General features: G+C 43.1%; 4 protein-coding genes and 1 non-coding gene across 6 annotated transcripts in view; all 5 read left to right on the top strand.

The window, feature by feature from the left end:
- LOC117968861 (pre-miRNA 5'-monophosphate methyltransferase-like) overlaps window positions 1-481 on the top strand; it is a 3,457-nt gene extending 2,976 nt beyond the window's left edge. Inside the window, exon 2 of the mRNA XM_034916697.2 lies at window positions 1-481. This exon is cut by the window's left edge and continues 849 nt beyond it. The gene's annotated coding sequence lies outside the window, so the exon portion shown is untranslated.
- A 2,999-nt stretch (window positions 482-3,480) lies between these two features.
- Window positions 3,481-19,559, top strand: LOC117401025 (activin receptor type-1B-like). Its single transcript, XM_059011368.1, has 9 exons — window positions 3,481-3,655; window positions 15,102-15,341; window positions 15,548-15,802; window positions 16,264-16,494; window positions 16,732-16,899; window positions 17,006-17,162; window positions 17,439-17,563; window positions 17,845-17,975; window positions 18,177-19,559. The coding sequence occupies exons 1-9, from the start codon at window positions 3,565-3,567 to the stop codon at window positions 18,300-18,302; spliced, it is 1,524 nt and encodes a 507-aa protein (XP_058867351.1). The 5' UTR covers window positions 3,481-3,564; the 3' UTR covers window positions 18,303-19,559.
- Window positions 19,560-25,023: 5,464 nt separating this feature from the next.
- LOC117966913 (general receptor for phosphoinositides 1-associated scaffold protein-like) lies at window positions 25,024-37,581 on the top strand. Its single transcript, XM_034913822.2, has 8 exons — window positions 25,024-25,522; window positions 29,806-29,855; window positions 32,288-32,342; window positions 32,816-32,918; window positions 34,242-34,335; window positions 34,877-34,943; window positions 35,069-35,135; window positions 36,834-37,581. Exons 1-8 carry the CDS (start codon window positions 25,301-25,303, stop codon window positions 37,406-37,408), a joined length of 1,233 nt encoding a protein of 410 aa, XP_034769713.2. The 5' UTR covers window positions 25,024-25,300; the 3' UTR covers window positions 37,409-37,581.
- A 15,205-nt stretch (window positions 37,582-52,786) lies between these two features.
- Window positions 52,787-52,858, top strand: trnaa-cgc (transfer RNA alanine (anticodon CGC)). Its single transcript has one exon. It is a non-coding gene; the product is annotated as a tRNA-Ala (tRNA).
- Window positions 52,859-54,476: 1,618 nt separating this feature from the next.
- Window positions 54,477-68,996, top strand: LOC131696637 (nuclear receptor subfamily 4 group A member 1-like). Of its 2 annotated transcripts, none has more exons than XM_059011584.1 (7): window positions 54,477-54,742; window positions 63,502-64,331; window positions 65,404-65,533; window positions 66,627-66,793; window positions 67,173-67,375; window positions 67,548-67,726; window positions 67,943-68,996. In XM_059011584.1, the coding sequence occupies exons 2-7, from the start codon at window positions 63,504-63,506 to the stop codon at window positions 68,197-68,199; spliced, it is 1,764 nt and encodes a 587-aa protein (XP_058867567.1). In that variant the 5' UTR covers window positions 54,477-54,742; window positions 63,502-63,503; the 3' UTR covers window positions 68,200-68,996. The 2 variants fall into 2 exon arrangements, with proteins under 2 accessions (XP_058867567.1, XP_058867566.1); XM_059011583.1 differs by lacking the exon at window positions 54,477-54,742 and adding an exon at window positions 60,459-60,616.
- Window positions 68,997-71,186: the final 2,190 nt, after the last annotated feature.

Raw genomic sequence — 71,186 nt, 5'->3', positions numbered from 1 at the left:
ATCAGCAGAGGTGTAGGCAGTGGGCTTATTCTTCAAAAAGGGGTGCGGCTCTCAATATTTTGCACACGAAACCCTGTGATGTGGAGGGGATTATTGAAATGATGTGTCAATGGAATGTGCATTTTATTTCAGTTTTTACTGCATTTTACTTTTTGTTCCTGACACAGGCCCATGATTAGGATTTTATTTTGAAAGTTTGCAACTTCAGTTTTCGAGCAGTTGACATGCTGTACAGTAAGGAAGGATCTTGGACTTTTTTTCAGATTTAGGTGCCGTTACAGTTTTGAACCACAAGGTGGCGGCGATGTTCCCTCAAATACTGTAAATTTAAAACTTTCTGTTTGAACACATTAGTTGAACTTAAGCGATAAATACAGAATTCTGTGTGTGTGTGTATAATGCAATAAACAGAATTCACTATCCTCAGTAAATACAGAATTCTGTGTGTGTGTGTATAATGCAATAAAGAGAATTCACTATCCTCAGTAAATACAGAATTCTGTGTGTGTGTGTGTATAATGCAATAAAGAGAATTCACTATCCTCAGTAAATACAGAATTCTGTGTATGTATAATGTAATAAAGAGAATTCACTATCCTCAGTAAATACAGAATTCTGTGTGTGTGTGTATAATGTAATAAAGAGAATTCACTATCCTCAGTTTATTTGTTTTCATTTTACAGAAGTGACCATTTTATATTACTGAAATGACATTTTTCTTTCTAAACGTTTAATTTGTTTTTATATACATGTAATAAACTCTAGAATCTATGTAATTGTTATTTGTGTTCGGGCACTTAGCTTCTTTATAAATGTAAACTTAATTTGTAGAAAATAAAAACATCCCCCCCCGTTACAAAGAGCTGGCCTTCAAAGAAGCGCGGTCTCCTTCCTCCCTGCTTCTTGTAGCGCGGAGGCTGCATCTAATCTTATCTCAGAGTGTTTCTTATCTGGGAGTTTGGGTGTAAATAGTGTAGAGGAAGCCTGCCCGGCCAGCGGGACTTTATGAAAACACGCTGATATAAAAAAACCCAACTCGTACTCGGACAGAGATCGTTTGCAATGAGAAGCACAGCGCTTCTTTGCATTGCGTTTGAGTGAGTGCCTGCTTGGAAGTCACGTCGGCCTGCTGGGAGTGGCAATGACATTCCACGCTTTCACCACCAGAGGGCGCTGCGCTTTTACTCTTATAAGACTTTAATTTGTAATGAATTCAACCCGCGTATTTCAGGCTGTATCGTGGAAACGTATCGTATGAAGAGCAGCGTGTTGGTAATGTGAAACCAGTTTGCTGGAGGGGACCCGTTTTAATGGTTGTGTTGTACGGTATTTAATTAACTTCCTGTGTTACAGGTAATACGACCCCCTCTTGACCCGACCTAGTTTCCTGTGCACAGCAGGGTCAGTTACAAAGGAAGTGAATGGATGTTGTAGCAGGAAACACTGGGGAAAGTACTGAAAACAGGAAGGTCAGAATATCCGGGACAAGGGTGTGTGTGCTGTCATGCTCTCCATGTAGATTTTAAACTCTTAGTTACCTTTAAAGGGAATGAAACATCATAGTTAAGTTCATGTGGTTTAACTTATTGATAGCACTTTTTCAGTTATCAAACCATGGTTATTATTATTATTATTATTATTATTATTATTATTATTATTATTATTATTATTATTATATATATTTTTAATTAACCCTTTCAGTCCTGGCGGGAACTTAGGGCCACATGTTAACATATGCTGTCGGAAATCACGTTGGAGCCTCATGGGACTGCTAAAGACAGAACTGTTTGTGGATAATATCATGACTATTTGATTGTTATCCCAGCCCTCGTATCTGGACAGCTGTGAAATCTGTGTTCCGAACCCATTGTGCTGTCACCCCCAGTAACCCTGTTGAAGGTTCTGCAGTACAATCTGTGTTCTGAACCCATTGTGCTGTCACTCCCAGTAACCCTGTTGAAGGTTCTGCAGTACAATCTGTGTTCTGAACCCATTGTGCTGTCACTCCCAGTAACCCTGTTGAAGGTTCTGCAGTACAATCTGTGTTCTGAACCCATTGTGCTGTCACTCCCAGTAACCCTTTTGAAGGTTCTGCAGTACAATCTGTGTTCTGAACCCATTGTGCTGTCACTCCCAGTAACCCTGTTGAAGGTTCTGCAGTACAATCTGTGTTCTGAACCCATTGTGCTGTCACTCCCAGTAACCCTGTTGAAGGTTCTGTTGGCATTTCTTTTAGACTCATGAGAAAGTTTCCAGTATGTACAGGCAGTGTGTGGGCTGAAAGGGAGTCATCTTTCTTTCCCACAGAGCATGTGACAACGCACCTCCCTTGATTTGTGGTTATTGCTGCATAAACTGACAACCACTCCTACTGCCTACACTCACTTCTACTAGGGTGGGACAGGAACCCATGTATGGCAACCCTCTGGCAATCTAATTAAGTTACTGTATTTATAATGCAGTAATACATATCCTGCTCCCCCTGTGCTCTACCCTGATCCCCTGTGCTGAACCCTGCACCCCTGTGCCGTACCCTGCACCTCTGTGTCGTACCCTGCACCCCTGTGCGGTACCCTGTTCCTCTGTTCTGAACCCTGCACCCCTGTGCCGTACCCTGCACCTCTGTGCTGAACCCTGCTCCCTTGCCGAGTCTTGCATGCAAACACTACAGTTTTAACCAGATACATTAGATTTGGGGAGGGTGCGAGTCATACACTGTACAATGAAGCCTGCAAGCTCTAGATTACAGTAGCGTTCGTGTAAAATGAAGCTGGTTTAGAACTATAATGTTCGAGTCCAGCAGCACACCGGGACGGGACGGGACGGGACGGGACGGGCGGGAGTGGGAGGTGAATCCGCTGCTCTCAGGAACTGAGAATAGCAGTCCGTCTCATTCCCTCACTAACTCTGAGGCGAGCACTGTGGTTAAGAGCATTATGGAAGGACGCGTGTCTGAGGTACGGGAAACCCACAAACAAGGGAATAAATGCATACTCTGTTGATAAAAGCGTATATTATAAATAGACTGCAATTTAGCTTTAGCCCCATAATGAAAGCATTGCAACGTCGTCAGAGTAAGCACAGATAATATGGCTTGTATGGCAACACTTACACCCTAGAAACGACTCTATTGTAAAAGTAGGTTCCGATACGGGTATAGCATTTCTACAGTACAATATCTGTTCGTTCACAATACAAGTCTACAGTACAATCTATGGGTATGTCATGATGAAACACAGAACAATTCAGCTGTACGGCCCAAGAGCCCAATCCGAAACACAGAATATTAACCCTAACTATATGTTAAACCCTTATAAGAAACAGACACGCCTACGAGCTTCTATAAGGTGTTTACAGTTCGTTGTTTAATGCAATATACAATAACTGCAGCATATAACTCCGGAGTATAGATCTGACTGACAGATTCTTGTCGACTAAAAAAAAACCAAACCTCCACCCCTTTAAACAGCCTGCCCCTTTAATCGCGTCTCTGCCTGTCTGTGTGTGTTTGTGTTGGAGGTCTGGTTCAGGCTGCCTTGTCAGCTTCACACTTTGTATGTATCAATGCAGGGCAATGGGCATCTTGCAAACATGGCTAAGAACGCAACCGCTTTCACGATCGTGTTGTGGGCTGTGCTGCTTGGGACCTGCACCGGTGAGTCCGGGATCTGTTTGTCTTTTTATCACGATGGCTATTTTTTCTTATTGTGATTCTGCCGGATCACGGCGTTGCTGTATTTAAAAAACAGAACAAACAAACAAACAAAACAGTCATTTCCTTGTAATATTAGTAGTAGCAGACAACATGGCGTACTGGTGAGCTCCCTCAGCGGCTGAACGGACGATTCAAAACAGTAATACTTGCGCTCTCCGGGCCAAGCACAGGCATCGATGTTGCCATGTTTGCAAACTAGATTTGCTACAGTACACAATGTATATATAAACAGCAATTTATTACAGCGCTAATAGCAACACACACGCGCGCGCTCGCGTTCCTTAAAACCTGCATCAATAACGTTCTGACCCGAGTTTATATACCACGGGTTCTGTGATCTGGTACTATCGGTACATCTTATTATCTGTGCCTGGTTTCGATCCGCGTACAGAAGCAGTTTGAAATGTGATACCGTGTTCAAGCGTGTAAAGGCGTTGAGAGGCTGTGTGGTCTTATTATTATTATTATTATTATTATTATTATTATTATTATTATTATTATTATTATTATTATTATTATTATTATTGATGATGATGATGATGCGTGTTAAGCAGGTTTGTCTCCCTTGTGTGCGCGCGTGTTATTGTTGCATTTTCAGCCGAATGAATCAATTGAAATGTCCGGCGCGTTTGAAATCCCACCCGAGTCAGTTTAATAAGTTCAAACGGCCTGGGTTTTTTGTTTGTAGCTGAAAAACTGTTTTTATTTATTGTATTTTATTTCTGTGATGGATGCATTTATTTTGGGCTGCTGTATTAGCAACTAAATCACTACATTGCCAGTGTGACGCAAAAAAGACTATCACGTTGTATGCGCGTCACGAATCCGAATTGCCGACTACGGGACCTTCCTTTTGTTAGTCAGGTTTGTGGTCTCTTTCCAGAACCACAGATGGCTAGGCCCTGCGTAGAATATTAATGTCTTCTAGCCGTCTTCACGCCCAGCCCACTGGACACAATATATCAATATCGTTTTAAATGATGCTATTTCTTACTGTTAAAAAAGATTAACTGATGTGAACCAACTACACGTGTAACAAACTGTTATTTAACAAAGCCAGCCTATTCTATGGAATGGTGATGAACAGCACGAATCGACCGTGTTTCTATTGTCCGTAATAAACGTGCTGCCGCGGGATGGATTTTTACAACCACTTATTTATCATTACTATTACTTACATATATATATATAGTGTGTGTGTGTCTAATATATATATATATATATAATATATATATAATATGATAAACAGTTATGCTATCTGTATTCTTGTCTACATTTTGAAAGTAACCAAGAAGTTACTACGTATTATTATTATTATTATTGTATTATTATTATTATTATTATTATTATTATTATTATTATTATTATTATTATCATTAAATAATAATACAAAACAACGCATTTTTTGTATCCGTGGTAATTATTAGTTGGTTAATAACACACGCATACGGTAAGGTTTTTTGATAAAGAACGCGTGGATTTGACAGACAGACGCGTTCGGTACTTGTCACTGTAACTGTACTGTTGTAACAACGTGTCTTTGCAAAACAATAATGTCTGGGTTTAGTGTGGGGGCGGCATTTCTATTGTAAATCAAAATGTCACGGCTTTGCTTTCTTTTATTTATTTTTTATATAATTGTTATTGTTGGAACTTGACGTCTAAAAAAAAACCAAAAACAAACCCACACAATACTAACGTTTACCTGTCCCAGACCCATACAATACTAACGTTTACCTGTCCCAGACCCACACAATACTAACGTTTACCTGTCCCAGACCCATACAATACTAACGTTTACCTGTCCCAGACCCATACAATACTAACGTTTACCTGTCCCAGACCCATACAATACTAACGTTTACCTGTCCCAGACCCATACAATACTAACGTTTACCTGTCCCAGACCCATACAATACTAACGTTTACCTGTCCCAGACCCATACAATACTAACGTTTACCTGTCCCAGACCCACACAATACTAATGTTTACCTGTCCCAGACCCATACAATACTAACGTTTACCTGTCCCAGACCCATACAATACTAACGTTTACCTGTCCCAGACCCATACAATACTAACGTTTACCTGTCCCAGACCCATACAATACTAACGTTTACCTGTCCCAGACCCATACAATACTAACGTTTACCTGTCCCAGACCCATACAATACTAACGTTTACCTGTCCCAGACCCATACAATACTAACGTTTACCTGTCCCAGACCCATACAATACTAACGTTTACCTGTCCCAGACCCATACAATACTAACGTTTACCTGTCCTGTAATGATTTATTTTAAAAACACAACAGGTCTGCACATATTGGTTCTGATTTTACGATTCAATAGAAGAAAAGAAATAACAATTTATTTTGCAAATTAAAGTTCGATTTGTTCCTAACTGCAGACGCTCTTTTGTAGAAACTGTTCATGTGAATGAATGCTGGTAAAGGCACAGTAAAGGCATGGAAACTGAAACGGGGTGTGTAACACTACGGCTGAAAATGCTGCTGCTGTTGTGTCCACAAGAGAAACTGCACTGTTCATGTGTTCAGTTCACGAACGTGGCTTTGATGTGGGTTTCAAGCATGTTTTGCTTGCGTACAGGATGTGTTGTAATCGTGGTTGGCTGTTTCTGTTTCATACAGTCAATCCTGTTCGTTTGAGGACGGAATGCGTTCAGACTTGACTGCGTAATACAAACATCCTGGAATGCTGGGAGTTCCCATTCACTGCTCGAGAGTCTCTATTTAAAATACAGGAAGCATGAAAGCAAAGCAGAGCAGACCTGGGCTCAGTTACAATTATAAATGCAATTGCAATTAGAGCAGAATTGTTTGCTGGAATTGTAAATCCAAATCTAACGCTATGTTGTTCAATTATAAATAGTCCCAATTACGCTACAGAAATTACAATTTATAATTACAATTACACTACAAAGTAACATAAACCACGACACACATGAACATGTTTACTGTATTCATTCTAAATAACCAGCAGTAATCACAGGTACAAATACAGGAACATAACTTCTTGGGGTCCATGGAAGTGGAAAACAAGAGTAATGATCAAATGCATAACTGAATTGTAATCGATGAACTTCAACATTCATCCACGTGTAAATCTAAACCACAGCCAGTACCTTCACTGGTAATTATTACATCATAGGAATAGTGCGATAGCAAACGTTAAACGTTAAAAATTAAACTCTTTAAGAATTGGTTTCATGACCGGCACACTTGATTGATTTGTGTTTGGATTTCATTTTAGACCGTGCTAAGTAGCTGCTCCAATTACAAAATGCTGTGGAATGAAACCAGACCATGTTCGCTTGCAGCTTGTCCTGCAGGAGCCCCGCAGCGATGGAAGCTGCCCGTTCTGCAGCACGTTTGGGAAACGTTAATGTGTTCTAATGGATGTAATGTGAACCGGAGGAGAGCTGCTTTGCTGTCACGGTGTTTGTATCAGGGAGCCTGGTGTGTTTGCATGGGCGGGGGTGGCTCTTTTACTCGCAGTCTTGCACAGACCCGTCACACCTCATGTCCCTGAGAACAATAGCTTTAGTGAGTCCGGCAACCCACGGGGCTTCACAGCGGTATCCCGTCAAAACAATACACATGGGGCATGCCATGCCAGGGGCAAAAGACACGGTCCGTGAAGGAGATGAGGCCAGTTTCCACTGTGCAGTACAGCAAGGGCAACTGAGAAGATCACATTTCATCTGTAGCCTTGAACTTTGCATCATCTATCGTACAGTTATTTTCAGAAAATATAGGCACTGAAGGCACAGAAGTAAAATAGAAACTGTTCTGTAACTACCAGCTGGCAATCATTGCTCGACACTTGCAACGCATAGAATGAGTTTCTGAATTCCAGTAGAACTCAACTCTGCCATGCAAACATGGCCGCTGGTTCTACTTAAGATTCATAAACGGGCACTGATCAAACGTGTGCTGTGCTGTAGTTTAAAATCGCTCCATCGGACCCTGCTTGTGTACAAATACTAGCATCATCAACTTCTACACAAGTGCCTTCAGCGTGTGAGACGAGGGCAGTGCCAGGCTTCAGACTCTGGTGGTGTTCAGAGATGCACCGTTTAGATTTTTGAACAATGTCCGTATGCTACAGATAATCCACACGTCCCTCTGCATGCAAGCCTTGAATTGGATTTATTGACATAATGACTAGCCTGAGTTCAGTAATTCAGGAACAGCAGACAAATTGCCCTGACAGCAGGTTTAATAATACGCTGAAGACACTGAACATCTACAGCAGTGGCAGGAACGTGAAGGTGGAGGCACTTTAGACAGAAGGCAGATGGCTGCTTATTTAAGATGCTTCTCTCTTGATTTGGGAAAAGAAGACAGCCTACTGTGTGTACTGGGGAGCTGGCAACGTAACGGCTGAATGTAGGCTTGTTAATGATGTTCTTCAGTTAACTCTGCGTTGTGCCTTTTTAAAATGGAAATGGTTGCTATGCATTTTGCATGGGAAGCTAGCATGTTCTGGCATGCTTTCTGTATGACTGGGACTCATGCAGTAGTAAGCTAGCGTTGTCACTGTTGAAAGCATTTGGCACAGCGTTTGTCTGCTTGGTATACAAATGGAGATGGACATATCAAGTTTCAGTTGTTTCTAGTTATTTGTAGAGGGGGAAAAACAAAACGACGTGGAATTGTTTCCATCATAGTATGAAGTTGATCATTTTCCTTCTCTGGTTTTAAAGATGGGATTTGGGAATAGCTCGGACCCTCCTGCCAATGCTTCTCCTTCAGCCCACATGAACAGATAGATGCATGTCTTGTTAATTCTGTGCTTGATCTCTGTGCTGCTGATGAAGTTTGAACCGCACGTGTTTTTGTGTTTGTACATTGGAAGTGTCTTTTTTTTCCCTTGTAGACCAGACCTCGGTCTCAATGGCTAAATGAAAGAAAGAGATGAGTAGAAGTCTCAGATGTTTGGGCTTGTGCCGCCTTCGTGGTACTAATAGATATTTTTCTAAAAAGCTGTCCGCTGAAACGCTCCTCAACTTTGTCAAAATGGGTGGAATGTTGTTGCTCAAAAGGAAGTTGAAGTTTGTGGTGTTCTTGTTAAGAGACAGTTCCCGGTATTGAACGCTGGCCAGGAAGCTGGAGTCACTGGAGCAGCAAATGAATACACCAGCCTGGGAATAAACCGACACCTCGGTCTTCTGAACTCAATCCAGCTGGAAGATCTCAACGGCTTCATGCGAGTGTGAGCGGGACACGATGCCCTCGCTTGCTGTAATCGCTACCTTCAGAATCACTGCCTTTATTTAGCTTCTGCTCGGGACATTCCAGCTGGGGCGTGGCCAAGTTAGGAAGTTTTGTTTAAACCCTGTTGCGTTTTAAGGAATCTTAAAAGCCAAGTGCGTTCACAGGGTCACCTTGGTGCTTTGTGTGTGCGTAGTTCAAGTCGGATGACGTTGAACTGACTTCCTAAACTGTTACAAATATTGAGACACAAACGAGCCAAGCTGTGAGTAAAGCAGTAATGTGGGTGAGACTACATATCAGTACATTTCTATGTATATGAAAAATATATTAAACAAATGTAACACTTGGAAAACATTTCAACACTAAACTTTTAACATCATTGAACTACACCCAGTGCTCCAGATAAGGTTTTAGGTCTACTCTCCAATTTCGACACTCCTGTGAGTAAAATGCAACATTACTTTGAGGTCATCCAATAAATACAGTACATACTTTAATGCTTATGGGGCATGAATTAACTACAGCCTTGCATTTTAACTGTCATTTTACTCTGAACTCCTCTACAAAAACTTGAAATAAAATCAAAAACAATTTATTCTTATTTGCTTTCCTGACCACAAACAATATGGCTGTAAAACAAATAAACGCAGAAGCAGATATTTTTGTTTTTATTCCAACGCTGCAGATGGAGTATACTTCATAAAAGGCCTGCATGCACAGCCTACATATTTATAAAGAAATGATCCGATTCTATTCCTGATTGATGGCTATAGCAGTACAAAGCATCCCAACTCTCTCAAACACAGGATACTGTATTTATTATACAGATTACCTTTCATGTTTTACAGGAAGACACATTTTAAAACCAGGTTTTTGTTTTTTGTCCTGTCTTTTTGAAATCGCTTATTAAAAGCAGCGCTGAAGATATCATGGCAACTCCCACTCACACACGAGATAAGTAGAAGGGTTCAGGAATGAAGACTCGTTTTGTTGTTGTGTAGCGCCGATCCTGGCGAATGAGGGCATGCCTATACACCATGGCTGTTCCAGCTCGTCATAAAAACCTGAAATGGGTGAAACTGCTATGCAATAGGAGTCTTATTTCCAGCCCTGCTAATTCTCGTCTTTTAATACGTGTTATTTCATGAAAAAATTGTAGTAACTAAAATAAAAAAAAATTCACAGGTAGCCGTAAAGGTTTTAAACAGTTGCTGCATTATAATGTTAACTGCGATCCTCATACATGTCATTATGGGAGCAAGCTTTGGATTGTACGTCAGTCCTGTACATGTGTTTAAGAAGGAGACGCTAGTGTAAAGCTAGCAGTGAGGTAAGTGTGTGTGTGTGTGTGTGTGTGTGTGTGCGGTTTCACTTCCCCCAAGCTAGCCTCCCTTTACAGTAACTCCTACTGCAGCACCAAGGCAGCGACTGCCAACACGATCAATACAACACAAACCAGCGGCCCTACAGTAACATCACGGGACTGACTGATCGAGACTTTAATGTCGGAGTGGGCTGGAGGCAGCAATCTTCAGAGGCTTGACCCACGTCAAGAGAAATGCATCAGACTGGCTCTGAGATCAAGCCTGCCCCCAGCATTGATCCAGTCTGAGAGAGTGGCAGGAGACAGTCAGCCTCCAAAGGAAATCGATAACACCGGAGGGGTAGTAGAAAGTGAATCTCTCCCCTTGCTGCAGTGCGGGTTAGTTTCTCATTAACGCATTTGAACCCAGTTCTTCACTGCTTTGGGCATTGTCTTTTTATATACAGTGTATTTTCTTACAGTCTCTCCAGTAGGATTATTTAACCTTTAATTTCGTAAATGTGTAAACTGTAGCCTTAAACACATTCAAACTGTAAACTTAAACATGTGTAAACTAGCATTAAACATGTGTAAACTATAGCATTAAACATGTGTAAACTATAGCATTAAACATGTGTAATCAACTCGGGAACGTTTGTCACCGTTAGGAGTCCTTCATTTTGTATAAATCGCTGCAGCTGTGTGTGTATAAGACTGTACCTGCTCATCATTCAACTTTATGAAAAAGACACTGAAATATTGAATATGAAATACATTGTTAAAGTTGAAATGTTTAGGAAATGAAATGCAGACTAACGCAGACACGGGGTGTGGGGGGGGGTAACCCCCGTGCTGTGCGCAGTATATAAGCACAGCTCTCCAGACTCCAGGGGGCTGTTCTGTGTCTGATCCCTGCAACATTAACCTGTCTGGAGCTAAAGGGGGTAATGGGGGGGGGGGGGCAGCTTGCTGCGCTCCAGGGCTGTTGTCTAGACGCCAGTGGCTAAATCCCAGTTCAAACCCCTAATCTGAGCACAAAAGAGGTCTTTATAGAGGTGGGATTAGTGGGATACAGAGCAGACCCCCGCCCCCCCCCCCCCCCCCCCCATTTGTTACAGCACCCCTCGTACACTGGCCCCTTTGTCTGTGTGTTTGGTTGCCTGTTTTTTGTTCTAAATACCTCCAGTTAAGGTTTTCTGCTTTATTCAGGATTTCAGCGTAATGTCTTGCACATGGCAAGGTTGTAAAATGCTCCTGTGATTTAAAAAAATAAAATAAAAAATGTTAAGTAGTCAATCTCATGGGGGAACAGAGCTCAGGAAATCTGGTTAGGCCATGAACTTGACATTAATTAAAGGAAGACAACAGGGTAAGGTTTAAAACAGGCGAACCGCACACACTCGTTTGTCTCTTGTTTCTTCAATTGTTACAGCAGGGGAACAGAACAGCAGTGGTCTCCCCACTTGATTCTGATTCCTCTCAGATGTGGAGACTCCTGTAATGACTCCAGAGCTGCTTCACTCTGGAACCCTGCCATGCTGTCATGTCTGCTTTCAGTATCATCAGGCAGACCGATCCCTACTTCACTAGCTTGCTGTTCTTCTTGGATGGCTGGAGTGGAGCTTTGTAGTGCAGTGCAGTACAGTAGACTGACCACGTTCTCGTTCTGCACACTTCTCAGATCCTGCGGGCTTCAATTCCATTAGCAGCAGCCCTGTTTAATTCATAGTTGTCGGACTCTGTCTTGTTTAATTGCACTGTACACGTTGCTTGGTGATCTGGGTGCCCCTGTGGCTTACCACAAGGCATACGTTTGGTTGCCCACAAGCCACAGCACTGGAGTTTGCTCCCACATTAATGAACCCGGTCGTGCGATGGTCTCTCCTCCAGACCGCCGCTCTCCCTTGCTGTCCGCATTCCAGCTGATTCAGCCCTTTCTGACGGCTGTAATAAAAGGTGGTGTCTGTATCAGGAGCGTCTCTCTCATTGGGATGCAGATTGGACTGGACTGCTGGGATAGAAATGAGACTGTTGCGTCGCAGTGTCACCCGTTCCAGGTTTTAATACGAGCTTGATTAGCACCAGAGTATAGGTCTTCTGAAACTCGTAGTAAAACCAGGAACGGATCGTACTGCTAAGCAGTGGGAGTCTTATTTCCAACCCCATTGGAAAACACTGAATATTAGTAATGTGTTTTTTTCCCAGCTGGTTTTTATAATAGATACAGGGCCTTTTCCTAACAGGCAGTGCCATCACGTTTCAGTAAACCCTGCTAGTGTTTTATTTATTTAAATAATGGACATTTTGAATGAAAACAAAAATCATGATTTTGGTAAAGTTTAATAGCCCTGAAACCATGGCTTCAATAACATGCCCTAAGAAAGTGTGTGTGTGTGTGTGTGTGTGTGTGTGTGTGTGTGTGTGCGTGCAGCGCTGTAGGGCTCAGATTTACTGGAAACGATTATAAAAAGAGGGGAAGTGACTGACAGATAGCATCTTCGCACTTGACTTGGAGACGATAAAGTCACAAAGGGAGATCTAGGATTAAGTGTTCAGGCTCTGTGAAGCGTTCTTCCACTGTTGCATGAAACTGTGTATTAGCAGCTTAGTTTAGGACCAGCATCTCGCTTTGCACAGTCTGCCTACATTTCTCAAGAGACCCGTCTTTTTCTGGGATGTCTGTATCTTTTACAGCCTTTCTTAGATCTGTGTCTGACTGTGGTAGCATTCGCTGTTCCCACGGCAGGGTTATTGCTCGGGCGCTGCCTTTGATTTCATCATTCCATGAAGTCGCCTGTTTTAAGACCCTGTGTGGTTACTGAAAAGTATGTGCTGCATGGTGCAGGTGGACTGTAGCCCCAGCCCCTTGCCTTGCAGCAACAGAGACTGTAGATAAACCGTGTGTGTTACTAAGGGCTCATGTTACAGTACTTGCTGTATGAGGTACAGTAACTGCAGGCTCATTGGCAGCCATCACCCTGTCCATCCAAACTCAATTCATGTGTGCTTTTTCATAATAAATAAAACACGCCTGGGGATGTTTTTTTGTTCCAAGTGTATTTCTTTGAAGCTCCAGCTTCTTCACAAGCCAGTCCTTGCCTGACTCCTACCCCAGGGCTATGTGGCAGTCTGGCAGCCGTTATTCCAAATGAAGAATCGGAGAAGTCGGAGACTGGCTGGCATGGATTGCGTTTTTTTGGCATCAGCGCATGGATTGCGAAAAGTCAATCCTGAGATCAATAGAATGTGAAATGCACTGACTACCAACCAGCTTAAACCAAAAAGAGCCTTTATAAACGTACTCAAATCAATAGAGAATTGTGCTTTATCTCAAATCGACCTGTTTCATACATCAATCTGACCTGCAACACCAGTGCCCAAGCTGCAGTAACCTCCTCGTGTACCCGGATAGCAGCGCACTGATCCAATCCCTTATTAACCTGGTCAGTAATGAAGGAGGGTATTCACAGCCGTCCACAAGCATGACGTGTTTGTGTGCGTGTGCGCGCGTGTGTGTGTGCGTGATTTTCTTCTGAACAGAAATCCCCTTTTCTTGACAGTCTTTAGGAATAATTAAACATTCTCTCTCTCTCTCTCAATCTCGTTCTATCCTGGAATCTATTTCAATAGGATCTGACATGCCCCAACAAATGTTTATCACTGAGCCTGTTCACAATAATTGCATATTTCTTATTGCATTAAGTCGCTTGCAGCCGTTCTGTTTGCTGCTGTTTAAGATGAGCTCATCTGCTCACTCAGATCTTAGTCCAGTTAGTTTAGATATCCACTGAGTAGTCTTTAAGCCTTCGTAGCGCTGTGTCACAGGATAAACATGCAGTCCGTGCAGCAGAGGGAGGTTATGAATCGTCAGTCTCTGCTGTGGCTCACCTGGTATACCCACGGCCACGTGGACCAGCACTCCAGGTCACGTCTGTTAGTTTGTCATTAACGTCTGGTGACTGCAGTTCTGCAGTAGCCTGTATGCTGATCTTTGTAAACTGGATTAGATGGGGAAACCATTTTAATCTTAATCGAGTTTGCCTTTATTATAAACTGAACGTTTCTATTCCTAATCTGATTGGTTTATCAGAAGTTAAGTTTCTTGTTTTTCTTGTTTGTTTTTTTTTTTTTAATGAATTGATCCAGTTGAACCTTGGACTGATCATATCAGTTTCAGACACAGTAATAGGGGGACTTTCCAGATATGCTGAGTGTACAGAGTCAATGAAACAGGCACACAATGAATTCATTTTCCCAGCTTGTGAAAGATTGCTGTGTTGCTGCGTTGTTCTTTGTAGTGGGGAGTCTGGCAGTGGTATGCATGGTATTCTCTGCAGAGCAATGTCTAGTTTCTTGTATTGCAGTGCTCAGAGTTCCTATAGGATTGCGTACAGGACCAGCCTTCAGGAAGTGTCACAGCGCCCTCTGCTGTTCTTGCTGGTGTATAATGATGAGCTGCAATCCCTGTAACATTAAAGCAAAGCTGAGCCATACAGGGAATTACATCAAGTAGGCATTTCAGCTTTGAAATCCAAAGGCATTTGGTGGAGAGAAGTCTTATAGAGGAATATGGCACACTGTTTGAAATGGAGGGGGGCTGCCTTGGACCACAGGGATAGAAGTAAGACTCGTATTGCACAGCAGTCTCGCCCATTCCAGGTTTTATTTTGAGCTTGATCAGTGTATAGGTAACAAGCTCAGGTGCATCTTATTAAATTCAGTGAAGACCAGGAGTGGATCAAACTGCTATGCAATGGGTCGTTATTTCCACAGGCTGACCTGTTTTGAAACCAGCTTTGTTCTTTTGCTGTTGTTTATTTCCCTCTGCCTTCCCGTCCCCAGGCCTGAGATGTAACTGCACGCAATGCGACAGGACGGATTTCCAGTGCGAAACGGACGGGGCGTGCATGGCCTCCACCTCCTACATCAACGGGGTGGAGCACCACGTGCGCATGTGCATCCCAGCCAGGGAGCTGGAGCCTGCCGGCCAGCCCATCTACTGCCTGAGCGCCAAGGACCTGCGAAACACCCACTGCTGCTACACGGACTTCTGCAACAACGTGGACCCGGGCCGGCCCAGCGGTGAGCCCCTGTACTAGCCAGCCCTTAGAAGAGCTCCCCTTAATAACAGCATAGCAAGGTGTAACTAAGCAAAGGCCAGCGTTGTAAAGCAGATCAAACAAACCAATGTAAACTAACCCTTCTAGCAAAACTTGAATCAAGCAGAAAACCCCTGGCATGCTGTGCTGGTGCTGTGCTTGTTGGGTGATGTGTGTGTTTGTTTGTAGGCACCCCCAGTGGGTTTGGCTACACGCCCTCCGGCTGGGGCCCGGTGGAGCTGGCCGTGGTGATCGCCGGCCCTGTGTTCCTGCTCTGCGTGATCCTCATCGTGGCCGTCTTCCTGTTCCAGCACCACCAGCGCGTTTACCACAACCGGCAGCGACTCGAGGCGGAGGAGCCCTCCTGCGACCACCTGTACCTGGCCAAGGACAAGACCCTGCAGGACCTGATCTTCGACCTGTCTACCTCGGGGTCCGGCTCCGGTAACGCAGACACACACAGAGAGGCCCGGGCAGACACACAGGCACATAAATACAGAGTTTTTGTGAATTTCTTTGCTCTTGATCAAATCCTAAAACAAATATCCTAAAACAAACACCGTAACTAATGACAACCGTGAAAAGCTACTGCTTCGCTTCTAAAGCGGGCCTTGCGACATCAAGTTCAGCTGACTTACAAATGCGGACTTCGTAGTATTTTTACACAGTGACAAAATACAGATTTCATCTGGGTTGCATATGCAGTTTCAAAAACAAGAAGCCAACAAGTAAACAGATACATATATCTCATTTCATGCTGCCTCAACAATTAGTGATAACCGGGGTCTGCAAAACTAGCCAACAGGATGGGGAATTATAAAATGTGTGCGTGCTTCCTGTGCACTTTTAAAAGGGCTGTGCTGCCCCTGGACTGTGTTCTGAAGCAGTCTCTCTCCCCCCCGCAGGCCTCCCCCTGTTTGTGCAGCGCACAGTGGCCCGGACCATCGTTCTGCAGGAGATCATAGGGAAGGGTCGCTTCGGGGAGGTGTGGAGAGGGAAGTGGCGCGGAGGCGACGTGGCCGTGAAGATCTTCTCCTCCCGGGAGGAGCGCTCCTGGTTCAGAGAGGCTGAGATCTACCAGACCATCATGCTGCGGCACGAGAACATCCTGGGCTTCATCGCCGCCGACAACAAGGGTAACTGCAACAGGGCGCCACGCCCACTCCAGTGTAGAGCACGCATGGGAATGAGTCCCGTTGCACAGCGGCTTCATCCATTCCTGGTTTCACCATGAGTTTAGTAAGCACACCTGACCTTGTTAACTATATGCCGGGTCTAATCCAGCACATATTAAAAACTGGAATGGGGGAAACTGCTGTGCAATAGGAGTAGAAAGTCTCGTTCTCAAACCTTTCTTCTGTTCTTCCTTTCAGACAACGGGACCTGGACTCAGCTGTGGCTGGTGTCAGACTACCATGAGTACGGCTCCCTCTTTGACTACCTGAACCGCTACTCCGTGACCATTGAGGGCATGATCAAGCTGGCCCTGTCCGCAGCCAGTGGCCTGGCCCACCTGCACATGGAGATCGTCGGCACGCAAGGTGTGTGAGCAAGAGTCAGGGCTGGAAGTGAGACTCCTGTTGCATAAGTGAATGACTTGCCCAGTATTGCTACATAAAGAATACCTGTGTTTACCGTCCCCTGCAGGTAAGCCTGGTATTGCACACAGAGACCTGAAGTCCAAGAACATCCTGGTGAAGAAGAACGGCATGTGTGCCATCGCGGACCTGGGGCTGGCAGTGCGGCACGACTCTGTGACCGACACCATCGACATCGCACCCAACCAGCGCGTCGGCACCAAGAGGTGCTCCTCACTAAAGTCTTCTTTAAGTCAGTGCCCTGCTTGATACACAGCTGGAATTTAAGTGGAGATAGACTTGGGACAGGGGGAAGGGGACACTTCTTCACACAGAGTGGGGAGGAGATGGAACAGGGCAGCCTAGTCGTGTTGTTGAGTCAAACGCTGGGATCCTTTAAGACCCGACTTGACAAAGTTGTGAGATGAATCAGCTGCTCAGAACTGGACGAGCGCGAGTGGCCTCCTCTCGCTGCTAAACTTTCTTGTGTGTGTGATTGACAGGTACATGGCCCCTGAGGTTCTGGACGAGACGATCAACATGAAGCACTTCGACTCGTTCAAGTGTGCGGATATCTACGCTCTGGGCCTGGTCTACTGGGAGATCGCTCGCCGGTGCAGTGCGGGAGGTGAGAGACCCTTCCACAAGCTTCCAACCAACCCTCCTAGCAAGCTGGCACGCTCGCGCTCCTCCTAAACCTCACCCCTCTCCTACCCCTCCTTGTGAGACAGGTCCCCTCAAGCTGGCACGCTCGCGCTCCTAAACCTCGCCCCTACCCTACCCACCCCCCCCCCCCTCCCCCAGTGAGACAGGAACTTTGTTCCACCCAGGTAGAAGTGAAGTTCTTGTTGCTTTGCATGGGGGGGGATGCTTTCACCCCTCTACTCACCCCTCTACTCGCCCCTCCAGGAATCCATGAAGAGTACCAGCTCCCATACTACGAGCTGGTGCCCTCTGACCCCTCCATCGAAGAGATGCGCAAGGTCGTGTGTGACCAGAAACTGCGGCCCACCGTTCCCAACTGGTGGCAGAGCTACGAGGTATTCATGACCCCAGTCCAGCTACGAAAACTGAACCCAATCAGGGTTTTTAATGTTGTGAATTGTGTATTGGTGCACACGGAATGGTTCTGTCTGTATGCATGTTAATGGCGTGTGTGTGTGTGTGCATGTTAATGGATTGAGTTTGTCTCTGTGGTGTGTGTCTCTCTGTATGCTTGTTAATGGTTCGTATCTCTGCAGGCGCTGAAGGTGATGGGGAAGATCATGAGGGAGTGCTGGTACTCGAATGGGGCGGCCAGACTCACGGCTCTGCGGATCAAGAAGACCCTCTCCCACCTCAGCGTTCTGGAAGACGTCAAGATCTGAACGACCAACGAAAACCAGACAAAAAATCACCCAAACAAAAAAAAAAAAATAGCACGACGAAACAAAAATAAAACCTGCCAGTCAAGCCACACGAGACAAAGGCCTACCTCACCTTTTTAGCCGAAACTACTGATATTTTTAAAAAACGTTCCCCCCCCTCTGTCCACTGTTCCCTCTGGACCAAGGACTGGGTAAGCCGGACTGAAACTCGTGGTTCTGTTGGCAGTTAAAAAAAGTGTACAGTTTTGTGACACAAATATCACACAGACAAACTGACTAATGTGCAATGTATTTGACCCACTAAACACCTGTGTGTGTAAATGATGTGAACGAGGACAAGGATGTGATATTTCATTATCTTTAAAATAATATTTAAGGCTGTTCAGCCACGCTGTAACTAGAGCTAATGTGAAATCTGTGAATTGAGGGGGGGAGAGGGAGGGACGGAGGGGTGTTTATAGCAAGCGTTAGCAAACAGAATGTTACTGTCTTCTCTTTCTTTCAAACCCACCACTGTCAGATTTCAGTAAATGTGCTTTTAGAAGAAGCCTCCGTCCCTGTTGGGGTTTTTGTTTTGTTTTATTTCTGTTTACCTGCGTTTTGAAGGCTTTCAATTCGTTTTTTGGGGAACTATAAAAAGGAATCTGCACGGACTCCCAGCACCCCGAACCCTAACCCTGGTCGAACGCTAGCGCTTCCACGAGGTGCCCGGCTGGGTTTTTAACTTTGTCAATCCCACTTTGGTGGCTTCATACGTCTGCTTTCTTGTTGTTGTTCATGGAATGTCTTGAAATTGCAGCTTGCAAGGATCTTAACGGGAAATGTGATTTTTGTTTTGTTTGCACACCTTTTAATTTGCAGAGGGCAGCGGTACTGGTAAGAAATGATTCTGCGATTCACGATGCCTCCCTCTGCTCTGAATACACTTGAATTGTCTTTGTAAATTAACAGAGAGAACTCGCTTTGACTGTTTAAAAGGGAAGACTTCATCTTAAAGGCAGTTAATGTAGACAAATTGAACTCAAACTGCAAAACAAACCATCTAACAAGCCATAACCGTGGATCAGATTGCAGTCGTTTGAGGAGGGAAGGGCATGTTTTTAATGTATTTTATTTTTGTAAGTTGTAATATATGAATACCTCGAATCCTTTATAGAGGAGTTACACTGGATTGTCTCTTTGTTTCTTTGTACTGTTATGTACGTTTTGATGGCTGTATAATTAATGATTATTACAATTAAATTGGGTTTCTTAGAATCTGATTTCCTCATCTTGGCTGCAAAAGAGGAAACAAAGAAAGACAACTGCTAGATGAAATCATTACTGACAGCAACCCTCTCAAATGATTTCTTCTGGAATTGTGTGGAAAGTGCATTTTTATGCATCTTTTTTCAACACAACCTGTGTTGAAATGGCTTGTGGTGTTTTTTTTGTGTGTGTGTGTATTTTGATATGTATAGACACTGGTGTTGTGTTTTGTTAGCTGGAAATCCCAAACTGCACTACTAATATAAACACTGTATATGCTGTGGTTTCAGTCTGAGCAGGACTGCTGGAGATCACTGGATGTGGTTACAGATATGTGGGGATTGCCACAGGCTGATCTGCTTTGCACTTTGAATCACAGGTGCTGTTGGAGAATCCTTTGCATTGCAGATTGCCTGAAGGCTGCTGATCTGCATGCTTTCAGGCTGTGTTCGGCTGCAGGTATTCTCCGCACCGATAGCGCTGATCCTCAACGCTTTTGCATTGCAGATTGCCTGAAGGCTGCTGATCTGCATCCTTTCAGGCTGTGTTCGGCTGCAGGTATTCTCCGCACCGATAGCGCTGATCCTCAAAGCTTTTGGCCACGGGGTGCATGTGTGCGTTTGGCAGGCAGTCAGGGGGGTTTCTGTGATGTTTAACTGCTGATTCCAAAATGGGAAATTTAATTCAAAGGCTGATTTATCAAATTGAAAAGGCAGAGCGAGCGACAGAGCACAGAGTAAGTAGATTGTAATCAGGGCCGGGGGCCGATTCCTGTTCAATTCAAAATCCATTCCCAATTTCAATTCTCATTCCCTTTCAATCAATTCCAACACATCATTGATCAAAACTGCAGTTAGCAGCATTCTGTTAAAATGAGCTTCTCACAGAGAGTGGCAACACGACTTCACTTGAAGTCCCTGTTAGTTGGTCACCTGAAATTGGCTTGAAATTAAAGCAGTTAATCAATCACATGAATTGTGTCCTAAAATATCAATTCCAGTTCCTTCAGTGGAATCGGAATTGGGGAACCGATTTTAAAAAGGAACTGGAATTGAAAAGCAGACATTGACCCCACCCTGGCTTCAGTCTCCCTCCCAATACAGCTGCATCGCAGTGTTCAGATGCTGATTCTGTAGCGCATCGCAGGCACAGCATTGAGGACCACAGACCTATTGGAAGGCTGCTACCTGATAAGCTGTCTGCAGTGCAGTGCATGGTACCCCCACCTAAGCCCGTGGCCAGGTGTCTTCTGACCCTGTACATAAAAGCATGGTCAGGTTCATTTTAGCATGATTTCTGGAAGCGATAGGCCTTTTTATGCTTTTTTGCCAGATGTTCAGTTGACCAGATTCACAGCTCGCATTGTCTTTTTCTGGTATTCATGCTAATAAGGCCCTATCACTCCTTCAGGGTACTGTATTTAGACTGGGACTTATTGTAAATGTGTTTGTGTTTTTAAAATTACCTAGCTGCTTTCTTTACCTGCCAAAATAAGTAAATTGATGTAGTGTTATTCCGGTCCACTAGGTGGAGCTGTAGTGCTTGATGGTTTTTTTTTTTGTTTTTGTTTTTTTTGTTTTGTTTTTTTTAAGCATTTTGATTTGAAGCACGCCATGCTATATATGGAGGGATATTGAGACTTGTTCGATTGGGATTTTGATTTGGCGCACATAGCCCTCTGGTGGCAAAATGTTGCAATTGCAGCCAGTAATCTGGCCATCTCAGAGAATGTACCACAGATACAGAAGTGACTCCAGACCCCAAACGTGTGCTGTTATTTGGGTATATTCAAATTCAGCCACAGTGGCAGGGTTTGAACCTTTGTTCATTAGTAGCACATATAAATAATACAGCCTAAATAAATCAAAACGTACATCTTAAAATACTGTAGAAACCGAGTGTTTGGCTAAGGGCTGTGTTTTGCAGAGTGATTTTTTTAAAAAAACGTATTTATTATTTATCATTTTTAATTCTAAACAACGGTTTTAGGACAGAGATTTACTTCACAAATTTAAGCTTAAATAGTTTTGATTTTGTGGGTCAAACAGTAATTTTAAAATACGACAAATCAAACTGACAATATCACGATTGAAACCTTTTAATATGATCGCCCAGTAGTTTATGTTGTTGTGTCTCGTATTATTCAAAACTGCTGCTGTGTAACTGTAGTCAATGAGACCTCCTTTAGAGGTGCAGTTAGTTAACCTGGTACTGTACACACGCCAGAGTAGATCGGCGCACGGCGCGTCTATTCAATGTCACAGCTAGGCAGGGAAAAGAGAAATCACATGGAGCCAGGTCCGCCAGGATGCTCCCGCTCAGTGTCTTTCTAAACGCTATGTGCATTGATACAGAGCAGTCCTGTTTCCCTGCCCTTCGCTCGGTGGTTTCAGGTCTCAGAGAAATCACATGGAGCCAGGTCCTTCAGGATGCTCCCGCTCAGTGTCTTTCTAAACGCTATGTGCATTCATACAGAGCAGTCCTGTTTCCCTGCCCTTCGCTCGGTGGTTTCAGGTCTCAGAGAAATCACATGGAGCCAGGTCCTTCAGGATGCTTCCGCTCAGTGTTTATCTAAACGCTATGTGCATTGATACAGAGCAGTCCTGTTTCCCTGCCCTTCGCTCGGTGGTTTCAGGTCTCAGTCGCACACCTCCATCTCACGATAGGCAATGTCGATCAACAGATTTGACCTCCTCCTCCTGTATGCAAACATGTAAATACTGTTGTAAAATATTAAACCTTTTTTTTGGTGATGCTAACACGATGGTTGTCGCTGTTTCTGTACAATTTGTTTCCCTGTTTTGTTGAATTTCCTGCATGACGGCAACACGCCTCGAAGCCACAGTGGAAATGCATTGCTGTGCTGAAATGTTTTCATTTGCATACCACGCACGCTTTTGTTGTTTTAACATAACAATAGGCGCTTACCAAAGTTATTATGAGCACTTCAGAAACGTGCGAGACTGAATATAATGAACATGACACACGAGCGAGGCGGTTACTTCAAATTAATAATGCTAATAATAAGCATTCATATTTTCAGCTTTTGAAATGCGTCACGGGGATTGATATTTTAAGGGGGAAACATGTTTATGAATCAGGGATGATGATTAATATTCTTCTTCCGTGTTTTAACAATAGCCTTATTGACTTTGCGTTATTTTACGTAAAAAAAAATATTCGCAGGTAGGTTAAGAAAAATGTATATTACACGCAAACAGTGTAAACACATTTGCAGAAATTATAGTTCTATCCACACACAGTTTTTTGGGATTTTTTTTTTACCAAATCTGGTGTGGCTACTGGTGTCTCAGTTTCCTACAAACGCAATTAAAATAGTCTAAACGTGTGTGAGTTACTGTAAATTATACTTGCGGACTCAAAAGTGAAAGCGGTCAAAGTCGTAGCATCTGCCTGCCGCTGGAAGTTTACACAAGACCGCAGTGAGGCGCCCCTCAGCTTTACAACCACACTTTGAACTCTCGCACAATGACAGCCATTGTTTGAAAGAGGCCAGGGGTATTCATTTTACTAGTGTGAGTCATTTCAAAATGAATCCAAAATAATTCAAATATGTGAATCGACAGAACGAGAAGAAATCGCTTCTATACCTACCCGTCTTCTGTATAAAGTTTTTAACTGTGGTAATTAAATTAATGTTGCAGAAGCAAACCAATGAAAGGAATAGGTCGAGGCACAGCTGTCGAGAATCGAAACAGAGCGACTTGTTTGATTTGGTTTGTTTGTTTGATTCTCAGTTAACCCCTCCCAACCTGTTTAACAACTTGGCACCCTGTTAGCAACAGATCCTGATAAAAGGGGGTTATAAAGGACACGACCAAGGTGTGATTTACAAAACATCAGCGAGCAAAACACCCGTAATAGCGCACAGGAGCGCTTAACAGATGCGCGTGAAGTACAATGCATACCTTATATCACCCCCCACCACACACACTGAGAGACCTCATTAGCGTTTAAAATGACAATTAACACAGCATTGACTACCCGAACTTTGCCTCGGGCCATTGTCCCTTTAAGGTAAAAGGGACGTGTGTCCCACACATACAAAACGGTGCTAACTTTCTTAATTTTAGCAATGACCGGGTGCACGAAACCGGGTTTAAAATGTACTGACGGGTTGGATCTGGTCATCCGAATGGTCAGTTCCCTCCTCGCTCTTCAAGAAGAAACCTTTTGAACAGCTGAAGGGGTTAAACACACGTACAGTGGTGTTAGAGCTGTATACCTTACGCACTGCCGCAGAATGGTTCTGTTATAAGAGACGCAGGGTTGTTATTGCTGTATTTCCTGTCAATACTCTAGTGACACGAGCGCAGTATTTACGATGCAGTTGCTTTTTCATTTAGTCCACTGCAAAATAATAAGTACGAAAGCCTCCGTTCAATCGTGTAATTTTATAAAAAAATAAAATAATGTTACAATTATTATATTATATTGTGAGTTGTAGCAGTGATAGCAGTGTTGGTTATTGTGTTTTATTACATATGTTTTCATAATTTAGAAGAAGGAGAAGAGAAGGTATAATCGACCGTGCGCCAAACTGCGCTCAACAGGAAGGTCGTTTCTTGAGCGGTTAAAAGTTCTTCGATACGTACTGTATAGTCGGGCTAGTGTAAGAAAATAAACGAGGATTGGGAATGCGAAACAGTAAAGCAGAACGACACGTGGATTCTATCCTCCCCTGTGATACAAATACCATTGTCCCACGGCAGGTGGCGCTAATTAACTTCCCAATAACTCATTGAAAACAGAGAGCCCCGGTTCACTGGGGTTTAACTCTTGAGTTACAGGACTGAGAGGACGTTTATTTTCAAAATCTCTCTCATCTTCTTTTTTTTGGTGTGAACAAAACACGGGTTGCTTTTCCTAAAACGACACCGTGCTGCTGCTGGCTTGTTAAAGAAGCTTTCTAGAAAACTGGCATCGATATCACACTATTCACTCTAGAACACTGGCATGGATATCACACCATTCACTCTAGAACACTGGCATGGATATCACACTATTCACTCTAGAACACTGGCATGGATATCACACTATTCACTCTAGAACACTGCCATGCATATCACACTATTCACTCTAGAACACTGCCATGCATATCACACTATTCACTCCAGAACACTTTTGCAAGACAATTCCAGTGTTAAAAGGCAGCTACAGCGAAACATCAGGGCAGGGGTGGGCAGCCCTGGTCCTGAAGAGCCAGGATCCAGCGGGTTTTATAGGTAGCCCTTAATCATCCATTTTAAAGAACTGGAGCAGTTTCATTTTGACTCGTTAAGCAGCGAGAGCCGCTGCTCACGGAGCAGAGCTGACCACTCCTCATTTAATTGAACACATTAACTTCCTAAATTGATCAACAACTTGCGTTCTTCAGAAATTGACGATTAAGGGTTACCTATAAAACCTGCCGGAATGTGGATCTCCAGGAGCGGGGCTGGCCACCCCTGCTATAGGGGGAGCTAAGCGCAGGTAAATGCGGTACTGTCTCTTTAAGAGTCGGCTTGCACAGGGAGAAGTGGAAATGAGTTGTAGGCCACGCCCACGCCCATCTGGCACTGACTGAAATACTACTAGTCATGCAAAGTTGAGTTGCATTAGTATAACTAAGAGAGAGAGAGACAGAGAGCGTGCAACAGTGTGGGCTGGGACTGGCTAATTGGGTTGTTTGTGATACAAGTAGCAACACAAGTCGAGGTCTGTGAATTAGCAGTGTGTGTTGGATTGCTATGAAGAACATGACTCTGAGGCGGCTGAAGCAGTTAAGCCGCAAGGAAGAGGAGTGGGGGAGCGCCACGGACCGGGATGTGTACAGTGCGGGGAAGAATGAGATTTACCAGCCGGCTTCGGAGACATTCAAAACCCTGGATTCATACAAAAACACCTCCGACGTTTACAACTACAAAACGCTGGCTTACTCCGGAGGAACGCTGCCCAGGAATCACAGGAAGGTAGCTATGTGGTCTCTTAATCATTTCTTTTATAACTTTTAACGTTTATAAAATGTATTTTAAGCATTTAAAATGTAAACGTTTTGCGGCTTTTATTAGTACCACCTCACCTTTTACAGCAACGCTGTGTTTGATGCAGTAATAGGTTTCGTAAGGATGTCCTAATAATCGTATCCAGACCCAATGTATTCCTTCAGTAAACCTCTGTAGGGTGTATACCAGCGTCTCTCTGTCTTACTCTCTGTAAGGAAAAGGTTCTGTTTTGAAGTTTCTAAAAGGCTACAAGCCTTGCTTACTTCGAGAGTATACTATACCGCTCCTGCTGCTCCCAGCTGTAGACAGTGAACTTTTCTATTGCAGTACTCCATTTATAATGATAATGTCGTGTGGACAATCGACACCAACCTGCAGGTTACTTAATTATTTTAAGAAACAGGGTGTGGTGTGTGTGTGTGTGTGTGTGTGTGTGTTTTTAACAACTTAAATAAACGCTATCGCCTCTCTACATTAAATACTGTACATTCGTTTTATAGAAGTTTCGCGATGTCGTGTTTTGTTTGGCACACTTGTTGCATGTAGGGTAATTAAGCACTCCTACAGATTGAACAAGAGCCGGTTCAAAAACTTAGTGGTTCTTTGTCACCCTAAAATATTCTAGAACCTACAGCACAATATCGGATCTAGAATATAACTTCACATGACTAGATTTGCATGCGCGTGTATCTCGGATTTAACATCAGTTATGACCTTGAAACAACACCTGTAAAACTCAACTCTTCCCTTCTGGTCTGTATAGCACTCTGCCTTTTAATGTGCTTTAATTTACACTTATCTGATCCCTATTTTACTGTATTACGGTATCTCACTTGCACCCGTATCTAACCCTGATGTAACTATCAACACTAATCTGCTCTGTTGAACTGTCCCGGTATCAAATCGTACTGTGTTTGGTATTTGCTCTTATTAGGACTGGAGTCATTGTGTTTTGTATCGAGCTCTTTATTGTACTGTAATTCTTTATGCATTTTGTATACAACTGAAAGTCGCCCTGGGTAAGGGCGTCTGCTAGTAAACACATAGCAAAAGCACGAGCAGCATGCTTTATAAATACACGCGATTGTGTGAATTCAATGGGTTGCGGCTCGTGTGTGTGTGTTTTTTTTTTTTTTTCTGTAACGCATCTTGACGGCACATGTGTGGAAAGATAGTCTGCAGTCAATTAGCAGCGGAGACAGCAAGCCTGCGTGCGCCTTGTCAATTCGAGGGGAAATGCATGTGCAAAGTTTTAAAAGGGCGAGTTTGATGCCAGATTGATTTGTAATTTTATACGATAGTGTATCTCTCTCTCTCATATTAACGAAGTGTGCGGTTTTATATACACGGCTGTAGTTTTATTGAGACGTGTGCAATTTACCACTGGAGTCAACCTCTTAATGGTCAGAAGAAGAAATCTCAGTACGTAGGTACTCTGGGTCCGCGTATAGGCCTCTGGGTCTTAACGAAGAACAATAACAAACCTGAAAGGGGCTCTCTTAGAAGAGCAAAATCAAAGGGACATTCTCTCGGAGGAAGAAAAAAACGGTATTTCCCAGACACGTGTGTTCAGCTTACATATTTATCTCTCTTTGCTTGCATGTGAATGCAGCATCTTACACTTTTTTTTTTTTTTTTAAATACACACCTTTTGACCAGTTCTGTCTGTTTAACCCTTTAAGGTACAAGTGACACGTGTCCCACAAAATAAAGCGATGTTATCTTTATTAATTTTGCAATGTTGTGGGTTTTTTTATTATAAATTCTGGTCAGTTCTGGTCACCTCGTTACAAAAAGGATATTGCTGCTCTAGAAAGAGATCAAAGAAGATCAACCAGAATTATCCCGGGTTTAAAAGGCATGTCGTATGCAGACAGGCTAAAAGAATTGAATCTATTCAGTCAACAAAGAAGACTACGCGGCGATCTGATTCAAACATTCAAAATGTATAGACAATGTCAACCCAGGGGACTTCTTTGACCTGAAAAAAGAAACAAGGACCAGGGGTCACAAATGGAGATTAGATAAAGGGGCATTCAGAACAGAAAATGAGACACTTTTTTACACAGAGAATTGTGAGGGTCTGGAACCAACTCCCCAGTAATGTTGTTGAAGCTGACACCCTGGGATCCTTCAAGAAGCTGCTTGATGAGATTCTGGGATCAATAAACTACTAACAACCAAACGAGCAAGATGTGCTGAATGGCCCCCTCTCGTTTGTAAACTTTCTTATGTTCTTAAATACTGACGGGTTGGCTCTGCTCGTCCAAATTGTCAGTTTCTTCCTCGTGATACTTGAGTCGCTCTCGGATGTATTTTAAGAATAAACCGTTTGAAGAACCTCTCCATTCTTTATATACCTGAAGGGGTTCACTGTTTCTTTGTCGGTTCGTGCTGTTAATGGTGTTGCGTTCATTTGAATGCTGCTTTGTATAATCTAGAACGTATGTGTCGGGGGCGCGCGCTTGTTTGCATGACTGTCAAACGCTGTGTTTTATAAGAATCATTCTGCATGCATATTCTAAAATGTTGCGCATTCTTTGCTCACAAAGGGCCGTGGTTTGAAGCTGTGTCGCTCTGACCACCCCCTCACCACACTGTTGCGCTCGGAGACAGGGCACACATTATGCTGCTCCGTTCCCCAGCCCGGTGCCTCATTTGTCGTGGGCTGGTTTTTATTTTATTGGTGCTATTATACATTGTCATTTACAATGAGGGTACTGTGCACACTGGCAAAGGAGCTGCACCCAAGAATGTATGTGCTGGCATTGGTGACATGGAGGCCCAACTTCAAAACTGGAAAAACAAAAAACAACTCAAACTTTGACCAAACGTTTTGACAAGATGGAGCTTGATTATCAAACGTTGTAGATTTCGTTTAGTTATACTGCACAGAAATGTGGTACCTAATGGGTAAACAAGTAATCAAAAGTGAAACGATTGTCTTTTAATAAACAAACGGCCAATTGCCTGCTAACTTCCAAAGTCTACAAATTCTAGAACAGGTTTGTTACAGATTAATGGCGTGCTTTTGTTAAATTTAACGCGCTGATGTCGTTAGTGCAGAAACAGACCATACCATAAACATGCAAGGATTTTGAGACAGTAAGGAGAAAAATTGAGGTCTGCTTTTTGGGGTTAAATGAAGCCCGATTTCTGCTCCCTGAATGGAATCTTCATGACGTACCATTGGTTCTTTTTTAAAGGGTTAAGCTTTTTAAAATCTCTGTTCCTTTGTGATGTTTTGCACAATGCACAGATCGTTTCTTTGTGCTGCAGTTGCAGAAAACTGACTTTAATCACTCTCAAGTGATCCGTGATTTAAAAGGGGGCTATTGAACCAGGTGCAGTTCTGACGCTGTGCGAATGAATGGGACCCACACGTGCCTCCCACACAACCCACATTGTACTGCAGTCGCGTGCGGCTCTCTGGAGTCTTTAAGGTATTTAGGGAAACAAATGAGATCATTGAAAAAAGCCCTGTGAAACGTGCAGGTCTCCCGACCGCGTTGTTAAAAAGCTCCCCCTTTGTCTTCACGCTGGGCAGGTTCTGAATAACCCATTGAACGACGCGCACAAAGGAGAACCCCCCATTTAGCAAAGCGTTAATAGAGCCTGAAATGGAGAAGATTAAATACATTCATAATTTAAAATTAGGCAAATACAAGGCGGGCAGTGAAAGGGGGCTTTTATTGTGTGTCCGGTCTAATTTGAGACGGATTTATGCACCACATTACGGGAGCTTTAAACATATCGGCGGGGGTGACCGTGTTTGAGATGTTAAACAAAGCTTTGTTTTATTGTACTGCCCGTGCTCTGTGTGTGTGTGTGTGTGTGTGTGTGTGTGTGTGTCATGCATGGAAAATATGTTTTAAAACACACAGCTCTGTCTGTTTTGTAACCATATTTTAATACTAAATGATCTTATCAGAACTGTCAATGCCTGGTCTGAACAAACTGTTGTCATACATTTGGTTCATCAGACAATGTACTGTATTATCCCTTCTAAGCATAACGGACCATATTACTGTTCACACGAGTGTTTAAGGTTTATTTAGGTGGAGGCATTCCAAATATTCTATTAAAGGGAGTGTACTAAAAGTAGATGTTGCAACCACTATGAATTTTGTGTTAGCTTGTTTACTGGCACGAAGGCTTGCTGTCCTGGCACCAGTCCCGGATTTCCGCCTGACGCGTGCCTCCTTGCTCGATACCACCCCTAACCTGTGGCTCTTCTTTTCTTTGCCTAGGGGGCATCTTTGAAGTGGAAATCTCTGACTCACTCGCCTGCACAGCAGAGGTAAGGCGGAGTGGTTCATTCACCTGTATCTTCTCAAGCCTAGCTGCACCGTGCCAGTGTTATTTGAAAAGGGGAAACCCTGCAGACAATGCGCACAGAGCACTGCGGTTAGAGGTAAAGGGAGCTTCCTCTGTTCGGTGTAAAATCCTCCCGTTCACTGACTTGTTTTAAAACCAGATCCCGCAATGGCAAGTTTCATTTGTGTTTTGATAACGGCCTGTTTATATTTGTATTGATTTTCTGCGTGGTTCTCAGGTTACGCACATTCTCAAAAAAAAAAATCCCTAAAACCCGGGACGTTTTTTCAAACGTCAGTGTGTGCTTTTCAGTAGGAGGGGGACGTTTTTATGAATTCTTTTTTTACTGTCCCAGTATTTACTATCGTATGGATGGAAATAAAACAGCAGTTTGACCCATTCCAAGTTTTACTGGGTTTAATGACACACACCTGAGCTTGTAACCGGTACACTGTGGCTATAATCAAGCTTTTAGTAAAACCTGGAATGGGTGAACTTGCTATGCAGCAGGAGGCTTGTTTTCATCCTAATATCGGTTTTCTGGATAAGCCCAGAAGAGCAGCGCGATTTTTTTTTTATTTTTTTTTTGCCTCATTTTTGATGCCAGGCATTTTTTTTTAAGCTCGTCAGGTAATCGATCACGCGCTGTACTTTAGGCTACTGAAAGAGATTTGATACATTTTATTGGATTGACTGGCATGTAGGTCAAACGCTGAACCCGCTGAGTAGATTTGAGGAGTCGATCCTCTTTCGCCTGGAAATACAGGCTTGATAAGACACATTTTTACAGCTGTCAGAAATAAGCAGATCATATATATACAGGGCAAAGCCATGCGTTTTAAAGCCGCGCCTGCGTATTGGTCTTCCCCCATGCAACACATAGTAAATACTAGGCCATGTGCAACTGAGGTCTAAACAGGTTAAGGGATTTTTCAAATAGTTATTTTATAATGTACACAAGGACCGCATTTGCACACCTAATCCACCAACCTGAAATGCGTTCTTTAGAGGAGATTTAACAAGAGCCTGATTGAAGTCGATTTGGGTTCACGACCCCTCCTTCCCCTTACGTTGGCTGTGTTGTGTCAAAGCAAGTCGCATTACAGGGATGGAAAATAGACTTCCATTGCATAGCTGTTTGATCCATTCCTGGTTTTACTGTGAGTTTTTAAAGACACACCTGAGCTTGTTGCCTACGCACTGTGGCTAATCAAGCTTGTATTAAAACCTGGAATGGGTGAAACTGCTATGCAATAGAAGTCATAGTATAAACTTTTTTTTAGATAATCTTCTTATTAGATCATCGAGCAGAGCTAGTTAAAAAACCGGATGACGTAGTGACGTCTTTGTTTTGTTCCAAACAAAGGGGATTGCCAATGCTTTTGATAGGAGTTGTTTTCAGTACGAAGTCTGTTTTGAAGCACATCGGCTGTAACTCCTTGTAAAGTCTTTGCACTTCATTAGACTCCTTTTTTACTTTGGAAATCACCCTTTGGAACGCTCCAGGGTTTTGTTCAGAAGTTTCCAAAGCGAGTTTGCTTTTTGTTTTTATTTCAGTGGAGAAGTTCAAATATTTCTAGGCGGCGATGTCTGAAAACAATGCAGCAGCTGTGCAGCCCGGGGCGCGGCCTCTCGCTCGTCCCGCTGTGGGAGCCGCAGTCCGCGTCCTTGTTCTGCTTTTCGTGCTGCTGGCTCTGAATATCAAACGTAGCGCTGTCTGTTGGGGCGAGATCTTTGCTGTTGTATTTCTTTTTGTTATTTAAGTACATAATCATTTTACAAACGAGAGGAGGATGTGTGGCTCGATGCCTTGTCCCAAGTCTAGCTCCACTTAGTTCCTTTTCAGAGTCACCTGGTCCTAGTTTCTGTGCTGATTTTAAAGACCCCTTAGTTTTTAAATAAATAAGTAATGCGAGCAATTGGCTGGATTCTCTGTCCTTTTTTAAATCGTCATTGGCGCGCTAATTTGCGCTGTATTTAAAACATGATACATTTCTAATATATTTAAATTGGGGGTGCGGTGTTTTAAAGTATCGTGCCCCCCCCCCCCCCCCTGAAGTTTCAGCTCGGCTTTGCACTTCCTATGAGACATTCGAGTGGAGTCTGTGTGCAGGTATCTCTGGACTGTTCTGTTGGAAGGGTAGTTGAAATAGTTTCAAATCCAGTCTTCTGGAAGTCAGAGTATTTTCTATCAGATTCGAGGATTACCTAAAGTGGCTTAGAACCGCCCTGCTGGGGGCCAATAACTTCCAACACTGACTTTAAGATAATGCGCAGATGGTGGCTGTCATTGCTTTGAAGACCAGGTCCCATCATGTCTCTGCCTTCCCTCCCCTTCAATTAACACATGATGACTGGATAGAAGTGTAAGCTTGGTTAACGTGTGTTTTTACCATCAGTTTTCTTTGTTTTCAGGAAAATTATTATCCTGGAGAAGGAAGACAATGAAACGTTTGGCTTTGAAATCCAGGTGAGGGGCCGGCCGTTCTTCTCCTCATTCTCATAATTATTTTATTGAAAGTAACACCAATTCACTAAATCTTCACTGGTGTGCACTTTCACTCACGACACAGGTTTCCACTGTGCAGTTTCTAGCAAATAATTGTGTGTGTTCTTTGTGTCGTTACCATGCCCAGCGTCAATGCATTTCTTTAAGGAAAGTTTTCTAAGTAGGTTGGAATTACCAGGCAGGATTGAATGGAATGTATTAACAGCTGTGACACAGACAGTTGGTTTTGGGGAAACAGTGTTCATATGAAATATCTGGGCACTCTTCTCACAGTTTGTTATTTTAATATCTTTTAAAAGCTGCTATAATTACAGCAGCACCCTGATTACATTTCAATAGCTTTTGGACATCAGTTCCAATGGTTTTGTTTGCCAAAAAAAGCTATTTGAAGTCAAAGCCAGTGGTATTTAACTGCCGCGTGTTTTGTTTTCCAGACGTACGGCCTGCACCACCAGAATGAAAACTCGCTGGAGATGTGCACATTTGTGTGCAAGGTGCACGACCACAGCCCTGCCCATGCAGGAGGGCTCAAAGTTGGTAAGTGCTTTTGGATTAAGAGGGAATTATCTCTGCATTGTAGAGGTGGGGAGGGGGTCTGTTTGAGACAGTCTGTCTCTCCCTTTTAAGAGTTCAATAATGAAGAGATTAGATCCCTGCCCTTTTGAAATCCACATCAACCCTTGTGAGCTTCCTGTCTTCGCTGCAGTCAGATTGCATTCTGGGTTTGTTTGCTTCTCAGTTTGCCAGTTTCACTTCCTGCTTGGAGGCGTCTCTGAATACAGTCCTTGCTGCTGTGGTTTCATACAGTGGCAAACCTCTCGGCAGAGACCTCCTAATGTTCTTGTGGTCAGAAGTCATGCCAGGTTGCTGCCACACACACACCAAAACAAACAATAAAAATGGAAAAAACAATGACCTAATTGTGACACATAAGTTGAGCTACAGTTTGTTAAACCACGGAATATTTTCCAGATCAATTTGTCAACAGCTATTAATGTACTGTATATAGAGAATGGATTGTAGTCTGTAACCAGTTTCACTGTCGCAGTATATTACTTTTCTATATAGACAAGCAATGCTGAGAGGACTTGGTTTTAAGTCTCATGATGAGTAGGGCTGACTGATGTAATAAGAAGGTAACCCAGATTCACTCGGGACGGGTCCAATGCAGTCTCTCTCTCCCTTATTTCCCATGCGGTAAGCAGCTGAAACAATACAAGCAGTCAGTTACTTGTGAACATCTCCCTGGACCTCCTGTTTTCCAGCTCATTTAAATCAAGACGTTTGAGAGACAATTTGGTGCTTTGAAATGTTTGACTGTGCCTTTTAGTTTTACCCAAATCTGTAAACGTTCTACATTTCTGAGGTGGCCTGTGGTGGAGGTGCCCCGAGCAGCAGCAGTAGGCTGGACATACATTGATCCCCCTTTATATCTCCCATGTGTATCTCGCATGTCTCCTGATCCCAATGTGTTCTCATCCTTTGCTAAACAAGTGTTTATGTGGAGTCTGGCTGTGAGGGGGCAGTTTGTCTTCTAAATGGAAATCTCCAGTAAATCTTTCTGCTGGTTTTAATAACGCACACAAACACAGTGGGGCTCAACGGATCGAAACGGTGGTGGCTTGAAACGCTGCTCTTGTTTTAAATCATTAAAGAGGGGACTTTGAGAACCAACATCTCTAACAGTACGAGTAAGATGACCGGTTTGGTCCTGATTTTATATTCAGGGACAGTGTTAAGACTTGCCATGGTTTGGATCATTTTGAAAAGCTCCCCCTCTGAACTGTAGAGGTGTGATTTTATTGTGTAACCCCCTCGGTTGTTCCCTAACTCAGTCCTTCCATTCTGTGTGTTTATCAGGAGACACCATTGCCAGTGTGAACGATGCCAGCGTGGAGGGTTACAAGCACAAGGAGATGGTGGAGCTCATCCGCTCAGCTGGAAACTACATCAGGTAATAGACTGACTGTGTTGAAAGAGCGTCTTCTTGAGCCTTTTGGGTGGTTAAGAAAAGGCCAAGAAACAATTTTACTGTCAGGGGCAGGATCATCTGTACAAATTAACCTATTATAAATCTTTTAAAGAGAAACCCTATAACTTTGTTAATGCCATTTTCCGCGCCTTTTGAAATGTCGGATTGCAGCCTGTGTAAGATGAACTGCAATGTTATTAATTCTGACGCTTTGATTGGTTGAAACCAAAACATTAATTCCCCCCACAATTGTAGGCATTAAAATATCCAAATACAAGTTGCATGGTATGCATGTCAGCCTTTGATATGCACATCTTAAGACCCATGAGAAATGTGCAATGCCAGCACATGGAGCAATAGTTCAAACTGATACTCCTTGGTGTGGACATTGTAACAGGATACGCCATGTTTCCAAGACGATAATCCAGGAGCAGCATGTGTTTGAGCGACATTCAATCTGTACACTACGTTTAGATGCACTTGGTTCTGCTTCGGTGTTAACAAACAATATCCTTGTTCTCAGGCTGGAAACTGTGTACGGAGATTCGATCAGGAAAGCCGAACTGGAGACCAGATTACAGTATTTAAAGGTAACAGACTCTTCTGTTTTGAACCCCACTCCCTAATTTCCTGTTAACAATTCTGTGGATCGATGCTGCTAAGAAAGTGTTAATGCCTGTAGCATGACCTCTCAATTCTGCTTCCTTCTTTCCAGCAAACCCTTCATGAGAAGTGGGGAGAGTACAGGTCCTTAATGGTGCAGGAACAGAGACTAGTTCACGGTGAGTCCACTTTCATTCTCTTTCTCGCTTCTCGTATCGTGCGGTGCTTTTCTTTAACCCTTTTTAAGGTGCAAGGGACACGTGTTCCACAAATAAAATAACTCATTTTTGCAATGAGGTGCACGAAACAGGGTTTAAAGTGTACTGAGGGGTTGGATCCGGTCGTCCGAATGGTCAGTTTCCTCCTCGTGATGCTCGAGTCGCTCTCGCATGTGTTTTAAATAGGAAACCGTTTGAGCAGCAAGCACTCGATTCGTTGCGTATCTTAAGGGTTAAATGCCGTTGGCAGCCCCTCTTGCTGGTACGGCATAGGGGGTTGAAGTGTAGCTGCAACAGTACAGTGGAATCTAACCACCTCGCTGGCCACGGGGAATGAGGGCTCGATGAGATGACAAATTCATACCTTTTTCTGGGACCCTGTTTGGAAGAGAGATTTGTGTAGCTGACTCTTCTCGGTACCAAACCCAAGTGCTTGTCTTATCTTTTGATATCCCATCAAAAAACAGGAATAACCCTTTGGATGAAATACAGAGGCTAAGTGTTTTACACATCCAATCGTAGAATTAGGATTCTGACACTTTGTTTTCTACAGCTGCTATCAGCCTGCATAATAGCATGGTTTGGATTACAGGTCAGTTTGGACTGCCAGGTTTGGGGTGACAGTCCACCTGTAATGTGTATTTAAAGCATGCTAGTGTTTGTCCCGGCTCACATGGAGATAGATAAGCTGAGCCCACACTGGTCCAATAAGAGTTAATAGGGAGCTGGTCCTGATTTTGAGGAAATCTGGTTGAGGTTAGTGTACTGTGTAGAAATCGATTCGAGGTATTTGTCTACTGTACAGTTAAAGATTGTTTGAGTTTCCTGAAACCTGTGTACTAAGTTTCATGCCCTCAAGCGCTTCAGCTAAACTGGTTTGGCAGACGGGCAAGCTGTTCATTCTACTTACTAGTTTTTTGACGAGTTGATTTGTCTGCATTCCTACATGACGTTGCAGTTCACACTGAATTCCTGCAGAGGTTTTTGCTGTGCTGTACTTTTCGGGTTAACAGTGAAACTTTTTCTGTTGGTTTAGGGAAACTTAACCCATTGAGTTATGATAACTTGCTCTACATTTGTTATAAAATGTTTTCAAAAGCTTATTTAAGTATCAAAGATCCATTAGCAGCACGTCTTATTATTATTATTATTATTATTATTATTATTATTATTATTATTATTATTAATAGACTTTGTGGTGAAACTCAAACCCGGGAGGGTTGGGCGTACATTCTGAAACGACATTGGAAAACCAGATGCCTGGTGGTTTTATGATAATAAATAGTCTTCCAAGCAGGGTACTGAAGGAAGTGTGTTTACTCAATTCCATAAACACATTAGTGTTATTTCCATCCCTGATGTGTACAAGACCCCCATTGCATAGCAGTTTGATCCATTCCTGGTTTTGCTGAGTTTAAGACACACCTGAGCTTGTTACCTAAACACTGTGTAGCTCTTTACTCTTGTGTAGTAAAACCTGGCATGTGTGAAACCACTAAGCAATAGGAGTCTTGCAGTATACCTATCCCTGCACATTAATATTGTCAACAACATATTTATTTTCATTTGTTTTATTTTAAAGGGGATGATCCGAGTGGTTATCAGCATATCCCAGATAAAGTTTAGGAAATTAAATAGAAACTATAACTGTTTTTTCAGGGATTGTTCTGAATGACCCTGCCATGTATGAAACGCTGGAGTCGGTGAGAGCCTGCATCTACGGCACCAGCAGTGGAACCAAACCCATCCCGTCCCCGAGTCCAGCCTCTGATCGGCAGCTCTACTCCACCGGGAGGGAGCCCCTGCAGCACCCCGTCCCATCCCAGAGTCCAGCCTCCCATCGGCAGCGCTACTCCACCGGGAGCCCCTGCAGCTCAACCAGCTGTGTGAGGAGCAGCACAGTGGAGAGCGAGGACGCGCTGTATCAAACCTGCTTCTTCGAGGAGGGGATCCACAACTCCGCAGGGGACAAGGGGAAGCAGCCGGGGGTCCCATGCAAAAAGGGTCTGAGCGACCTGTTCAGCACGACCAAGAGCAGCCTGAGCAGGAGTGCCAGCACCAGGAGCTACCAGACCCGATCCTGGGACAAAACCAGCAACAGCAGCAGCAGCAGCAGCCAGAGCAACTACGGCTCCCTGCCACGTAAAAAGAAGCAGAAGAGCTTCCGCAGCACATTCTTAAAGTTCATCCCGGGACTCAATCGCTCTCTGGAAGAGGAAGAAAGCAAATTTTAGCTGCTTTTTTTTCTGGTTTTTATTTTTTTGGTAAACCTTTTAAAGTTGTGGTTTTTTGGTTTTTTTTTTGGTTTTTTTTTTAAAACAATTTTAAGTTATTTATTTATTTGTTTTTTGGTTGTAAATAGTTTCTTTAAAAACAATGTTCAAAAGAGGGATGCCAACACACGTTCAGATTATATATATATATATATATATATGTAATATATATATATATATATATATATATATATATATATATATATATATATATATATATATAAATATAAAGCTATGTTCTATTTTCAGTTTAAAAATAATAAATGCATGGCATTTGAACGTATTGTGTGAGTTGTTTGATTTTTAATAGCAACACAAAGAAGTGGATGCCTCCTCTTAACACTTCTCTCCATTTGAATGTGACCTTTTCAACTGGGATCACTGTCCAGTCCCCGGCAAATAGGATTTCCCAGACAAACTCACGACAAAAAAACTGGTAACTCAATATTGGACAAACAGAACCCAAAACCAATCGTGGCAAACCATCATAAAAAGGCAACAGCAAGGAGCAACGCTAATAGCAGGGAGTGCCTCCGAGCTTCCTTGCGTAACACTGTATGCTATTCATTCAATCTTTCATACATTCAAGCGTTTGCTGTCCGGGATAATCCCCTCTTGAGTTGACACGACAGCTTGCCTGTATTGCAGTTGTTCAGTGAACGGTGGCACGCTGCCAGTTCCACACAGATAAACCAGTTCTCTTCTCCAGTTCCGAGTTTGTTTACTGAAAAAACTAGAGCTGTCTGAATAGTAGCAAAAGCTTGAACAATTTTAATTCGACTTAAGCAGTCCGCACAGAGACCACAGCTTTAGTAAAAACACGCAGCATCTGTTTATTTGCATTTAGACTCTGCTTGCTTCTGCCAAACACTACAGACGCAGCCCTTGCAGTCTCTTCATTCCGATTACAGGGATGGAAATGAAGCTCGCGTGGGTACAATGCAGTTACGTTAACAAACACTGTGCTTCAATAACAATGGTTCTGTTGCTTCTCAGTTAAATATGTTCACGGTTTGGAATCCGAAGCAGCACCACAAAAGCGAGAGGAATGCAATTTAAACGCTCAAGGCGCTTCTGCTATTCGTTTTTGTTTCATATTTTCAACGCGTCTACAAAAAAAAACACTTGATTCGCGTTGCGTACCCTTTAACGAAAGTTTTAAAAAAAAAAACGACAAACACGATGTGCTTCGATTTCATCTGGAACATATTTCTGTTTGATCTTCTTGGTCCTTTATAAAACCTGACTAACTCTTCGCCTGACTTTATATAATAGCGGCCACCTTCTGAATCACAGAATCCCATAGAACTTCAGCCCATTTTATGATGTCATAGTAAAGAGCTTTACGGAAAACGGGCAATATCATTTAGACCGCCTACTGCTGCAAGTCCTGTCCGGAGCGTCCTATTCAGCTTACAGCGCTCTTTCAAGGGGCAAGGAGCATACACCAACATTGTGGCAATGTAAACAAACTGTACTGTTAATTAGGTCAGGCGGTTTTGTGAAAACGAAACGCCCAGCCTCTTGCAACAGCAATTTTATGCTACGTAAATAAAACAGCAAATTTAACATACAAATCATTTTCTTAAATATTAGGTATAGGGCCTATTATTAATGTTTACATTACATTGTCAATATCCCCTCCGGAAACGCTGTTTTCTTGGGCCATATTATGTATTTTGTTAAGAGTACTAGCCAGTGCTTGTGAGTATGTTTATTTTATACTGCGTAAAACTTCAAACTCATTTGAATACTCAAAACAATTAAGTTTTTTTGCGCAAAAGTGTGATACGTGTTTATGTAAATGAGTGCATTGTATTCTTAGATTTTCGTGTCCATCTCTGTAATGTTGTTTGTATTGGTTTCCAGGACCCCTCTGTTAATGAGAGCACGGTCTCCTGGTAAAAACAAACACAGTATTCATGGTACACTTTTAAAAGGTGTTTTTTTCGGTTTTTTTGTTTACAAGAGTATAGTAGGTATTTCTAGTTGGTTGTGGGCAATCCGAGACAAATTCAGAGAAGGCAAAAAAATGCATGACGAAAAGGAAACCTGGCTTCAGAAAACAATGCAGGGCGCGGATTCCGTTTTAAGCGTGTTTACCGACGCTGGTCCAGCTGGAAGCCTTTGTGGACTGAGCTTCACTTCACATCACAGTGGCTTTGATAACAGGAGGAAGTTCAAATACATCTTCACAAAGAAGGAGCAGCATTTCATATAAACAATCAGCTGAGGTTTATAATGACAACGCAGAGACGAACAGACGTACATAAGAACAAAAGCTTGGGAAGAACAAGAGGCAAAGCACGCAGGGTTACCACAGGGCCCCGTGTGCACTAGGAGCACGCAGGGTTACCACAGGGCCCCGTGTGCACTAGGAGCACGCAGGGTTACCACAGGGCCCCGTGTGCACTAGGAGCACGCAGGGTTACCACAGGGCCCCGTGTGCACTAGGAGCACGCAGGGTTACCACAGGGCCCCGTGTGCACTAGGAGCACGCAGGGTTACCACAGGGCCCCGTGTGCACTAGGAGCACGCAGGGTTACCACAGGGCCCCGTGTGCACTAGGAGCACGCAGGGTTACCACAGGGCCCCGTGTGCACTAGGAGCACGCAGGGTTACCACAGAGCCCCGTGTGCACTAGGAGCACGCAGGGTTACCACAGGGCCCCGTGTGCACTAGGAGCACGCAGGGTTACCACAGGGCCCCGTGTGCACTAGGAGCACGCAGGGTTACCACAGGGCCCCGTGTGCACTAGGAGCACGCAGGGTTACCACAGGGCCCCGTGTGCACTAGGAGCACGCAGGGTTACCACAGGGCATCGTGTGCACTAGGAGCACGCAGGGTTACCACAGGGCCCCGTGTGCACTAGGAGCACGCAGGGTTACCACAGGGCCCCGTGTGCACTAGGAGCACGCAGGGTTACCACAGGGCCCCGTGTGCACTAGGAGCACGCAGGGTTACCACAGGGCATCGTGTGCACTAGGAGCACGCAGGGTTACCACAGGGCCCCGTGCTAGCCCCTCACCTGCTAGGTTCGTCCATAACAATGTCTAAAAACAAAAAGTGCTTCCTTCCATATAAACGTACTTGCACACTGTCTCCATTAATGCTCTTGTAAATTTGATGGTAGGATGTGATGTAGCTTTTTTGCATGATCTCGCCAGATTAACGACTTATGCAAACGTTATCGCTTTCATCAGACTGGCAGTCAAGACAGGAGCGCTGCCAGTCTGAGTAAAGAGCTTTCTATATTTCATTTTGTGTTTGCATCTTTGTTTTCTGTATTGCTGGGACAGATATTCGAATATGCAAACTCTGCTTGAAATGTATTAGTGTATCTATCATTTTTAAATGACTCTCAGAAAGATATCCTGCAAAGGAAACCCAATGCATTCATGGGAGTAAAAAAACACACGCATGGTTCTGTACAGTGTGCTTCTCTACTTGCTTTAATACTTCATCATTAACAATTAGGTGTAATTGAATCCAGTGAGATACTGTAATTACACACTTGTTTTCCAGATAATTCCAGGGAGTATTCTTTTGCATTTTGAATTAATGAAACACTCGTGTTTGGCCCAGCAGTAGCATTATGTGAGCACGGCACTGATGTCTCTTGTGTTGCTTTTGAGGTCTGTGTTGAAGAGACTATACTGAGTGTTTACTGTAAAAGCACTCCCAAAGGGACAGGGTTACAGTAGCTGTATTAACTTCTAACCAAACCTCAGCAGCTCATCTGTTTATTGGCTGAGTTCAGTTTCGTGCAGACAGGTGCATGGCAACCAATTCACTAATGCAAATGTGTGTGCGTGTGCGCGTGACACTGCAGGCACCAGATACTTCTGATAGGCAGGAGTGGGAGCGTTTCAGAGGAAGTGGAACTGAGACCACAGCATAAAAAAAGATGATATGTATATTTAGTCTGTGCGTAGCCAAAGCCGCGCTTGCTTGAGGAAGTGTCCGTTTCTGTTGTGAGAATGACGTGTTCCTCCAAAGTGCAAAACAAACAAAGCCGCTTGTCACAAGATGCTGCCTGTGGCTCGTTATTCGAAACATGCAACAAGCTGAGCGTGATCTAAAACTGGACTAAATTAGAATCCAAGCTGACCCTAACAATGACGTCTGCCCCGTTTACAAGCTGAGCGTGATCTAAAACTGGACTAAATTAGAATCCAAGCTAACCCTAACAATGACGTCTGCCCCGTTTACAAGCTGAGCGTGATCTAAAACTGGACTAAATTAGAATCCAAGCTAACCCTAACAATGACGTCTGCCCCGTTTACAAGCTGAGCGTGATCTAAAACTGGACTAAATTAGAATCCAAGCTAACCCTAACAATGACGTCTGCCCCGTTTACAAGCTGAGCGTGATCTAAAACTGGACTAAATTAGAATCCAAGCTAACCCTAACAATGACGTCTGCCCCGTTTACAAGCTGAGCGTGATCTAAAACTGGACTAAATTAGAATCCAAGCTAACCCTAACAATGACGTCTGCCCCGTTTACAAGCTGAGCGTGATCTAAAACTGGACTAAATTAGAATCCAAGCTAACCCTAACAATGACGTCTGCCCCGTTTACAAGCTGAGCGTGATCTAAAACTGGACTAAATTAGAATCCAAGCTAACCCTAACAATGACGTCTGCCCCGTTTACAAGCTGAGCGTGATCTAAAACTGGACTAAATTAGAATCCAAGCTAACCCTAACAATGACGTCTGCCCCGTTTACAAGCTGAGCGTGATCTAAAACTGGACTAAATTAGAATCCAAGCTAACCCTAACAATGACGTCTGCCCCATTTACAAGCTGAGCGTGATCTAAAACTGGACTAAATTAGAATCCAAGCTAACCCTAACAATGACGTCTGCCCCGTTTACAAGCTGAGCGTGATCTAAAACTGGACTAAATTAGAATCCAAGCTAACCCTAACAATGACGTCTGCCCCGTTTACGTCAGTTGTTTAAACTGCTGGGCTTTGAAGACTGTACATTTGAATTACAGTAACGGATAAATTGAGATTTGTTAAATACGAATCAGTCAGGGTGTGTGAACTACTGTAGATAAAACGAGGTTTCTTATTCTACGTTTCTTTCTGTACTAAAACTCAACCTCATCTCGTTCCACGATCTAACAGAGGCTGCAATCATTCTACAATACAATCTGTGACCAAACTCAGCCATCAGCTGTGTGATCACATTGTATCCGCTGCTTATCAGTGAATTCGCCAGCCTCCAGTATTTCCCTGTCTGTTTAACGCATCCACAGCACTTGTGCTCTGCCTACAGATTTTTTTCTGCAGATTTAAAACCCGCCTCTAGCGTCCTTCGTTAGACATCTTCCACCATCAGTGTGAAGAGATGGAGTCCTGCCAGCCCGCCATCCTAACTGCGGCTGACAGACAGAGTCCCCATTGAAATCGAACTGATCTCAATCTGCTGTTGCTAATGGAAATGAACAAGTCTGAATTCAAATCGCTTCTAAGTCAATCTCAGGACCATATCAATGAGCTGCCAAGTCCAGTCCAAAGTAATAGCTAAATCTGTGGTGCCTTTCACTGCAGGAGGCCTGGGTTCAAATCTTGTGGCCTCGACTTGTTCCCATTGGACAATAGTAAACAGTTGGGCACTCTTCAGCACGATTTGGGTCTGATTTTAAGAGAGGCCCAGGACTGACTGGCAGACAGACAGATAGGGGGTGCAGAGCTGTGAGTGGGATGTATCTGACACTGACAAGACTGCCATTCTTTCTACTAGATTTGACTAACGTTACAGGATGTGGGGAGCGCCATCAGTGTCATCTGAGCCGACCAGAACAGCGCCGAGAGAGGATGTGGGAAACACAGATACTTCAGACACGTCGCCAGGGAAACCACGGCAGGAAACGCATCACTCCCGGCCTAGCGCCAGCATTCTACCCACTCTGAAGCGTTCATACCAAGGTTTAGTCAGAGGACTTGAACTGAAGTTTTATTTGGGGTGCAAGTGGCCAAGAGGCAGTGTGGCTGCCTGGTTACAAAGTTCACTGCGGTTAGAGATGAAAGAAACGTTTTAAAAAGACACTTCGTCCGCTGGCTGTGCGCCTCTGTGTTGTGCAGGGTGCTGTACGATACAAGCTGGTGTCCACACTACGACTTATAGGCTTCCTGGCTGGGCTGAGTGTGGTCAACAGCATCTCGCACAGCTTTCTTATGTACTATATATATATTATAATATATAATTATATAAGAATAAACATACGGCTAATCTTAATGCCATGTAGTTTTCCAACTGCGTGATACAAGCCTTCTGATGAGAAGACTTTTCAGATGGCTGTATTGCATCAATATCGGGGTTGACTGTAGTTAAAATATATATTTTGTGTAAACAGTCGCTTAGGATTTTTATTTTCATTTAGCTTTACAGCCTTAGTTTAAAGTTACGGATGTTGCATAAAAAGCATGATAAAACCAAGGTGATTCTGATACAACCATGGTAAGCTGCAGAAATATTGTTACATTGCGTTTCATTTCCTACTAGAGTTCTGCTTCTTTAACCTCCCCCAATCTCCCAATAGAACCTCCAAAGAACAATAGCAGGATTCCTATTCTTAGTGTTCCGGAACACGCTGTCGAGTTTGCAACACATCTTTTACTGCTGTCAGGATAATGAAGTTAGCACGTGCCTGCACAGATGGAGTCAGCTGTTTTGATATGTATAAGGGTAAAGGGTAACATAGACCAACCTCTTAGATTAGATTCTCAAAGCTACTTACCCCAAGTCATCATAATCCCAACTTCTTAAAGGAAAAATGCCCCCAACAATTGGCTTTTTTGCCCTTCTGTGGGTTTAGGGAGTAATAGTTGTACCTCATCAGGCTTCGACCACCCCAGCAACAAGCCTTGTTTTCAGTAGCCTGGCATCATAAATGGATGAGTCTGTCTCAACAGGAACATTAATACCTCGGTGTGCTGAGATAGAAGGGGGTGCAGGCAGTATGCTTCTGCTTATTTACTGTCAATGCTCCATCTGTTCTCTGTTATAAACAGCTAACAAGTGTGTGTATGTTTTAGGGGTGGGGTACTGGTATAATGTTGTGATCTTTTTTTAAAGTGTTGTTATTTTAATTGTTTATTTTATTTTAGTCCAGGCAAACTCCCAGGTGTTTTTGTATTTGGCTTACCAGCAAGCTGCAGTAGGATTTGAAGCACTTCGAGCAGGTGGGTTCAGTGGTCGCACGCGTGAAGCAGCAGTTAGCACCTGTGTGGCTGATCAGAAAGTGAAACTGACCTCTGAGGTTAGCGATGTAGCAGCTTTCACCTTTGCAAGTCACAAGAATCCCACCCGCCTGTAATACAACCCGTTTGCAATGTCAAGCACAGTCTGTCTGCAAATGTGCCCCAAAATAGAATCACACTGATGGCCAGTGGGTGCCAGCCCTGTGTTGCTGAATCTCTAACTTTTAAAGGGGTGCTGACTCAAGCTTTAAGAACAGGTTTTGCAAGTCCCTTATTCTTCTGTGTCCTGAGTAGCAATGTGATGTGGGTCTTAGTACCTGCTGCACAGGGAGAGTGAATCTACAGTGTAGGGGTGTCAGGATGTGGGGTCCTAATACCTGCTGCACAGGGAGAGTGAATCTACAGTGTGGGGGTGTCAGGAATCACAGTGAAAGCGTGGGGGGGGGTCACTTTATTAAAGATGTATTTGCCACTGATTAGATCATTCCTTGTCTACGAAGGTTATACAAATCAAACATGTAACAGTGCATGTGAATCTATTTCGTGTAATTCTCTGTATGTCAAATATGTAAACAGCGTAAGAGGGTCTTAAATTGATTTAAAAGCAATGTTTAAATTGTAAATGTAGCTGGTCATGAGAACAGAAATTCATGTTCACAAATAGCGTTCCAAATACAAAATCTTAGAGCTTATATACAGCAATTACATGGTGTTTTTTCGGTTAATTTTGCAATGTGTACAAAAAAAACAGCTGTGTCTGAGATTCTTTGTTTTGACCCTGTTTCTTTTAAAACAGAAGCCAGGGGAAATGATGCTCAGGGTTTTTTGTGGGTTACTAAATTTCCCTCTCAGCATTAAAGAATTCAGAGTGTTTTATTTTCTGTGGCCTTATACAAGGTCTGTGGTTTAAAGACTGATTTCAACAATTGATAAACACAGAATGCAGGTACAGTCACACATGAAGCATTAACACAGGCTGCACTGACAGCAAGACAGCGGTATTACAGGAAACAGCATGGCTTTATACTTCTCATGAATCAAAGCTGTGAGTTTTCTACACTAGGGGAATGCCTACTACAGCTGATGGCTTTCCTCTTAACAGATGCATGTTCAGAAATGACACTTGTGCTTCCCGAGCTCGACGGGGCAGGTGCTGCTGGATTAAGAGAGCTTTACCAGTTTACTGCTTAAGAAAGACCAACTGGTAACCCCCAGCACAGCAGCCGTGGTGTGGTTTCCATCGATACTGCGGCACAGGTGATTCCCAAACCTGAGAAGCAGTGTGAAACAGCGGAGCACATTTATTTAGGTCTTGGAGTTCAATTTATATATATATATATATATATATATATATATATATATATATATATATATATATGTAATGTTTTTTTTTAGTGTTGTTTGTTACTTTAAGTTATTTTGCACAGTTGACCCTGTTTCTCTTACGGTATAAGAGCACTTCTGGTAGTCAGAGCACCTGCACCAGAATTGTTATTTGCTTATTTAGCAGACACCTTTATCCAAAGCGACTTACAGAGACTAGGGTGTGTGAACTATGCATCAGCCGCAGAGTCACTTACAACAACATCTCATCTGAAAGACAGAGCACAAGGAGGATCACACAATGAGTGAACTGGGATTTGAAGTGGGGACCGCTTGGGTTACAAGGTCTTGTTTTTAAACACCGGACCACACAGCCTCCTAAATTGATTGTAGGATGTCTCTTATTGTGCAGGCTCTGTCTGATCAAACTTTTGAAATTGTCTCTTCTAATGAGTCTCCTACACACAACATGTTATAAATCCCATCAAATTATTATTATTATTATTATTATTATTATTATTATTATTATTATTATTATTATTATTATTATTATTATTATTATTATTTACTCACGGAATTGTGCATTATCTTCTCTCCACATTTGTGCAAAGGATGACATTGGATATAAATTATGGGAGAGTTTTTAGACTTACAGATCTGGGGCTCCAGAACTAAGAACACCAACAATGTTGGGTGTCGTCTACACCATTGTGACATCACCTCGCCACACGTCATGAGCCCCATTATGACATCAGCCCGGCTCCCCAGTTTATGAGTGAGTGTTTCAGTAAACAAGGGTCAGTGCACCTGGACACTTCAAGGTGACTGAACACCAGATACACCTGTTAGGAGTTTTTTCCCCCTCTGTATTGGTTTTACTGTTAGCAGCAGATGTGCAAATGTTTATTCGCCTCGCTGTTGAATTAAATGCTGATGCGAAGGTTGAGGCTAACGAGATGGAAAATATCGGAGCAGGTGCAAATCAAGGTGCGATAATAATAATAATAATAATAATAATAATAATAATAATAATAATAATAATAATAATAATAATAATAATAATGATGTTGAGATACTGTACATCTAGAGAAAACATGGCGAACGAAGTTGTTACTTTTTCAAAATATTCTCCAATCCAAGCTGTTGAGATATTAACACTGTGTTTGATCGCTCGGTCCGGGACAGAGGAGTCGACGTGACGTTTGGACAGTGTGTCCTGCGAGGAAGTTCAGAGCTGCAATCAGGAAGATAATATTTCAGTTTTACTTGGAATCGGTTCCTGGAAGTTAAGAAATCGTTATCCTGCAGGAAACTTTACACAGCACAGACAATAAGAACCATATGAAAATTATAGGTACAGGGTGATTATACACACACACTCACACACACCCCCCCACATCCACACACACACACACTCACACATCCACACACACACACACAGAGTTTCCGATTCAGTAGTTTTTTTATATAGCTATTTTATTAGTCAATACCTCGTGTGTAGGGCGCCTCTTATTAATAGAGGGGCGGAGCAACATGCCGGTTGCTCAAACTGTGCCAAATGGTTTCCGCTTTATTATTATTTTTTTAAAACTTTCGAATTGTGATCCATGTTCTATGCATGGGATGACGTAACCACAGAATAAGATTACGCAAAAAAAAAAAGCTTACGCAGCGCTTGGATTGTCATACGTGATTTAGAACTCGTTTTAAATAAAAATGGGCTGTACAGCTGAAGAACAGACTGTCCTCTTGTGTTGCATTTAGAAATACTAAAATGAACTTCATACATTCAAAGACAAATGCTTCGATTTGAGAATCATTTCTCACTGTTGGGAGCCAGCTGAGAAAGAGTTCAAGTCGAAACACTCGTCCTTGAATTCATGTATCTTCTTTAAGCTTTTCTAAGTTTCGTGCTGTTGGGTGTTTTAATAGCTGTTGATGGCATCGCGTTGTGTGCAGTGTACTTAGTAAAGGATGATGGCAGAGAAGGACTCCTGTTTCTTTTTATTTTTTGTTTAATTGCCATCTGTCGGCCCCTATAGTTTCCTGTACAAAGGAAGTGTGCTTGCAAAGGTCAATGACCTCTGAAATGATACAGCTGGCTTTGTCACTGCGTCCTCTCAAAAGAGTTGCAAATGCAGTAGAAACGCTTTATATTAAAAACAAATATTCCGATTATGAACTTGTATTTTCTCTGGCTCTCTCTGCTCTCTTCTCTTCTCTTAGCTTCTTTCTTCTCTCTTTATATTCCCCTTCAGTCACAATTGTTTAATTTCTTTTTTCAGACATTTTAAATCTGCTTGTGAACTCTTTGGAGCTCAAGAAGTTGCCAAAACTTTAAAAAAAGTATGTTATATAAAATAGATATAGCAGGGAACTTAACATGGTACAATTCTACACACAGTGACTGAAGGGGATATGCAGACATAGAAATGCTCAATTAATTTAAATTAATTCAGTTACGAACGTTCACATTTCAAACCTGAAGACATTGAAAAAGTTTGTCTGTATGTTGCACTGCTGAATGTTTTATAGTTCTAGATGTAATAGTTCTAGATGTTATAGTTCAAGATGTAATAGTTCTAGATGTTGTAGTTCTAGATGTTATAGTTCTAGATGTTATAGTTCCAGGTGTTATAGTTCCAGATGTTATAGTTCTAGATGTTATAGTTCAAGATGTAATAGTTCTAGATGTTGTAGTTCTAGATGTAATAGTTCTAGATGTTATAGTTCAAGATGTAATAGTTCTAGATGTTGTAGTTCTAGATGTTATAGTTCTAGATGTTATAGTTCCAGGTGTTATAGTTCTAGATGTAATAGTTCTAGATGTTATAGTTCAAGATGTAATAGTTCTAGATGTTGTAGTTCTAGATGTTATAGTTCTAGATGTTATAGTTCAAGATGTAATAGTTCTAGATGTTGTAGTTCTAGATGTTATAGTTCTAGATGTTATAGTTCCAGGTGTTATAGTTCTAGATGTTATAGTTCTAGATGTTATAGTTCCAGGTGTTATAGTTCCAGATGTTATAGTTCTAGATATTATTCACAGTCAGTTATTGAAACATGTAAAATATCTGACACTGCAAGTTAAAAAGCTTCTTCATTCTGCCTGAGTGGAGCTGAACTTCATTTCAGTGACTGTTTTCTGTGAGTGTTTTGTCAGTTTAACCACACCCTGCTGCTGGTAAGTGATATTTTCAGAAAGCTCAAGTGCTGAGCCTGAAGAAATAGCCCGTTGCCTGCTGTCTGCAGCGAGCTGATAGCTGCGTCATTCTGTCATTGTGTAATCTCGCTGGCCACTGTGTGCGTTCGCTGGCCTGTGTGTCAGTCAATTAAACTGGCTTCAAATGAAAGCAGTTGAACAATGGCTCTAAAATATAAATTCCAAGTCCTTTTAAAGGAATTGGAATTGGGAATTGATTTTAAAAAGGCTCAACTTAGCTAAACCTCCCTCTGTGCTGCAGCAGGTTTTGATGTGATTCAGTTGGACGGCCGGGTTTCCTGTGTGGTTAAGTTTATATCTGTATTTCTTTCTAAGTTTCTTATGATGGAATGAAAAACATATATATTTGAGATGCTGTCTGCTACCAGGTCGCCACGGGGGAGGAAGCAGGCCATTTCGAAACATGGGTACCACTTCCTGTCTGGGAAAGAAGGGGTTGAGGGGAGCAAGGCAGCATTGCAAAACCTGACAGGATGTGAGATAAGCAGGCTGAACTATACAAGCGTGGGGAGATATTTCAGGCAAGACACTGTCTGTATTGCTTCATTTGTGCAAGAAACGAGAACCTAAAACTTGAACTGACTGAGTAAGGTTATCCAAGTTTAATGCACTTGGGAGTGCTGCAGAAAGACAAATGGATAAGCTTCATCTTAAGTGGACTTGCGTAGTATTTAGTTGACTAGTTTCATAGACTCTGAATAACACTACTTTTGGACTTTGGTAACTCCAACATGACTATAGCATGCACGGTTATTTTTTTCTTGTTAATTTTGAAGACGCGACCTCACAGTACAGCGATCGAGCGGGCTCCTTATAGGTTAACACGTTTTTGTTGGTCTGACTCTTCATTGAAACATCATTAAAACGTTGTGCAACAGCTTTGCTGCTCCGTGAGATAATATCCAAAGATGACTCGAGTGTACAGTGTATTGTATAGTTTATTATGAATTTATCACAATCCATCTATCGACGTGTCACGATAACATTGAAAAATAGACTTTCGCTCTCAACTTTTGTCCTTGAAGTTATTGAATTTATTTTAGTATTTGTGAATTTTGCACGATTGCGAGTTTTATAGTGCCTCTGTGTGTGTGTATATAGTATTGTTTTGCGGGTTTCTTCAATAGCCCTTTACCAATCGCTCAGCCCAGCCGCTTGGCCCCTCTCCCCGCTTCCTGTGGGACTCTGGGAAACATGTCGAGAGGAGTTCCCACCCAGCGCCGCTTCCTGTACAGAATGTGACGTCCCTGTGTTGAAAGTCGACCCAGAATCCTCTCAAGAAGCCAGCGTTGTACCCTCTTTCAGTCTGAACCATTTCAAATTTCCTGTGCATTACTGCCGGTATGCGGGACCACTAGCCTGAGAGCTAAACTAAATTATTTATTTATTTATGTATTTATTTATTTATTTGGCACAGGCGTGTATCCAAGGCGACTTACAGGTGTTGCAGGGCAGTACAGTACAGTACAAGTTTACAATGCAAGATTCATATTTAAATACAGTATAGTTTACAGTAAGTGCAAATAAATCTACTATACTAATATGAAATACGATTTAAAAGTTAGGACTAGAACAAGTTATATCTACAATGACATAGTAGTGCAGGGACAGCGCACGAGCGTGTAGAAGATGAATGATGTCGTAATCAACGCACCTTCTCCCGTAGGGATCGCTTGGGCATTACAGGGTTAAAGACCACCTAAACATGGCCCTTTGGCGACACCTTGTGGATGAATGGGTTAGGGCCATACTTAGGGCAAGCGTCTGTTTTCTTTTTTTTTTCTTTTTTTTTTACTTTCCAGTAAAACTCTGTCACTTCCCTGCTCCCAGTCGTGGGTTTCAGAACGATCTATTTCAGTATATTATTTAAATGATCAGGAATTGAAATGTTACCGTGTCGCCCCTATCGCTGCTGTGGAACCTGCTGCTGGGACATTTAAAACAAAGTGATGGACAGCAACGAAATAATCAGGTGCCGGGAAACGGCTTTCTTTCGATGTTTGCAAACAAATATTCTACACAAGGGACAGGGGCCGGGACTGTGTTGCTTGTGCTAATAAAGAGATCATACAAAGGGGTTTAAAAGCGTCCTTTTATATCCGCGCCTGGAGTCTAATTTTAGCTGGTACACAAAGCACCCGGATTGGCTCCTGTTGGAAGTGCGCTGGCTGTTACTGTGGCTGCAGACAGTTTGCTCCTCCTCACGCCACCCTCTCCGGTAATGGACAGCCAGTGAGGTTTGCATCGCCCTGTACAACTAATTCGTTTTGCTTCATGAAGTCCAGTTTAACCTGCTGAATAATGTTACGTTAACACATTGAGTTACATACCTGTTTGTAGTTTTCCATATACTGTACTTAAAACTATCTCAATCACGTATATATATATATATATATATATATATATATATATATATATATATATATATATATATATATATATATATATTCACACACACATACACACACACACACACGTGATTGAGATATGTTTTATTTTTGTATTGTCTCAATCCTAAAATTCTAGGCGATGTTAGTGTGTGTTTTTGTGTTTTATAAAGCGTCACTGTGTTTGTTAAAGTTTAACTCGCTAAGCCAGTTCTTCTACGTCATTCATAACCGGCAAATAACAAATATCCGACTATCTGTTTGTCTGGTGCTTCGCCCCGCGCACCTGCTCCCTACGCGCCTCTCCGCAGTCTTCACTTCCATTGTCTGAAATTAATTTTAGATATGTTATCAATTTATTTATGTGTTAAAAGACCCCCCCCCCCCCCCTTTGGGAAAAAAATATGTAAAACTGAATCTGGAATTAACAGTCTCTGACTCCCTCTACAACACCGTCTTCAGCGCGGATTCGTTCTATGATGCAGGAGCGGCTGAATGGTTAGCATAAGTCGCCCTCTAGTGTTCATCTATTGTCATTGCAGTTACTGCTCAGTCAGTGAAAGCAAGTACATTTACGGCGGCTCGCTCAGGCCATCGGGGAAAAAAACACTGTTATGTCGAGATCACGAGATAATTTATCACACTTGCATGCAAAAATGTAAGTGTGATAAACTTAGGGTTGCCAACTGGCCCCCAAGTTCCGGGACACTAAAACAGGTCGGATTTTTATTTTTTTTTACGTCGCCTTAAAACACAGCAAATGAATCGATTTTAAATCAAAAAGTGGGTGTGAATGGCGTGAGCGGGTTCAATAAATGTGTTGAATTGTTTATTTTATCTAATAATACATTGTCGCCAAACGACAGGCGAAACTTAACAACGATGCAAGTAAACAAAACAAAACAAAAAGCGCATTTTTAAAACTTCTGTTTGAAAACTTGATTCTCTGGTCATAATCGCTAATGTGACTCCTCGGAACAGGAAGTGTGCGCGTTCGATTCCAGGGCAATCCATTGCACTTTTTTTCACTTTTGTTTTCACTGATGCTAAAACGAAATCTATGTTATATGTGTATATCTGGTAGGATGCGTTCAATTTGTTTTGATAGCGGTGTATTTTTTTTAGCCCTGAAGTAAAAACTATTATGATAAAGGGTAGCCTGTTATTGGCACACATGCGCGTAAAGCATCATGGGGATGTAGCTCAGTGGTAGAGCGCGCGCTTCGCATGTGTGAGGTCCCGGGTTCAATCCCCGGCATCTCCAGTTATTTTATTTAATTTGATTTCATTAAAATAATGTATACATTAATTATATAATTATTTTTTTCTAAATTTGCATTTCTAAACTTAAAAAAAGCACCTTTCATTTTTCCTATAAAAAAATGAAGTTGTAATTTAGTTTAAAAAAAGATTGAAATGAATAGAAGCTACACACAAGTAAAGTTGTGTGCTCCACTCGTCTTCAATTCCTGGTGTTGTCAGCTTCTGCTATTAACTACATCCGCTTTTCTTGGCCAGACTTTCTGATGTCGCCGATTTGATCGAGTGTCGGCCGGCGGGTATTATAGAGTCTCGAGCTTGGCATGCCGCCGGACAAACTCTCAACCAGCCAATCAGAACAGCCCGTGGAGCGACGAGCCACATCTCAGCCTCTCAAGCCCTGTCTCTGGTGATGTCACTCGTCCTGTGGTGACCATGTGGAAAAGCAACCCGCAGCTTGTGAAATCCATACGTCACGCACTGTACTTGTAAAGCAAGCTGGGTTTCTTTTTTTTTTTTTTAAGCTGGGGACAGTTATGTAACTTTCACAAAAGCACCCTATCTATCTGTCTGTCTGTCTATGTGTCTGTCTGTCTATCCATCCCTAACATATAAAAGGGCACTTTTATTACAGTATGGATGTGCATCTATTGACGGCAGTGTAAAGCCAACTGCAATATTAAGATTCTGAGAACAATAAGCTACTAACAACCAAACGAGCAAGATGGGCCGAATGGCCTCCTTATGTTCTAATATAAATGTAGTTTATTTTTGCCGCTAGAGGGCGAGAGGCGCTTTTCTTTAAATTGCATGAATTACAATTTCCGTGGGAGTCAGAACTCGACAGAGAAAATACTTTAGAGACCCGCCCTGTTCCAATAGGGTTTCACATGTGGAACTGGAAACGCCTCGGCATTGTTCTGATGCACCAGACCCGTCTAGAATTGTGCAGTACACCTTCCGCGTCGTTCCGTGTAGGAAACATTATTTGGTGCAAAAAGAATAATGGTTATTTATAATGCAAAGACAGTGATAAGACGCGCAGTTAAAGAAAAGCTCATTGCTTTCTCCTTACCATTACTCCACGAACGGAACTCATTTGCAATGTAGTGTTTTCACTACTAAGAATAGTGTCTGTAATTCTTAATACGGTTATCAGAAACTAATTGTTTGGTTTTAGAGAATGAGAACGTGTTTGTGATCGTGTGTAATTGGATGTTCTTGTTTTAAAAAACGAACAGTCAAAAATAGAATGGAGGTGTGATGTAACTGTACCTGCTTACTTCTGTAAAATCCCTGAAATCCTATAACAGGTATAACTATAGTGATCCGAGTTCCTTTTGTGTCAGAGCCGCGGCAGACACAAGACACATTGTTTCAGTGCGTATATTTAGCTCACTTCGTGTTTGTGTTCGCAGCCCATTGACTTAACCACAAGGGATTCCACCTACGTCAATGGAGCCCTGAATTGACGTCATCGGAGAGACTTGCCCCTGCACTGCGAAAGACAATGATCTCGTAGTTTCTGGCTAGAAAAAAATGCATAGCGCAGTGTGTGCGACTGGAAAAAACTGAGGCGGGAGCGTCAGATTACAGCGGCGGAGAAGAAAATCCGCAACTATTGTTACCGGGCTGGTTTTCCTTGATGCAAATTGCAATGGCAAAGCGTTTGAAAGGGCCGATTGTGAGACAGTGGCGGCATTGTAGCGGTATCCGCGCTACGAGGAAGAGAGTGAAAGGAAAAGCGTGTCGGATGCTGGTGCCTGGGTAGAGCTTTGCGTTCACCTCTCGATCGTACCCTAATCCTTGCAGTCTCTCTTATCAGGAGCGTTTATGAAGCAGCCACCAGCGGTGCATCCGAATACCTCGGCAAGATGAGAAGCGAGCGGTGAGTACTGTGCAGTAATGCGAAGCATCTCAATACATCCCAATTGCGAAACGCATGTTTTATTTGTGTTACTTTTGGTTTGGTGCTGTTTGTCTGTTTATTTTTATTTTTGTTTTGTTTTTTATTCATTAATGTATCAATGCCCTCATTCATTTTAGACGGGGTTTGAGTTTTTTGCATTTATTGAATATCATTCAGTGTCTATGAATAATATCATAATAAAACCCTATATACGCTTTTTATGAAAGTCTTACTCGTGTAAAACTAGTACTGTGCTGCTGTCCGCGGTCACAGCTCCACACGTGGATGTGCGCTGTACAGATAACCCTGCACATCACACATCACACATCACCTGTCTGCTGATTCACCTGCGTTTTTATTTAATGAAGTAGTACTGTGCTGCTGTCCGCGGTCACAGCTCCACACGTGGATGTGCGCTGTACAGATAACCCTGCACATCACACATCACCTGTCTGCTGATTCACCTGCGTTTTTATTTAATGAAGTAGTACTGTGCTGCTGTCCGCGGTCACAGCTCCACACGTGGATGTGCGCTGTACAGATAACCCTGCACATCACACATCACCTGTCTGCTGATTCACCTGCGTTTTTATTTAATTAAGTCATGTGTATAATTGTTAAAATCGTGTGCAGAGCATCTTTATCCATCTACAGATTAAAATCAACATATCTGTAATTCTGTTACTACAGTAACAGACCGAAATGCTGCATTTTACAAAACAAAACAATACAATACAATACAATACAATACAATACAATACAATATAGTGTTATTCACATTTCAATAGCGCCCTTCATCACAAGAATCCCAAAGACAAGCATTACTGCCGTTCATCAGCCGTCACTGCGAGCTTATTATTATTATTATTATTATTATTATTATTATTATTATTATTATTTATTTATTTCTTAGCATACGCCCTTATCCAGGGCGACTTACAATTGTTACAAGATATCATGTTATTTTTTACATTTAATTACATTATTATTATTATTATTATTATTATTATTATTATTATTATTATTATTATTATTATTGAGCTTCATTAATCACACCTCCCGGGGCTGCTCAATAAAACAGAGGCGTGTTATTAATACAGTGACCGATAATCAATGCTTGCCAACACTCACTCCTGGTATTACTAACATACTTAATTAGACAGGCCTGAGCATGATCTGGAATGAATCGAAACGCTTTGCAGGAAGTGTTGCACCGGAAGGTTTAATAGGACAGTTCCAATGCTACAAGTTAAGCTTCTCAATCTGAATGCTGACTGTACCAGTCCAATCAGATAACACAACCCATATGATGTCATCGTCGCTGCAGATAGAACTCACCCAGGACCTTTGCTTTAACTTTGCAGGTTCCTCGGGATAAATATAGGGGGGGAGGAGGAGGAGGGGGAGGAGGAGGAGGGGGAGGGGGGAGGAGGAGGAGGAGGAGGGGGAGGGGGAGGGGGTTCAAATGGACAAGCCTTTATTCCTAATCCTGTTTAATACTGCCACCCCCTTTCTGCATGCTTATCGAGTTTTGTAAAGCTGTTTTCGTAACCCCAACCTCCAGTGGGCTCTGGCTATTTTTACTGCATGTTCAAGCTCTTCTGTATCTCGTTTCTTTTAGCAAAGCTGCAGTGCTGTAATTAGTAGTAAGACTGAATTTAATCTGCCCTGCTTGGCTGTTGAAATCAACCTCTGACAGCTAAGTAAACTCGCAGCTCGGGAGGGCAAAGATGGATTTCGGCTACAATGTCAAGCGCAGTGGCTTCTTTTGAAACCGGACGCTTTCTTGTGAGGGTCTGTTGGGAAAAACCAGTGTCTGGAAACACAACAACAAAAGAATAATAATGGGCAAAAAGTTTATTCAGGTATAAGGGACATACGTGTCCCACAAATTAAAATGATGCTAACTCTCTTATTTTTGCAATGAGGGGCGGTTTACAATGTACTGGCAGGTTGGATCTGGTCGTCCTATTTGTTAGTTTCCTCCTCACTCACTCTTAAATGTATGTATCCTGTGCAAAGATTGTGATCCTGTGCTTAGAACATAGGACCTGGTTATGAACCCATTGTATTTGCGTTTAATAGCAGTAGTTTGTGTGTACACTTTTCATTGTTATGATTTTATAGGAAGTGAATACATTATGAGCAGGGTGTCTGAGTTTGAGCCTGTAGCCTCAGCTTTGCTTTGAGGTCACTAAATGCACGGCAGCTTACGACTGGAGCTCCACGTGACGTGTGAACTCAGAGCATCTGTTGTGTTTCGAGGTGGGGTTCATGGGACACTGATTTTGGACAGGGGTGGAAGGACAAACCTATGCAGTTGTGTCCACACACATCAGCAGGCTGTTTTTGGAAGCCTGTGTGCAGGTGATGACGAGACTGATCTACCTGCAGCTGATTTTAAGGTATGTGCTGGCTGGGGAATGGCTGTGGTTACCCAGCGAACCAGGAAAAGATAACAAGCGCTCATTCATTCTCCCTGCCAAGCTGAATTGTGTCTGTCAGCAGGTGGAAGGGTTGCACAATACATCTATGTGTTCCCTGCAAGCTATTAATAGAACCAGGGGAACACGGGACAACACCTGGACACTGTAACCAGACCCAATGTTAACCAAAGCCCTTCCGCCCCCTCTGAAATCAATGCATCCAACCATGAAACACAATAGACATCACGTGTAGGGTCTCTAAAGTCGAGGGAACACAAAGCCACTTTGTGGCTTGGACCACCAGGAGAGACTTGGGGTTTGATTCAGCACAGTTGCCTCAGACTAGGTCTCCCAGTCTCCTGGAACCAGGTTTCAAGCCACTGCTCCTGAAAAAGTGGCTTTGTGTTCCCGCAGCTTTACATTGTTTCTTTTTACCTAAGTTAACATTAAGTAGACCAAGATTAGTGCTAACCGGGGTCTGTGAAACCAGTCGTAACTCTTACGCAGCTTTAAGTGTGTTTTCCTGTTTTGTAATACAGAAAGAAGTTTTGTGCTGGATCGTTCACTAAGCATGTAAACTATGTGAACTATGTTTGTTTTTTTGTTTTTTTTATTGCTAGTTCACTAACATTAGTTGTTGATTTAGTTTTGTGTCTGCCTGTTTTACACCAGAGTAAAAAGTTTAAAGTACCAGAACGGTCTTCAGGACCTGGGTTGAAATCCACTGTCTGAGTGAATGGGCTCCTTTTCAAGTTGAAGACGAGCTAGCAGAGCCTCCCTAGTAAGGACAATGTTTACTGTGTCTGGCACGCTCACTCTGGCTCTGCTGCGGGAGGTGTGTCAGTATTTATAGCTTTTCCATTTTAGGAGTTTGTGGAAAGTGTTTCCTGCAGCAGATGGCTTTGACGCTTTTCTCAGGGATCTCCCAGGCCTCTGCTGTAATCCTTTCTCATTCTTATCCCCGTCTATTACGTAGAGGCCCGCTCTACTCTGCCATTGCCATTCCTGGAGAACTCCTGGAATGTGAATTCGCTGTGAGCAGAGCGGCTGTCAGAGGGACTCTGTTTAGACCAGGGAGTTGTTTTGTGCTCTGTTAAATCATGCAAGCTGTTGACTGATCAAAATCATCCGAATGTGTTCTGCTTTGCTTAAAGACATTCACACCTGAAAGAAATGGACACCACCGATGTTGGCAATCATGCGTGTGATGCCCTGTATATCTGTGATGCCTTCCTCAGAGGACACCCTGTATATCTGTGATGCCTTCCTCAGAGGACACCCTGTATATCTGTGATGCCTTCCTCAGAGGACACCCTGTATATCTGTGATGCCTTCCTCAGAGGACACCCTGTATATCTGTGATGCCTTCCTCAGAGGACACCCTGTATATCTGGTTTCCTAAATAAAAAAAGTGAAATATGTAAACGCAGTTTAATAGTGATGTGTTTGGTTAACTGGAAACGTTTGAGAAGCGATCATTGGTATCTTCTCAACCTGCTAGTGTATGTAAATCCTCTCTGTGTGTAAACAGGTTTTTTTTCTTTTGTTATGCAATCCGTCAGAAGTGCTTTTATTATCAGGAAGAGATTAACCCCCCGCCCCCGGTCCCTCCCCCTGTCCCGGTCCCTCCCCCTGCCCCCGGTCCCTCCCCCTGCCCCCGGTCCCTCCCCCTGCCCCGGTCCCGCCCCTTTATCTTTTTTCCATGGCAGTTGTACGATACCTGTGGCCTATCCTCTCTCTGCTGTAAAAGAGGTTGTTAAATTCATTTCTAAAAATGCAAAGCAGCGGTGTGAAAGTGGTTGTTTTCATTCACTGAGGAAACACGATAAGAACGCTTCCCTTTTCTCAGCTGTTAGGATTAGGGAACCCTTATAAATAATGATGTTTGGACAACAGCCAAGCATTATACTAGTGTTTACAATGGCAGGTGTGCATTTTATCAGCATGTTTTCCTTACCCTCTAATGCAGAATATGTAAAAGCTTTAAACATGTGGGCACAAATGTATCTAGGTGTTTGCACGGTAGTGAGTGTACAGCTTAAACCAGTTTATTTCCCATTCTAATTTTCTTTCACAGTCCAGGGACAGAAATAAGACTCCCGTTGCATAGCAGTTTGGTCCAGGTGTTTAATAAGGTGCACCTGAGCTTGTTACACACTGCGGCTAATCAAGCTCCTAATAAAACCTGGAATGGGTGAAACTGCTATGCAGTAGGAGTATGATTTCCATCCCTGCTGTCATTCCCCTATGAAGTGAAGTGATGTACACACAGTCCTATACACACGCAACGCATGCTGCACTATTTTATCAACAGTAATGGAGGACTTCTTTTAATGGCTTTTGTGATTGGTTATAAACACGCCAGATATGGAATAGGAACGGATCACACTACTCTGCGATGGGAGTCTCACTTCCACCCCTGCTCATGGTATATTGCCGTCGCCTTTAAGAGTTCATTCTCTGTATATACCTATTGTATATTACTGCTGCCCCTCCACAGCTAATGCGCCTGCGCGGGAGGGGCGTTCTGACCACGATCATTGTTAGATACTGTGTTGACGACTACTAAGGAAAGAAAAACATAGTGCTTTTGTTTTGTTAGTAAACGAAAGTCTCTGTAGTCTTTAGAGGCGCAGTCCTGTAGCAGTCGCTGTTGTGTTGACTTGAAGAACGCTCCCTATTCAAAATACTGACAGGGGGTATTCTTAGTGGAGACGTTCGGCACTGTTCAGAGGCGTCTGGGACTAGCAGTCGCGCTTGCTGCATTGTCATCAGCGCAAGTTTGTTTGCGGTGGCTTTCCTTGTCAGCACGCACGTAGCCGTGCATTGAGCTCCAGTCCAAAGCGAGCAGGGAACCCCTTTTTGAGCAAACACCAGCAGTGTATGATGTCAATAATACAGTAATAATACTTTTCATTGCCCAGTCATGCGACCTGCTTTTACTGTCGTCACAGACGTTTGTAAACCCTGTATTCGTGTTACAGCATGATTAAATTAAGCGTTATCCCTTTTCTGCCATGCCGGAGCCTATTTATGTCATACCACGTCTAAATTTAGTTCATTCCGGCAGTTATACGATCACTCGTGTAGCCTTGTCGCTCTGGGCTATTTTTAGATCACACAATTCCGCCTGTTTGTGCGTCAATGGAACCCCGTTTGTGCGTCAGCCTGGAGGACGTCTGTTAGTGCCGGGCTTCCTCATTGGTCGGCTGCCGGAAAGATCTCCGCCCGTATCCTTAAATGGGCTTCGTGTTTTAATACAATAATGTTGCGCTGCAAGTGAAACGCTCAATGACAGAGCAGCTCTGAGCCGGGAGATGTTATGAGAGCGAGTTCTGTATAGACGCTAACTCACTCTGCTCGTTGGATTTAAAGATAGTCGCAGAGTTTCTTGCACGTCGTTGTATGAGAAGGAACATAGACGCAGGTGAGTTCATGTGGTTATTATTATAATTATTATTATAAGTTTTAAACGTAACTAACTTGCATGTGATTGTACTTCTTGCAATGGGCGTGCTATGCTTAGCTACTCTCTACACATTTCATATCGACAGTCCAGAAATGTTCATGTGTTTTAATGTATTCAAATGATATATAAGACTGGACCAGCTCAACAGTAAAGCAGCAACACATGAGTAGCGTACAGTAGTGTTGTAGGCTTCGTTTAATGATGAGGTGGGACACGATAGCTGAACAGCGGTCACTGGGGGCACGATTACTAGACACGGATCTATGCGAAATAACACAGGTGTGGAATATTTAGGGGTGTGTGTGCGTGTATTATTATTATTATTATTATTATTATTATTATTATTATTATTATTATTATTATTATTATTATTATTATTTTTATTATCAAGCAGAATGCATGTTTAGGGGTGTATCTCATTACCAGGTAGAATTAGTCTTCTCATTACCTGTATTTTTTAAAATTAACATTAAACGAATATTGTGATTTTAAAAAGTTATGTTGCCTTTTAGTGATTAAATTTATTTTTCTGAATGATCATTTCCTCGCAATAATAATAATAATAATAATAATAATAATAATAATAATAATAATAATAATAATAATAATGCAATGTAATCTATTGCTTTGTGCATCTGCACAGTTCTTATGTGCAATAAGCGTAGCGTTGCTGAATATTTGGGTATACACAACTATAATACTATTGTAAAGAAACGAGCGAGTCAATTGCATTACACTGATAAAAAAATAAACCATACACATCCCAGCTTTAAAAAAAAAATCATGCATTACTAACTCACTTCCCATTTGACATAAGATTGATGCGTTTTCACTCAGAAGTGTGAGTTGCGCTTGTGCTGCATTGAACAGCGTGCGTGCGTGCGCGGATCGAGCGCTTCTCTTTCTCCAGCAAGGTTTAATCACAAGTATGGTTTTGCATTCATGGTCATTTCAATGTATCCTCGAGTCGTCTAGTCCGCGGTGTGTTCCGCGGGTATGCTCCGCCTCCCGAGAGGGTTCGTGTGCGGAGATTCTGGAGTCCGTCCTTGTTAATCTCGTACAGTGGGAGGGAAGGGGAGGGGGGAGGGGGCGTGCGCTCACTTTCAACTCGAGAGGGCAGAGAGGTGTGTGGAGATGGAAACGTTCATGCAAAAACAAATGAGCCCTATTTTAAAACAGACCATTAAATGAAATGGCGTGCCACTGTAACGACGGTTTGTTTGAACAGCAGACTCGCGTTGATACATCGCTTTGTATTCTATTGCAGTTCTGTTAGAAGAAAGAGGCAGCCTTAATAGCGTGGATTTGCAGAATGAGAAGCCGCATTCATTTTAACCAGCCTTTCAGGAAAACACTGAAATCAGAGATGAAATGCAGGTTCCTAAGCAGCGAGCTGATGAGGCATGTTTAAAACTCCTGTGGAGTAGCCAGTATTACCTGAAGATTCTCCGAGGCGTGGGTGTTCACTGTGGAATTGCTGGAAACCTGTCTCTCACTGGCACACTCGCACACAAGGAATCCCCCCATTTGAACCATTGGCATGCTGTTCTCAAGTGGTTCTGTTAACTGTGCGGTTCTCTGTAGCTTTGTATTGTCATGTACTTAACAACAGCAGCGATTCACATTTCTATACCGCCTTTCATCACAAAGATCCTAAAGCGCTTCACACGCACACGCACACGCACACACACGCAGGCACGCACACGCACACGCACACACACGCAGGCACGCACACACAAATAATATGGAATGTGATCAAAACAGAACTTACAAAAGAGATACATGTTTTAATTGTATTAGATAAACTAAGATAACAAAAAACAGTTTGTAACAATTTTTAAAAACAACATTAATAAAATTGAAAAAAGGATGTTTTGATGTAGGTACAGGGAGAAGGGGAAGATTAGGGTAAGCAAACACCCACCCCCACAACACCAACCCACCGTCACATTGAAAAACGACCCCTTCTCTAAGCCCTGTCTATCTCCCTGGCGCGTTGCGTTTATATGTGAGTTTTTTCAGTACATTAAGTCGTAACACGACACCCGGTCTGTGGAGCCCCTATCGGCATCCAAACACTTCAAGACTCCTGGAAAAACACCAACCCGAAACTGCCTGGACGGGCTTAACACATCTATTCAGGGCATCTGCACTGGGATCACCCCTATCGGCTGCTTGTGATGTGGGAGCAGTATAGAGCAAGGCTTCTAATAGAGAACTTATACTGAGAACCTTCTCAAAGGTCCAGGAAATAGCGAGCTGATTATTATTATTATTATTATTATGATGATGATGATGATGATGATGATGATGATGATGATGATGTGTTTGATTTTTTAGTCTTGTCAGAAGAGCTTGCGAGATTACTGTAGTACTAGTAGTAGTAATGGCAGTACTAGTTTGCATTTGTTTGAACTTCATGCAGGTCAGCACAGACTTATGACAGTGCTCATGGGTCCCGGTCTTGTTCATGTCTAAGAACAGCGCTTCAGGGAAATAGCCCCCATTGTGAGCTGAAACGTGCACCCACCAGCATTTCACACAGATTCATTGCATTCCTTTAATTTTGTTTTATTAACCCCTTAAGGTACACAAGGAATTGAGCGGTTGTGCAAACGGTTTCTTCTTAAAAGAAACATTTGAGAGGAGGAAACTGACAATTTGGATGACCAGACCCATCCTGTCAGTACATTTTCAAACCCTGTTTCATGCCTTTCACTGCAAAATAAATAAATAAATAAGAACGTTTGTGTAATTTGTATTTATGGGACACATGTGTCTCTTGCACCTTTTAAAGGGTGGAAGCGAGTGTTGTGAAGCCCTCTCTGTCTGTGTTGTTGCAGAGATGCCCTGTGTTCAAGCCCAGTATGGAACATTACCCCAGGCAGCCGGAGGAGCATATGAGAATTACAGCTCTGAGCAGTTCCTGACCCCTGAGTTCTGCAACAAGTTCGCCATGGACCTCACCAACCACGGCCTGTCTGCCGCCGCCTCCACCTCCCTGCCCAGCTTCAACACCTTTGTGGACAGCTACAGCGGGGAGTTCGACGCCTACCTGTGCCAGATAGGCTCATCCGCCAACACCAGCACCAGCACCACCACCACCAGCAGCCAGCAAACCCCCTTCAAGCTGGAGGATTTCCAAGTGTTCGGCTGCTACCCCGGTGCCTTCAACACCTCCTCCGGGCTCGTGGATGAGACCTTATCCTCGTGCGGCTCGGATTACTACGGCAGCCCCGCCTCCATCCCATCCCCCTCCACCCCCGGCTTTCAGACTCAGCATCAGGTCCCAGCTTGGGAGAGCTCCTTCAGCCCTTACTCCCCCACCCCCGGCTACGACGGCCTGAACTCTTGGGTGGCCGACCCCCAGAAGAACGCCGCCGCCCAGCCGTCTTTCTTCAGCTTCGCAGAGCTCGACGGCAGGCTCCAGTCGCCCGTGCACGGGCTGGAGCGGCACCTCGTCGACCAGGAGGTCTTTGGCCTTGTCCAGTCGCCCCTGGCTTTCCCGGCCCTGCCCCTGGATCACCCCTCCCCGGTCCTAGACAGTCCTCTGTCGTCCCCGAAGGTGCGCAGTCCCGGCTCCAGCGAGGGCCTCTGTGCGGTGTGTGGGGACCACGCGTCCTGTCAGCACTACGGGGTGCGCACCTGCGAAGGCTGCAAAGGGTTTTTCAAGGTAAGATTTCAAATGTGAAAAGCTGCTGTCTCCAAACCCGCTCCCCATGCCAGTAAGAACTCATTTTAATAGCAGGCTGGTGTTTGTCGACGCACAGTCTTGCCGTACATGATTGGTCCATGTATTTTATTGCGGTGCTGTAACTCTTTTGCTGTTTGAATCCTGCATTGTTCATATGCTGGGTGGTAACGTGAGTGAGAATGTGAGAGTGTAAATATAGAGGGCTGTGTCTGACACTGTGTTTGACCTCCTGCTGCTGCATTCCAGTATGATCATGCACTCGGTGAACCTGCTGATAAACAACAATAAACACAGACACACACACACACACAGAGACATGCACGCACCCGCGCACACACACACACACACACACTGTACTGCTGAGGTAGACTGATAGCACACAAACAAAGTGCTTTAGTTTAATTTTAATATTAAAGCTAAATATAGTTTGCAGAGAGATATCCTCCCCCCTCCCTCTTCTAGATTTTCTTTACAGTTGCTTAGCAACCATGGAACCATAACACCGCTTCACTTCAGAGACTGGCATTTGGGACCCTGTACTAACCATGTATCTCCCGTAGTGTAAGGAAGAGGCATGCTTGATAGTTGGAATTGAATCCTCCCTGTACTCTTATGAGGGAATGCACGACGGCAGTGAAGCAGTCGCTCTCATGCAGGCACAGTGTTGTGGAGAGGTTCATGCGTTGCTGTTTGTACGCTTGTTTCATGTTACTATATAAAAGACAGTGTGTACTCAGATAACAGATAGCAGTTACGCCTATATCAGTGTCCTTTGAGGAACTGTGATTCGCTGCTCCCCAATGGAAAAATAACTTTCAATTGGTCAGGGTTTTTCACTTCTCTCATTGTCTTGTGAGTTCAGTCATAAGGTTACAGGTTTATGCTTGGCGATAATGGGGAAAGCGGGATTACATATATTTATTTATTTATTTAGTTAGTTTTTTGAATGAAAGACCGAAGCGAAGCTCCATGCCTTTTGTGTACAATGTAAATCTGCGATGGATTGTGTTTTTTTTTTTTTTAAATAAATCGGCCCCTTTCTCTTTTCCAGCGTACCGTACAGAAAAATGCCAAATATGTGTGCCTGGCCAACAAAGACTGCCCCGTGGACAAGCGGAGACGGAACCGCTGCCAGTTCTGCCGCTTCCAGAAGTGCCTCAACGTGGGGATGGTCAAAGAAGGTGAGGATGAGGAGGGTCACGATCACTGTGATAGGGGTGTGTGTGTGAACGTGTGTGCGTGTGCATGAGCGTGTGTGTGTGTGTGCGTGAACACTGCATTTTTGTATGGCAGTTTTCCCCCTATGCTTTTCCCATAATTATACGATGCATTTACCATAGTTTACCCTGGTTTGTCGTATTTATCAATATGCTTTGCCATACCTCACTGTTCTTTACAATGCTTGCCCATGCTTTGTTATACCTTGCTATGTTTTTACTATGAGACACTTTAATAAGGGTAATAATAGCTAAATAAAATTTAAAAAACACTACAGTATACGCCAACTTATTTCTAGAACAAACAGCAATGGAATCTCTTCAAAGGGGCGATTGGCTCGAGCACCAGGATTCTAGAATGGTCTGATCTTTTGGCACTCGAATGTTCCAGGGAGTCTACAGATTCCTCACTGGTTTGCTAAGCGCTCTCAGAAGGGACACACTAAGCCTCTCAACTCTCCTATTGCAGGAATTTCTAGCGGTTATTATTGCTCTGGGCACGATAAATAATAAACCACACTACTTGTACTTAAAAAATCAAATAAAATGAAATAGATGCAAGTCAAATTCCCATACGTTTAACATCTTCCCAATGGACCGTCTAAAGGTGGTCTGCATCTAGTCTATATCCAGGTGATCTTCCCTTGCCCACAGTAAAAGCACAGCAAAGTGCAATAAATCATATTGAGAAGCTTGGTAAACATTGTAAAGAACAGCCAGGTATGGTCAAGCATGTGTATAAACATGGCAAACCAGTGTAAACTATGCATCATATAACCATGGGAAAACTGTAAAGATACTGTGCACAAATACCATGGTAAACTTTTACAAAGGTTAGTCAGGCATCATAGGCAGTATGATAAGCTGGTTAGGATGTTTTCTGACAGCCTGAACCACACTGATCTGAATTTGCTTGAAGACGTTTCGCACCTGAAAGGAGCCGAGAGATGACCAATGTTAACATCTCTGATGCCTGACTAATGGGAAGCCCTGTATCTACTACAGGACTCTCAGATGAGCCTGCAGGTTAACCGTGTCTTTTCTCTTTCTTGTGCAGTTGTGCGAACGGACAGTCTGAAAGGGCGCCGGGGCAGGCTGCCCTCCAAACCCAAGAGCGTCCTGAATGGGGGCTCCTCGTCCGCCCCTCCCGTCAGTATGATCCCCTCGCTGGTGCGAGCTCACATCGACTCCAACCCTACCCTGGGCAAGCTTGACTACTCCAAGGTAACTGCTGTTCCACTTACTTACTCATCCAGAACTACGAAACGCTCAGTTTATTTTTGTTTTTAGTCTTTAAGTGATCAAGGGGACACTTTTATATTCCATTGAGATGGCCAAGCAAAAACTGCAGAATACGTTTTTGATTTAGTTAGAACTTATCAGAATTGATTTTAAATTTGCTATAAAATTCTAAACTTTAAATTTATTTTTTACATTTACATTTGGAAATGTGCCCAAATTTAAAATCCCTGCCCAGGAAATGCATTTGGAGTTTTCTCCTTTGTCTGTTTTCTACACCTCTGTTCTGTATTCTTGAAATCTGTGCACAGTTGTATCACTTGGTTCTCTAAACCAGGTCTTTCTCACCTTGTCCCTCCCCCAGTATCAGGAGACGATGGCCAGCCTGTCTGACAAGGAGGACGCCAGCGACATCCAGCAGTTATACGACCTGCTCACGGACTCCATGGACGTGATCCGCAAGTGGGCAGTGAACATCCCGGGGTTCAGCTCCTTCTCCCTGGAGGATCAGGAGCTGCTGCTGGAGTCTGCCTTCGTGGAGCTGTTCATCCTGCGGCTGGCTTACAGGTGAGCACAGTGTCAGAGAGAGTCAGAGAGAGAGAGGGAGTCAGAGAGAGGGAGAGTCAAAGAGGGTCAGAGAGGGTCAGAGCGGGTCAGAGAGGGTCAGAGAGAGTCAGAGAGGGTCAGAGAGGGTATTAAAAGACACCCCCGGATGCTTACCCTTCCCTGTCTCCTCCAGGTCGAGCCCTGAGAAGGACAAGCTGGTGTTCTGTAACGGGACGGTCCTGCACCGGCTGCAGTGCCTCAGAGGCTTTGGGGAGTGGATCGACTCCATCATCGACTTCTCCCAGAGCCTGCATCGCATGAGCATGGACGTCTCGTCCTTCGCCTGCCTGGCCGCGCTCGTCATCATCACAGGTAGGGGCCTCTGCCTACAGTTATATATGTATGTATGTATGTCTAGGTAACAAGCTCAGGTGTGTCTCATTAAACTCACCGCAAAACCAGTAATGGATCAAACTGCTGTGCAACGGGAGGCTTATTTCCATACCTGGTGTTGCACAGTAAATTGTAATCCAATGAAATCGGACCCGAATCTAATCTCGTTTTCATTTATCCCTCCTCTTTGCTCAGATCGCCACGGCCTCAAGGAGCCCAAGAAAGTGGAAGACTTCCAGAACCGGCTGATCACCTGCCTCAAAGACCACGTGACCACAAGCATGAACGAGCCGAACCGGCCCAACTTCCTGTCCAGGCTGCTGGGGAAGCTGCCCGAGCTGCGCACGCTGTGCACCCAGGGTCTCCAGCGCATCTTCTACCTGAAACTGGCGAATCTGGTGCCTCCTCCGCCCATCGTGGACAAGATCTTCATGGACACCTTGCCGTTCTGATCACCGGCCCGTGACACGCACCCGGCACCCCGCCATGCCTTTCCAAAAACGGACTGAAGGGTCCACTCAGTGAATTTCAAAATCGTACCTAGATATATATAAATAAAAAAAAGGGTAGCTCCGACTTTATTCTTGTGCCTACCGCCTCCTTTTTCCACTTTTGGAAGAAAAACTGCGAAGGATTTCAAGCTGATAGATAGTGGTGGGGGAGAACCTGTCGGGGTTGTTCATAAGAGGACCAGGAATCAGGCTGCAGTTGGCGGTTGGAGAAGGATGTTTCAAAGACTGTACGTTTCACCCTCTCTGAAGTAACTACTGAGTAGCCATGCTGTGGAGGGGCCCAGGCAGGGGGCGGGTATTCAAAGTGTCACTCTATGGACATTCAGTATATGGGCTGGCTGGGGGGGGATACCACTGTTAATATTACAGATGTTGCCTTACAGATGTTCTCCCATGAAGGGGAATAAGCAGTATACACTTTTTAAAAGGCCTTTAAATGTTTTTTAACGGTCGTATGTACTATGACTAAATGTGACAAAACATGAGCAGCTATAAGCACTTACAAGTACAGCAGCTAACCGCTTGTACATTTTGTTTCAAATTAATTTTGCAGTTATTTTATGTTTTTTTTCTCTATGTATATAATATATATATATTACAAAAGATACTTTATATTTGTGAAAGTTTATGCAGTTTTATGGTTACGTGACATGTTATTTTTTCTCCCCGAGTAATATATATTTAATATTCGATTTTAAAAAGTATTATAAAAAATAAAATAACAACCATCAAGTCTTTCTCAGAGTTTATTTTAGTTTATTTCAATTTCTGTGATGCCGAGTCAAGTAGACAAACGTCTGGACAATTCTTCTCTTTGAATTCTGAGCGGGGGTTTAGAAGTTTCTCTCTATCGATTGTTCTTTACGAATAACATTTCTAAGTGGTGGAAAAAAGCACTCTACAGTAGGTCTGAAATAAACTCAATACATTCAATGACAAACAGTTTGACTAGAAGTCTGTTTCAGTGTCTTCAGCTAAGCAGCCCACCGAAGCCCAAAGATCAGCCTGGAAGGAACCCGAGCTTGTTACTGTGGCAAGCCACTTTAACATTTAATCATTCATTTCTGAGAACAATTCTGTTTTGCATACCAATAATTCTTCTTCTATATTCCTGGGATTTTAGATCCCATTCATTTTCCCAGTAGACAGTCCGTTTTGACTGAGGTCTCGGTCTGAACACCTTCGTTTCTCAGAAGGCTTGAATTATTGTTTTAATTTACAGTGGGTACTTGGAGCCGCAAGCCTCTCCCCTCTGATCATGTCCATCTGTTCGACTCTCCCTCCTAATTCCAACTTCATTATTATATTCTAAATGTTAACAGCTCCTCTCAACTTAAAATACATTGTCAAAATACAAATAAAGAGTCGGCACTGATTTTACCTTTATGAAAGTTCCCCACAGTAAAAGCACAGCAAGGTGTAATAAAGCACAGTGACAGCATGGTAAAGCACGGGTAAGCATTGTAAAGAATAGCAAGATAGGGTAAAGCTTATTAATAAACATGGCAAACCAGGGGAAACCATGGTAAATAAATAATATAACCATGGGAAAAGCATGGGGGTAAAACTGTAAAAACACACTGGTAAACTTGTATATAATATACAGTATATAATGTGCCACCTTTAAAAGCGAATGATTTGTCAGTAGAAGGGAGCACAGCTTAATGAAGGGGAGTCCAGTGCCAGCAGGACCCTCATGGGGAGTGGATTAGAGCCTGACACAGGGAGACTGGAGATGGCCAGGCCGCTGCCAGCGCATGCTGAGCACACCTGGAGCTGTGGATTACAGGGTGTCAGTGACAGCTCTGGTGTGCTAAACCAAGCACAGCCATATATCTTGCAGTCGACAGCTCATCAGCTGGAGCAGACGATTGCAGCTGAGGCACAGAGAAGACAAGCCAGGAGACACAGGAGAAAGAGCCAGCTCTGTCACCCCACACTGTACGTCACGTCTGCGATTTTTAAATCAGGTCTTCAGTTCAGCTTGTTACGGTTTACCATCACTTTGAAACGCTCAGTCAGAATACTATTGTAAAACTAGAAGAAACAGTCAGGTAGGGGCAGCAGTGCAAATGCGACGCTCCATAAATTGTATTGTTATTCCAAAAGTCCGGGATGGAAATAGCACTCCCATCGCATAGCAAGCTGATCCATTCCTGGTTTTACTGTGGGTTTGATAAGACGCACCTGAGCTTGTTACCTCTACACACTGTGGCTGATCAAGCTGGTAGTAAATCCTGGAATGGGTGAAACTGCTGTGCAACAGGAGTCTTATTTCCACCACTGTATGCGTCAATATTAAATCATTTTTTGAGTAAACAGGTGGAAGTCACCCTGGTCACTTCGTCCTGCAGCAATGCAAAACCCTTTGAGAATGAGGTATTCTGCTGATTTGAGTGATGCAGCTCCAAGTGCTGTGTGTTCCCTGTGAAAATGTCGACCGGCGACAGACCCATATTTTTGTTGTCAGTTTTTCCCCATATTGTTTTGGCTGGGCAGTGAATGATGTGTGTATTTGAAGACTGGAAAGGGATGCCAGCTCAATGTATCTGCTGGCATTGGCCAACATGACATAAAGAGCAAACTGACCCCAGTCCAGTTACTTGTTAGAACGTGATCCGTTACACACGGCACACGAACACAAGCCAACCACCGCTCATGAGCAAACAGAGTGCAGGTTTCTAAGGGTTTTAAGTGACGGACTGGAAGAGCGATAGTGATTATAAAAAATAAAGTCCAGCCATACCGTAGGCCTACCTACAGCTCTGCAATTGATCTCTAATATGGATGGTAACAAGCGGGTGTATATGTCACCAGAACCCCTCCAATCTCAATATTATGTTTCAGGATGTATAGCCTTACGTAACCGCAGGCTCTGAATGCATGCAAATTCGAAATCTGTAACTGGAGAGTAACTAAGGAAACAC

This window comes from Acipenser ruthenus, chromosome 42 (assembly GCF_902713425.1).
Source record: "Acipenser ruthenus chromosome 42, fAciRut3.2 maternal haplotype, whole genome shotgun sequence".
Lineage (NCBI taxonomy): Eukaryota > Metazoa > Chordata > Actinopteri > Acipenseriformes > Acipenseridae > Acipenser > Acipenser ruthenus.
The sequence above is the reverse complement of the archived record's forward strand: the minus strand, read 5'-3'. Positions and strand labels throughout refer to the sequence as shown.

Excerpts from the sequence above, each read along its gene's own strand:
- LOC131696637 (XM_059011583.1), top strand. The coding sequence starts at position 60,595 with ATGAGAAGGAACATAGACGCAG. Across the intron at positions 65,534-66,626 it reads CGTGGGGATGGTCAAAGAAG|TTGTGCGAACGGACAGTCTG; the intron begins GTGAGGATGAGG and ends TTTCTTGTGCAG. Across the intron at positions 66,794-67,172 it reads GCAAGCTTGACTACTCCAAG|TATCAGGAGACGATGGCCAG; the intron begins GTAACTGCTGTT and ends TCCCTCCCCCAG.
- LOC117401025 (XM_059011368.1), top strand. The coding sequence starts at position 3,565 with ATGCAGGGCAATGGGCATCTTGCAAACATGGCTAAGAACGCAACCGCT. Across the intron at positions 15,342-15,547 it reads GGACCCGGGCCGGCCCAGCG|GCACCCCCAGTGGGTTTGGC; the intron begins GTGAGCCCCTGT and ends GTTTGTTTGTAG. Across the intron at positions 17,163-17,438 it reads CAGCGCGTCGGCACCAAGAG|GTACATGGCCCCTGAGGTTC; the intron begins GTGCTCCTCACT and ends TGTGATTGACAG.
- LOC117966913 (XM_034913822.2), top strand. The coding sequence starts at position 25,301 with ATGAAGAACATGACTCTGAGGCGGCTGAAGCAGTTAAGCCGCAAGGAA. Across the intron at positions 29,856-32,287 it reads CACTCGCCTGCACAGCAGAG|GAAAATTATTATCCTGGAGA; the intron begins GTAAGGCGGAGT and ends CTTTGTTTTCAG. Across the intron at positions 35,136-36,833 it reads GGAACAGAGACTAGTTCACG|GGATTGTTCTGAATGACCCT; the intron begins GTGAGTCCACTT and ends CTGTTTTTTCAG.